Source organism: Spodoptera frugiperda, chromosome 23, assembly GCF_023101765.2.
Source record: "Spodoptera frugiperda isolate SF20-4 chromosome 23, AGI-APGP_CSIRO_Sfru_2.0, whole genome shotgun sequence".
NCBI classification, from domain to species: Eukaryota; Metazoa; Arthropoda; class Insecta; order Lepidoptera; family Noctuidae; genus Spodoptera; species Spodoptera frugiperda.
Genome location: NC_064234.1, coordinates 10389276 through 10450223, shown reverse-complemented (window position 1 = coordinate 10450223; position 60948 = coordinate 10389276). Strand labels below are relative to the sequence as shown.

Sequence of the window (60948 nt, the reverse complement as noted above, 5' to 3'; positions counted from 1 at the left end):
CCTCAGCAGTTCGCACAAATTCTGTTCCAACCTGAGTGAATATTGAAAGTATCAAAGACTTATTTTCTTTAGGTTTCTATTGTGTATTAATTTTGTAGTTTATAGTCTAACAACACTAACGATTTTAAAACGACATTTGAATGGCATTATTCATTAGATTGAACCTTTAGACCTGAAAATGTTATGAGAGGGTTTGTAGAAAATAAAAAACATAAATATTGTAATTAAATTTAGTTTATTATCCATACAGAAATGGACACAAATTGTGACACTTTACGAATGTCTCCATAGTCGAATCGATTTATAAAAACATTGGTAAAGTCGATTAAAATATCAAATAGAAAAAAAATATATAAGAGGATCCTAAGTGGACAATCAAGTAAATTATTATAAATCTTACATTAAACGATTACATTATTCTAAGATACATTGTTCTAACGGTTTAGTGCGTCTAGTTTCGTATATCATAGGGTGTGCAAATAGCCGATATGGTTGGTAAAAACATATTAAAACCGTACTTCATCTTAAGTACCACTCACAAAGTAAACGAAAATAATAAACACATGCATCCATACATTCGAAATATGTCCGCTATTAGTCCACGTGGATTGAATACATAAACTTGTTATGCTTTATCTCACTACTTAAACTACTTCAGAGAATATCACATTCTCGTCAACGTACTAAAACTTAGTCTATCATTAAAAAAACATCGTACATGGCTACCTTCGTTCTACAGTCCTAAATTTGGCCTTGTTTAGAAGGGCAGAGTAAAAAAATGGCAGTCAAACATTAAAATTAAAATTCAAATACATGACTCACTCGATCAAACAGTCTTATACATCATTTAAATAATGATTCATACAAAATTGTAACAAAATAATCAAATAAAAAAAAAGAATTAAAAACTCGATCATACTTAAATAAAATCCAATACTTTAAATGCGCATTACTAATTCAATTACAAGTACTAAGAAATACGATTTTTAAAGCCTATAAAAAATCTTAATCTTACTGTAATGTACCCTATTGTCCGACGCATTTTATACGTACACGTATAAAACGGCGATAAACCAATGCAGGGTCATTTATATTTTCGTAATAATTTCAAATAACACTGAAGTGCTTTCAAATATATAAAAAATTAAAATAAAACATTTTTCGCGAATAATTTTGAATACAACATTCAGTTGTTATTTAGCACCAATGAAATAAACTCGAGTTTCTGTTGTCAACGTCTGCTAGGTAACATAACATATTAAAAGCTTTGTAAATTGTAATGCACTTTCTAGATGCCATTCATCACAGATTTTAATAACTCTGTTGTTGCGTCAATCGATCAAATTTGAACATTATTACATGGGAATAAAGACGAATTAATGTCGTTTGCTGTCTCCAAACTAGACTAAAACTAGCTTAGTGCAACTTGGAAACTATACGACTTATAGACGGCTAAATTATACATAAGTATAATCCATGAACGCTTATTACATGAAGTTTGTTTACGTATATCAAATACATTATTAAAAAGTTGATACCTATTGTACTAATTTAATAATTATATCATAATTTCAGAGTAAGTAGCTTGAACTGACACAACACTAACAAAACACACTACGTACGTCTTAATCTTAAATTAAATTGAACTGAACTCTTTAATAGGGTGGATGTACTACATACAGGGGGTGTTGTAACCTAAAGGTCTGTGTCGTACCAGGCGGCGACATTGTTGTTGTCGTGCGGCGGCTCTGGGAACGCGAGATCAGCTGACGCGGCGCCCGCACCTTCGCTCTCACCTATATCCATGTCCATTCCGAATCCACTGCCGATTTCTAATCCCTGCATTGAGTCTATCGGTATTTGATCGTAGCCTGTGAAATGAGAACATGTTATAGTACTGTATTTTAGAGTATTATTTGCTAGCAAATAGGTTTTAAGTTCAGCATCGGGGACACACAGAATGGATGTTAATGTATGGAAGCATATTGTGTGTTTAGAATTAATGGGCTGCCATGAGACGTGCGGTTCGCATCGTGTCAGTTGTATTTAGTACTTGATAAGCGCCCAGCTGCTGAGTTTCGATGATTTGGTAACAATATTCTTTTGTTGTTGGGTTGTAAAAACAAAACTGACATAATGATTGAATAGGAATTACAATCTCTAAGCTAACACCGGAAAATACATAAGATGGAATGGATAGCTTTATCTCTCTTTAAGAATATGGAGTTCTTTTAAGGAATTCGATCACCAGAAGATTAATGAGCAGGCTGATAACAATATAATGAACTTTTATCTCAATCGGGGCTAACATAAGGGAAGCACAAACAAATTAACCATAATCACATTTCCAATCAAAATCTTACCTAAAAAAATGAATTAAAGAATATTAATTACATAATTAATAATGTTACATGCTGACAGCGATTATAGGAAACCACAAACCCTGTTACATCACAAAATATACGTAAATATATATTAAAACACGTAACACAATATAAATAATATTCCCATCACCTGTGTTTAGTGATAAATAGGTCCCGGGTTAAGCTGCATGTAAAAAGAAGAGAGAAAATCGTATTTATATAGACACCTTAAATAGTCTTATGATAGGAACATAACAGTGCTACAAAGTATACAACCGTGAAATGTTTGGGAAGTATTCTTGTATTATATTTATAAGAAAAATGTATAGCAAAAATACTTCTATAGATATTACATAACCTTACTAGTTATTAGATGTGATTTTTAGTTTAGGTTGCTACAATAGATCTGAAAAGGGCTCTAAATAGATGTTCCAGAAAGATTCAAGACTGGAATATAATGAAAATTTACATAATAGGATTTCAAGTTTTCTAAGCTGTTCCATATTTTATGGTATTGTTTTCAATAAATATTTACTTACATAGGCTTTTTGAGTCGCTATATTTACTCGCCATGAGAAGAAAGGACATATTAGGAACTAAAATTGTCTTGGGATCGATCTACACGAGACACAATATGTTTTCTATTGTGTCTCATATACAGATAGACAAGACATTAAAGGATTTCTAATGTGTAGATCCAATAACATAGGGGGTGCGCCCGAAATCCAAATATAAACATTTTGAAATACCATAATACCCGCAAGTGCAATATTAAGTGTACTAGCTACTAACAAAATACTAAGTGAGGTTTTGTAACATCTTTTCTACACATTACTAAAGGGTTAGTCGATCAAACTTCTACAAAATGGGATCCAGACTTACCTTGCTGGTGAAACGACGGTCGAGTGCCATACAGCCCCTCATAGCCTTGTTCTGGCCCAAGCATATCCTAGTAAAGGGATTACGAAATAAAATTAAATAAAGGAACAAAATTAAATGTAAAATAAAAAGGGGGTTTGAATTTAAAGCCACAATCACATGTACAGACAATTACAACATTGCCACACGTACTTTATACTGTTGAATTCTATAACTAATCCATCAATTAAAACCTCACAACACAATATTTTTCACGGCAATAGAAAATTATTTCTGAAATAATAAATACTTTTTTCACAACAAATATTACTGGCCAATCACAATTATGACGTCAAAGCACATTTTTACGACAGTTTTCGAATTTCGAATCACGAACTACACAGCTATTCTACCTCTTTGGTTGAAAAAAGGTTTTTACCTGGAGATCAGGCTGCATAGCCAGGTCGTTGGGCCACATCTGATGATCATCGCGGAACAAAGAGTTGGTCAGCTCCATCGAGAGTCTCTTTTTGTAGTCGTGAGGCTTATCTTCGGACATGCGGAATAATACCGCAGCTGCATAAGTAGCCACGCCTGGAAAAATGGAAAGTAACCAAGTCAAAATATATGCCAATTTTATTATTGAAGCGAAAATCTAACTAAATGCAAGAAGAAATAATATGCGTTTAAAACATAACAACTTAACAAGCAGTCATATTATGATTACAAGCTTCACTCCGGCTTGTACAAGACATATTCGTAAAAATGTAAAAGACTACTCCAAATTGCATGCTCCACAAATAACTATCTACATTGTCACTCAGCAAAACATGAATATAGAAGAAAATCAATCATAAAAGACAAGTAAAATTACTTAGAACTATAGTCGGAAACTGTTTTACTAACAGCAAGCACTTTTATGCGAGAATAAAATCATGCTAAAAGAAATTCAATGCCAGACAGAGACAAGAAACTATCAACTCTACTCAAACTGACACTCGAGTGGAGCTATAGACATTTTTATACATTGATCAGATTTGTATTACAACTCTAACAAGGCATTAAATGAATTATATCTTACGGCTTATTCAAGTAACTGTTTGATGAGGTAACTCAACCAATTTCAAGTTACAATAGGGAGTCATACACCCGAATACTGAAATGCCACTCAATATTAAGTTGTACTTAAATATTGTGTTGTCTCTGTCATTTTATAAAGAATTGATAGAGACAGAACTAGTTTAACTAGTATAGAGTAGCGTTTGAGTATTTGGACAATAATCATCCTTTGAAAAATCGAATGAGTAAACCGTAAAACATAATTAATTTGGTTCAAACCTAGATCAATATGTAAAGGGTTGCCTATCTCGCCCTAGGGAATGTAATTACTTGAGTAGCAACCTTCGTTCCGTGAGTGAAGTAGTTCAGTGAGCGGAGCCGTAGCCCCTTCAGCTTCTATCATTTCGGCTCCTTCCTTCTCGACGGCCAGTTCACAGAGCACTCCTGCTGCCACGCGCTGTAATCATTTAATGGATCTTTAGAATAGATGTTATAGGTAACTAGCATCAGTTTAATAAACTATCTATGTCACAAGAAGTACATTGACATATTTTGTACAGAGTTTACTTCAAAACTGTCACATTTCTAGTAGATAAATGTGTGTAGAATAGAGAAAGCTATGAATTTAATAATTAATCTATTTCTATCACACAAAATGTCAAAGGTTAACAGAAAGGTCATCCCTAGGATGGCCTACTATAATTTATAGAACGTAAATTCTCTACTAACATTGAACACCAGTGATCAAAGCAGTAGTTAACATGTTAAACAATTTCTTTAGCTCGCTGTCCCAATCATATCGTACAATCTTACCTGTATATTCTCGATCTCATTGAAGAGTAGCTGCACGAATATCGGGATAACATTCTGTTGGCGAATGAGTTGCCGGTTGACACTCTCCCGCGCCAGTATATGGAGTGCGCCGACGGCTCCCTCCACGATCTCCTCCATGCGCACTCCGTCCGCATATGCCCCGCCTGCAGCTCCGCCGCCAGAGGAACTGCGCTGCTGTAAATGGAGTAAGATATTGTTAGTATTGTTTTTCATGGTGAACATGGTTGAACAATGTAATATAAGTTTTTTTTTGAATAATGAGACAAACAAGCACTCTGGGTGTCTGATGGTAAGCGATAAGAGATAGATAATTTGTTTCAATTAATATAAAGAGTTAATGTATGACTATAGTAGTGTAGTAATGCTGTAAATACTTTAGGATGGTGCTCCATTAGAACAAGTGACTTTTGTTATTGGCTTTCTTCATAATAGACGATATCGGAGACATCATTTAGAAAAATAATAAATGAATGTACATTGTACAGCTGTTTAACCAGCCATATACTAGAATATAAAACAATAAGACCTATCTTAAAACCTAATTTGATAAAGTATAAGACTAAAATAAAACCTTACCCTCTGAGTATCATTGAAGGCGCGCATAAGCAGACGCACGAGGTGATGCACGGCGCCATGTTCCCGCAGCGGAGCGTAGTTAGCGGGGCACAGCGCCAAGTTACGCACGAGGCCTACCACGGCCTTCACCAGCGGCCAGCGGGAAGGAGGCTGGAGCAGCTTCACAATCACCTGTAAGGAGAAATAGTAATTAAATATCATAAGAATATGTATTTTTTCTTGTTTGCCTCATTCTGATAAGACAAACTTTTACAAAGTGGCCTCATATTAAAATTTTTACCAGTGTCGCAGGTGTCTCTAATAAGTATAGTATAAAGAATTAGTTCAAAACCTTAATAGTGTTATAAGTAAAAACTAGACTTCTTGGATCAATGAAACATTAGCAGAGCAATCAATCAACAATAGTCCATGACAATGCAGAAACAAAGTTTGTTTTGTAAACAATTTGTAATTACGTCACGAAAAAACTCCGCGAGTCAAGTTTATAAGTTACGACAGCATATAAAAAAAGAATAACAAACACCATTCACAAACATTGTAGTGTTTATGTTATTATCAAAATTACAGGCATTTGAACATTTGCTTTAGGACACGAAATTATTATAATTTACTAAAGGAGGTTTTTTTTTAAAGGGGGGGAAACCATCCAATGTCTTCTGGGTGAGATGAGAAAGTGTCACTCTTACTGACTAAAAACCACCCCATTTCTACTTTTGGCATTCGAGCCGGAGAACCAGTAACCCGGTAAAATTAGTAATACTTGGATTCTTTTTTGTGCAATATAATATCTCGCTATGACGTGAGATGAGTAGTAATAGTAGTAAATAAGATTATTACATAAGTTTAATCTACTGTAAGCAGATTTGCTTAGTGATTACTAATCAAAGGTCAAGAGCAAAACATCAGTTTATAAACATATTATAATATAAACTTACAGTCAGTTTCAGTAACCTATTTATCTGTAGATTTCATATTGACATAAAGCTACTAAAGATAGAAATCAATAACTGATCTCAACCCTTTGTGGATGAAGATTGATTTTTGACAATAGTTTCTGTCAAAAATCAAGAACAATTCCAGACATATTGGATTAAAGATTGATTATGAAATGTGGCTGCTAGTAATGACTTACTTTAAACCTAACATGACTAACTTATCCCTTCTGTGACTTTCATCATTAATAATGTAATAAATAGGTCTAAATCACTTACCGGCAAACCATAGTGCAAGCGCACAGCGTTCTGAGCCATCTCGCTCTCAACATGACGCGAAGTAAGATGGCGGAGCGCGCAGACAGCTGGCTCGGTGATCTCTTCACGGTCACCGGCCGACACGACGGTGCGGACCAGGGCATCCACGCCACCGGCTTGGCAGACAGTCACCTGTAGTAGGAAAAGGTTTGGTATCAGAACAAATAACATTTACTCGCTGTCCGTAAACAGATTGCTAATTAAAACAGATTACTGTTATCAGCTTACTCACGTAACTGTTTGACGATGAACCCGACTAGTTTCAAGCCAAGATTCCTAATAGGTACCTATTGGTTATGTTACTTGACACAGAATGAAATATCGTGATTTATTTATCTTTGTTCAGTACAATACATTTGTTGATGAATCAACTCTACTATATGAGTAACTTTATATTATCTAATAAACAATGTCCTTCAAGGTCGCATTGCAATCTTCATACACTTGTTCATTAGTTGATACTCAGTACCAATGCAAAACAAAGCAACTTTATCGAAGTATTTTTCGCGACCTGGAGTGACGAACTTTGATAAAAAGTGACCTTATTTATAAAGTGATAGGAATTAATTTCCCTTACCTTGTTACGTTGGTTGTTGCAAGTCAAGTTGGACAGGATACCGGCAGCGCAGGTGACGATGTTCACGTCGGTGGACGCGAGAACTTGCACCAGACTTTGCAGCAAGGCTTCCAGGCCCTCCACCTCATGAGAAATTAAAATAAAATCATTATAAAGTTCTCACAAGTACACTGTTTAATATGTGAAGCGTATTAATTAATATAATCATGAAAAATTATTAATTTTTAATTTGTGTGATACAAAATGTTATCTTGTAATACCTTAGTTGCTGCATCGGAGAGATTCCTCAAAGTCCAGAGACAGTTCTGCACCAGGCGACCACTAGGGTTGCCGAGATGCATAGCCAGGGCTTGCATGCCACCAGCCTCGACGATAGCAGGCTTGTTGCTAGAGCACACTGAGAGTACCTGGGAAATCAAGAATTTAACTTGTTATAATTATGTAAAAATCTTTGATTAAATGTACCTTGATCGAAAATACTAAAATAAAGATTGACAAGTAGTGTATAATAATAACTTACCTTCAGGACACGAGAGGTGGTCCACAACAACTTTTCGTAGTCGTACGAGCGCATGATACGGACCAATTCGATAGGTCCCTGAGAAGCGAGAATGATCAATTTCGACTCTTGGTTTCCATAAGCCAAGATTTGCAGACAATCAGTCACAATCGCCAAGAACTTCACATTGTTCCTCTGCAGGAGAGCAACCATTTTCTGGAGCCCTCCAGCTAGGCGGACAGCCATCTTGGAGCCATCCTGATGAAGGAGCAGGTTATGGAGGGTGGTGATGGCGTAGAAGAGCACAGACTCGACAGGTGAGCTTAGGAGCTTCACCAATGCGGGAATGCCACCGCTCTTGAAGATGGCAAGTAAACCTTGACGGTGGTGAGACAAGTTGTGCAGGGTTCCCACAGCTCCCTTGGTAGTCTCCAGGTCATTGCTGTTAGAAATGGCGCGCACTAAAGCGGCGACCATTTGTGGCGAGTTCATAATGGCATGGCGAGAAGCCTCCTTCTTGGAGAGCTGGTGCACCATCATGGCAGCTTGAGATACAACCACTTGATCCTCATCGTTGAGTAGCTTGATCAACTCTGGTATAGCCCTATAAACAAAATCATTAGCTAGTAAAGTAAACCAAAACAAAGTCAGTGATTTAAAATTAATGGGATTATTGTATTAATTTCATTTTGAACATCAGGGCCCACGACAGGAAATACTTTCACTGCATAATTTGTCTCTGAATAAAGTAATGGAATGTTTGATTGGAAAATGATTTCAAAGATTTATGTTACCTGGTGGCTAAGTCAGCATCATCTTGATAATTGATGAGGTTGACCACCGCATGCTTGAGCATCTGCGACGGCTCAGCAAGACGCTGCACCGCCGTTGGCTGGGCGGGGTCCAGCTGAGTAGAGGGGATCTCAATGCCCTCCTCCAGAGTCTCAGGGAACATGGCGGCCCGGACACGCTGGGAGCGCGTCTGAGACAGCTGCTGGTTCATGTCTGTACAAAAAATAAGTATTTTTACATACATATACATTATATGCCCAAGTTCTTCAGGGTAAGGTAATAATTAACCCCCTAGAATGATCTTCAAAGTCATTAAAGAAAAACAATAAAAGAATTACATAAATTATTCTGTCACAACTTACCATCAACCTGCTCTTGAGTGAACCCCTGAGCGAACCCCTGATCCAGGTCGAACATGAGCTGGTCTCCTTCCATCTCGTCATCTTCCTTGCCAGTGAGTGATGGGACCTGGAGAACAAAATATAACCAGTATTAGAAAATCTGTAAATATTTATGTGTAATGAAATAGTCAACTATCCGTAACTCATTAGTTGGACTGTGGGCCTCCTGTGCATAAGAGGCTATGCCATCTCTACACATTGGTGGGTAACAGATTCCAGTTTAACCCGTAGTATGGTGGAGTGCAGATCTATACGAGTCACAATGTGTTTTCTATTGTGTCTCATATACCCGCAAACCAGACGTTAAAAGGTTCTAGTTTATCAGACATCATTGCTGTCTCAATAAAATGTCTTGAATTTAGTTCTTACAACAACCGCCAGAAGAGTACTAGTGGTGGCAAATGAATCTTCTCAGGAATCTTTATGGTTTATGTATGAAATATGAAAACCATTACAAAAGTAAGCAACATTCTTAATGAAATAGGTCAGTGTATAGATGAGATTCTTGATTAATTAATCATTGGCAATTTAGTTAAAAGCATTATAATATCTGCAACTGTTATCTTGTGTAATCAGTTCACCTTGATATCCATTCACATTTCTAACAGGATACTAAACCACTTCTATTTTTAAGTCTGTCAAATCAAACTGATTTTATAACTTCATTATTTTGTAAAACACTGAAACTTCTTGCATTAACAATATTTTTATTTAAAAAAAAAAGAACCAGTTATTGCTAGATAATATTAAAATCTATACCCATTTTCAAATTTTTTGGTGAATCAAGCCTAACTACACGACTATTGTAAAGCAGCAGAATATGACAGAACCAGTACAACAAACATACATAACCTCACACCTGTTTTCCACAAGTGTAGGCAGACATTGGAACGGCAATTGCTATGAATCTGAGAACCAGGACTACTATGTTGTCTTTCTATTTATAGCAATGAGAAGCCTGAAACTGATAAACTAATGGTAACAACATAATTTCTTATATAATTTTAGTATTTGAACATTTTCATTCAACATCATTATCATATAAGCCAGAAAATGTCCACTACTAAACATAGGCCTTGCTCAATGATATCCAGACAGGATAGTCCGAAGCAACCTACATCCAGCCACTCCCTGTGACCTTAACTAGGTCAACCATCCACCTTGAGAATGGACATATTCAATCATTAAAATTAATCCAAACAGTATACAACTCACCTGAGTAGCAGCCCCTGAGTTGATACCAGAGTCAACCAGGTAGGAGTTCTGCTGCCACATGAGGGTCTGCTGCTCCTTGCTCGGAGCCATCGGCACGTCAGACCCTGCATAGTTGCTGTGAGACACTGGAAAGAGAACATTTTCTTTTATAACTTCAGAAGATATAAAGAAGGGTCTGTAAATATAGAAGGGTCCGTAATTGTGACTTACTATTTAATATTGTATTTCCACCACCTGTGTTCATTATGGATGCAATAAATACTTGATTAACTACTTAATATTGTTAGAGAATTTACAAATGGTACCAAGAAATTAATTTAACTATGGAGAAGTTGCAATAAAGATTTAGCATGTGAAAATAACATGAAAGTGTGTCAATAACTATACCAGACCATTAATATGGGATTTACTAGTATTTAAAGTATTTAGTAACCCATTTACTAATCATCAATTTAAGAATTAAGCCCTATTTAGTAATCTTAATAGGATGTATAGTTAATGCAATAATCAATTCAATGTAATCAATGTGTAATAGATTTCTACTTAATTATTTGTACACAAACCAGTGCCAATCCAATAACATGGATATTAAATCAAAATAATTCATATCACATGATTCATGACTAAAAACATAAGTAATAATCACAATTACACTTGAAGTAATATGGTATGTGAAAGGTACACCCAACCTAAGATAGGAACAATGGATTCCAACACAATAAACAAAAAAAATCTCAGGTAACCAACAGTATACAGGTACAATTTATCTGGACAGGTATGAATGAGATGTCTTTCACAGTATTGAACAAACTCTCCAGTCAATAATACTTATAAAATGAGTCACTACAGTCACAACGAGTTCTAAGTACGTACCTACCTAACTATAATCAGTATCTAGAACACAACCTGCTCTACTATCTACTGCACTTATCGATTGACAAAACACTACAAGTAAAACTATGTAATTCTACTTACTCGTGCGGCTCTGGGACGATGGTATCTGATAACTCATGGTTCAGCGGATGCAACAATGCACCCTGCGCCTGTAAAAAAAAACATCATGATTTTTACCGATCCACGAGCGGCCATAACTATCGATCGAAGGTTTTGAGTAAACAAATACATTTGGTACTTTTATTAACATAAACACTTCAATCTGCACCGCGTTTCATGCATGCAACGGCTCCAGGAAACGTATAAAACAAAACAAACAAGTACTCCATGGACTAAATACCAATACCACACCCGACCCCATAAAATGTTTGGTATTCAATTGAACGATTCACATAAGTTGTTTTCAGTTTTTCACTAGTAAAATTTACGTAATCAATACTTGCCTTGCCTGTCGTAAGCCGCAAGGATAGATATTACAGATTTATAACAATATTCAGATAAAATAACGCACAATGAACCCACCACCGTCACAAAATTGACATGACAATATGGCGACCATACAATCGTTAGTCTTCGTTCATTGGTCGGTTATTCTCGTAGCCATCGGTCGGCTATATTACTTTCTCGCTCTATCTTATGATGTTCACGTGGTATTTTTTCTCTCTTTCACAATGTACGGGTTACCAGAAAAAATAATTAGTGATACGTTTTGTTTTACGCAGCATTAGAAAGAATACTTTATGAAATCTGTTAAAATGTGAGTTTTGTTATTGTGTCAGAACGAATAAATTGTTTCTTTTAACTGTTAGAAAGTAATATTCTATGATAATGATGAGAGAATAAATGTATTTGTATTTTATTTTTATTTTTTTATTGTTAAATGGGCCGACGTTTGGCCGCTATAAGTGATGATGGGGCCTACGATGGAGCACGTCTGCCCATAAGCAATTTTAAGGGTTATGCCAAGGCTATGTAAACACAACTTATCAAATGAGCTTTCATTTAAGTTAAAGTCCAAAATATCTTGGACCTAATACATTTTTTTAAACAATTAATTATGATTAAAACTCGTTATTTTGATCACATATGAAAACAATTCCGCTGTCAGTACATAGAAAAAAATATTGACGCAATGTCAATTCAGAGTATTGTAATTTTCTGAAAGTTTTATTTACTTGCCTGGTAAAATAATTACTTTACTTTCAAACTATCTATAGTAGGTAACCGCTGTTATCCAGGGTACAATGTCGAAGTCACAAGATTATTCTAGCTACAAAGTAACAACTTACAGTCGTTACAATATTTCTGAGAGCACATCAGATATTCAGGTTTTTGTTAATGAGTTTAGAGAACGAATAGAAAACGACCTACGACGCAATGAAGATCATGCTAAAATACCTTTCTCTTCGTTTGCTCAAAAGAGGCTCAGTATATCCGATATAGCTTGGTTACAAGATAACACCGAAAGATTTTTTAAGGACACCGAAAACAAAACTCTAATCGAAGATCATTATTTGTCGGAATGTGGCTTTATTTGTAGTATGGTCTATGCGCCTGATGGAGAAACTATTATTGTGGGTCATTCGACTGGTATGGTCCAGGTACCTATCTACTTAACTATACACCTAAAAAAGGACAACCATTACCTATACCAATTATTTATATTAAGATAAATAAAATTTCGAAGTAGTTATATAGCTCAACATTGGAAATTTTAGATCAGGTCACCCCTTCTGCAAAGCCTAGGAAGCTGGTAGGTAAGGTACATAATAATTATATTATGGGTTGCCTACTGTGTACCTATTTAAAAAAAAAAAAGGTATTTATACTCCAGTAGGCCAAGAAAAAATGACAGGATTGGAATATAACAGTATTTTACAGGATTACGCAAAAACTCTAAAAAATTACTATCAGAATGAACGTAATCCGAATCTATGGTATCCTATGTTCTACGAAGGGAAACCTAAACAAAATCAGTTCAATTGGGTCAAAGAGAATCATGACACATTCTTGAGAGGCACTCCAAATAAGGTTTTGCAGAACAGATGGTATAACTCGGAAAAGGGTGCTGTAACTTCTATGCAATTTTCTCCAAACGGATATCACATTATCGTGGGGCATGCCTCAGGCGCGATAGAGGTGAGGTAATTGTTTTAGCTCTCCAAACACTAGAGAAGCTTCAAAGTTAATAGAATAAAGGAAAGTAAACGGACGATATTGCAACCTAACCTAAAATAACAGCTATAGGAACGCAATTTTACTCGCTATCCTTTTGATGTGCGGTAAACGAACTGTAGAAACGATCGTGACCATCAAAACTTTATACGTTTGTAATTACAGTAGCCCAATTTGATTCCCTTTGAATACAAACGAAGCACCCACGTTTCCGAATTAGGTGCCTACCTACATTATTCAAAGTACTTAGGTACTTAGCTAACCATTAACTATTTAGTGCCCAATTCTTGCTGCCTACTCAAGACCTTTTGGCTAAGTTGTACCTATTTTGAAATGAGAAATAGAGCAAAAATTGTAACAGTGGGTAGATTTAAATGTACGACAATGAGGTACCTTATTAAAACAGCTATCAACTAAATGCGTCACCTTTAGCAAGCCTTGAAATATTATTAGGCAATAAACAAACAAATATCAAGCCTAAACCTCTTTGGAAATTTTAGATGCGTCATGGCAGCACAGGTACAGTCCTTTGTACGCTGCGAAACATTCAGTTCCCGCCAAAGCCCGTGCATGCTTTGGAATACAGCCCTTTTGAACCAAATGTCTGCTATGCAGCCTGCATAGACGGAGCCGTATATCGGATCGAGATCCCTCAGGTATTTGTACTTTGAAATTTGAATCCTATTAACAAGGACAATGGGTATTGAATGGCTATTGTTGAAATTGTGGAAACCCTGTTTGAATTCTGCTTTTCAATTTGTAAGTATTGATTTTGCATTATCTGTTTGATTAAAGTTGATGAATGCGTGATGTTTGGCTTGAACTGCTTTTGACTGTACCTACGGTTGGCGGAGTGGTTGCCAGATAACTGGCTGCAAACCAGGTTTCATTTTCGCTTGGAACAATTGCTAGTACAATCCAAAATCAACAGCATTTTTCAAAAGAGTAGGTATCCTAGGTGTATCAAACATTGGCGTAGTCTATAAGATTTGACAATTCTAAAAACATAATTCAGGAATAACGTAGGTAAGGTACGGCAATTTATCATTCATTTCATTCACCTGTTCCTAACGAATTCTCGTATAACTCAAGACTGAGAACCATTCATCAAATACAATTTATTTATTTATTGGAATACAAAAGCCCCTGTATTCATTTCCGTTCGCGATGTAGCAAATAACAACTGGGAATAACGAAGATTAAAATGTTATCCTCGATTCCCATTGGTATTACCGGCCTAGCGGTTTGTGGATAGTCTTTGACCAGAAATTGTTCCAGTGAGGCTTTGAAACAAGCGATATATTGTAATCGATCACGATACGAGCATACGTGTGTTTTTACTTAAAGATAGTAATGTGTACTGACCACTGAGTACGGATTACATACATAACCTTAGGCGTATCTCCCATGAGGGTATGCAGAGCTATTGGAACGCCAATTGCTACGAATCTTACATACTTCTTTCGCTTCATCAAAAGTTATCAGTCTTTTCATGCCTGGTCTTTAATATGTTTGGCTATTTTTTAATATATCGCCAATATGGGCATATATGTCCGTTTAGGGCGCCCTCTATCGACCATTCCATTCATATCCGCTGGGATTACGAAATACGGATTGATGATTGAGAAATGAAAGAAAAGAAGAAGGAGAAGTCTACTCCGGTTCTCGAACGAATCCGAAGTTTCGTTAATTTTCGGCCGTAGGTTTTGTTGATTTACTAATAAAATTACTTAAAATAACATAATTTAATATTAAAAGTTATTTATTTATCTTCATTTCATTCGTTCATTTTTGTTCAAAAGTACGCAATCAGCGAAGTCGTCCGATACTTTGTTTTTCGTTGATTCGAGTAGGCCTGGTAATGATGTTAATACCTATTACCTGTATGTAGATACAATGAGCATGTTTTTCAATTTACGGGATTTTAAATTAATCCCGGGATCGGGGCTATCCCGGGATTAGACTTTGTGGTTTCTAATTGGGCTCATAAAACAGAACTTGAGTTATTTAAAAAAAATGATTTTAATATCGTTGCACAATATAAATCACATCACAACACAATACAGTACGAAACGAAAATTGACAAAACAATCAAAATACTTTTGCAAGAAATTTAAAAGACAACACAACAAAACTAATTAGAATTTCGAAAATACAATCGCAGGAATATCAAAGCATCCAACGTTTCACTTCCAAGCCTGCTTCGTAGTTTATTGCCAATATAAGCAGCAGCTGAAAACGCTCGCTCAGGTTCTACGCTGGTTGGAGGAATAGACATTAGATATTTATTTGCTATTTCTAAGTGATATCCACGAGTTCCTCCATTTTCGAACAGGCTCATTTCACGTCTAATACTATTTGCCAACCCTGATTCATGTATTTGTACTTTAGGATAATTCATACTCTATCAATAGCTATTTTCCTTTAATGTCAATCCTATCCCGAGATTAGCCAAGTACAGTCCCGGGATTTTCGGGACAAGAAAACGGCCGGGATCCCGGGATCCCGAGATTCGGGATCCCGGGATTGTATTCCCCTGTATGTAACTATTTCAATGTTACCGCTTATTTCAAAGCCCAATTCTAAGGGCACGCCGACATAAATCAAGTCCAATTGGTTGTCAGTGATATCGATTAACATTGTCCATTTATTTGTGAAGATAGACACGTCAATCGAGGATCCTCCCGGGTTCTGTATCAAAGCTGATCCGATGGTGGAGAGCCTCAACATGCAGTTCTATGGGAGTCCTGGAACATCGCTGTATGCTACGCCATTTGTTACACGTAAGTCAATATTTACCACGCTTGGATTTTCTCATATCACCACGCTAAATTTTAGCTAAATACGTGGTGATTTAATTTATCAGATGTCAAAGATAAAAGTTCATACAGCACTATTAGATTAGGTATTAGATTTTTTTATGGTATAAGCCGGTAAACGTGCAGACGTATCACCTGATGGTAAGCAATCGTCGCCGCCATGGATACCCGAAACACTAGAGGCGTTACAACGGAACGTACGTACTACTACTGAAAGATTTTCGAAAAACTGAAAATAACCCAGAAGTCTTCGCCCGACGACGGGAATCGAAACCTGAGACTCCTTGCCCGGCAGTCACACTTGCGACCACTCGGCAACGAGGCAGTCAATTTCTGTTATTTGTTGAAAGTTTGACTAAAATAAGTTCGTTTTCATGTACCATCATCACCAAAATACTTGTAAATTCTTTTTTTTTCAATAGAACGTTGCGCTGCTCTTTCCGTGGGTGTGCTGGCGGAGTGTCAGAAGATGGCAGTTGGTTATTCTGATACGTCGATCAAAATCTATAATATGGAAACACAAGAGGTGTGTATGTCTACATTACGAGTATACATATATCCTTACGACTGTAAATATATTAATTACTTGGGTGTAATACCCCGATCCGGAGCTGCGGACAACGTAACAGGGCTCCAGCTCAAAGCAGGAGGAGGAATGGGGTGGCTTTTAGTCAGTAAGAGTCTGACACCCCTCTCGCCTCATCCAAGGTGGGAGAAGTCATTGGATGATTTTTCCCCCCTCAAAAAAGGTGGGTGTAATATCTACATAGTTATTTAAACCTGGCGAGAGTCAACACTAACAACACATAAAACACACACACACACAAGTCTCGTGAAGTGATTGCAACATTTTCTTTTGTGTTTAGCTGTATTTATGTTCATTGGATATTTTATTACGTTTTGAGGCGTATATTTACTTTCTCGACAAAGAGAAAACGTTCTAAAAGCAAAAGGCGATCCGTTGGTATTTTTATTGTTATTTCGCTAAGGTAGAAAAGCTAAAAGAGTATCTACACCTATTTATTTTATTCTCTAGGTTATTCGGAGATACGTATTTGTTGTGTTTGTAAATTCTATATTACCTATAGAAATCGAGAAAACACGGAAAAAGGAACAACAACGAAAGATAACTTTCAATTATGTGCCTATGTAGCTTTAGCTTTGTATTAGAACTTTTTGGTCGTTAGTTTTTATAAATCTCAACTATTGAGTGATCGGTAGTGTATACTGTATAAAAACCTACCTGGACATGTTTTTCTTTTCTTTTTTTTCGACTTCTTCCGCCTTGGGCGAGATGAGAGGGCATGTCAGATTCTTACTCACTAAAAACCTACCCGTTCCTACTGTTTATATAATATTGCTAGTTTACTGGGCGCACCTGTGCACGGTAATTGGTTTCTTGTCCGATACTAGTACATGCCTATTTTAATTTCAGTACATGCCTTATTAGTAGAGACAATTGTAAAGGTAGCTCAATACCTATACCAAGGCTTACATTAGCCACTTCTTAGAAAAACGTTTATAGGTAGATGCGGTATCGGAATATTTTACTCGTACTTTCCTCGAAAATAAATTTTTAACACACCAACATGTACAAAAGCTAACAAACAAGAACAAAACCGACGCCATTTTTAACTCTAACCCTTTAGCCGAGAAACTTCGAGAACGTAGGCGCGGTACATAACCTAACTAACCCGAATATTAATTATTAGGGCAAATAAAGCAAAACAAGAATAACTTTGTGGATTAACAGTGAATTCAACAAATGAAACTTTATCCTTGAAACAATGGATGCCCTCTACAAGTCGAGTAACTAGACAAGATCTAGAGAGATAGATATAAGTACCTAGAATTACAATACACTCATAACAATAAAATCACAAAGCCAAGTACTAAGGTTTATCTTACAAATTGTTAGTTACACTGAGCTTATAATTAAAGGGATTTAATGTACACCGCCTAGATTAGAACATAAAATTTAATGAAGGCTGACAATGGGCAATTTGACGAGGTTAATTGTGAAAATATGGATGAGAGACGACATGTTTTAATAATTGTAGTGGATACTAGAAGACGGTTTCGTTGAGAAAACTTGCTAACTAATACTGGAACAAATGTTTTCTTTGATATCTGGGGCAAGCAATGTGTTATTGACGGGTCACGAGACACATTTTTGTTTTTTTTTGATGGTGGAAAATCATCCAATGACTTCTCCCGCCTTGGGCGAGGCGAGAGGGAGTGTCAGACTCTTACTGACTAAAAACCACCCCGTTACTACTCCTGCCCTTCGAGCCGGAGCCCCGGTAAACCCGCTAGGTAGTCCGCAGCTCCGGATTAGGCATCAGCCCTAATGGGCCCCATCTGTGGTGGTCTGATGGCTCATTGAGGCGCGTGCAGAAGGCGACGCGCCGCACGCACGGGTCTGGGTCACGAGACACGGGGGTGGGTTTTTGTCAGTAAGAGTCTGACTGTCCCTTTCATCCTTTGCAGGCGAGAAGACTCCTTGAGTGTCTCCTCTAGTGGTGTGTAACTGTGTTACATGACATGTTGAACTTGGTATAGATGTCTTGTAAACGACTTCTAAGTTTCACCTGAGGATCTAAATTAGGTTTTGGAATTGGTTTCAAAATCTTGTGTAGCTGAATAATTCTACTAAATAAAGATCTAACTAAGCAACTTCTGAATCATGTTTTTAAATGTATTTTAGCTGCCCTATCCAAGTTATATTCGGCAGGCAAACTTGCTTCAAGTTGTTTGACAATCAAGGATATAAAACGTAATTTTCCCGTAAGTCCTGTAACAACCACAGAAAATGACTGTGTTCTTTAACAGTGTGCATAAAATGTCACCAGTAAAACGTTGTAAAACGTTACGGCTTAATCTTGGTTGAGTGTGGTAATAAATGGGACATTCCTGCATTGGTTTTATTATAACTTTGATGGCCTTGACATTAAATTTTTGGGTCGGATATTTTAAATGTTATTGGAGAAACGAATCGTTAACTCTGGGCGTACTGAATAAAATATGTAATAAAAAACCTTTTTGTTTATTAATGTTTGACACACATGGTATTGGATCGAATGTATGGAGTGATTTTGTTTGTTTCATATCCAAGAGACGTCTAAAGGGAATATTGGAGCGTTATTTGGATTTATGTATCGGAAATTTTCAGTAATACTGTGTCAGTATTTATGTCCGATTGAGCAATTTGTTTAACTTTGGTTGGGTGTAAGCTGAGTAACTTTTGCAGTGTCCCATTGCACCAGGAACTGAGCTCGCTGATATTAGTGAGAATATCGAGTTTCAAAAATTTTTGTTAGTTTTTAGATTACTCCTGAGCAAGGGCTCTTAGTTTCGAATTTCAGAAACTAAGAGCCCTTGCTCAGGAATTATGTTTGCCTCGCCATTCAAAAAATAAGGCAGAATTTAAAAAAAAAAAAGTTTAAGGTTTTTATATATTTTTTTGTGTTAACAGGCGGACGCTACATACAAAGTGCACAAACTTCGACTGCAGTTCATCCCCAAGAAGCTGCAGAGAATGCATTATGGCCAGGTGGTCGCATTGAGGGCACATCCACATAAACCATTCCTGTTCGCGAGTGGAGCTTGGGATAAGACCCTTAGGGTAAGTAGATATTTCAAACTCTATTCATATTACAAACGTATCTAGTAAATTGTTTAGACTTGACGGACAATATACATTGGATATGCCTTTGGGAATTCAGATTTTAAGTTTTTGCAACAACAACGCGCGGCCCGTCGCGATCCGCGCGTGTCTCAAAGATCCTGACCACTATAGAAAGGGGCCCAGTAAGGCTGATGCCGAAGCGGCAGTCAGCCTAGCAGGTTACCGGGTCTTCGGCTCGAATAACAGGACTAGGAACAGGTGGTTTTAAGTCAGTTAGACAGACTGACAGTCACTGTCGCCTCGCCCAAGGTGGGAGAAGTCATTGGAAGATTTTCCCCCCTCAAAAAAAAAGAAATGCTTTTGCAACCACATTACCAGCAGTGCAGGCAAAACTTTTCTCAACTAAATATTTAATTAAAATGACTTCTAACAAACAAAAACGTAACCTTTTGATGTCCTCCAACACTAAACAGATTTATAAAACATTTTTAGCACGCAAACAGAATAGTTTCTAAAACAAGACTCGTTTGAAATTGAACTAACTTTGTTATGAGGTAGAAAAATAGCAATAACTACAAATGTAGCTATGTACCTAGGTATATAAAACTTTGAGAATGTGGGGTGCAGTTTGACCGCAGAACGTATAACGTTTAACCCTGACTCCCTTGGTGAAGGTGAAAAACTCCTGGACGTGAAAACATATTATAGTTGTCGTTGTTCGTCACGCCTATTAACTGCGAACAAAGTGTTGTCATGCTCCGTTTAAGCTCGACAAATTAGTTAGTATCTTTGTTTTCGTAACTAGGTATATATATTGACATATATGTATTTTGGCTTGTTCACATTGATCTTAATTTCAAAGTGTGGGAGAGCCTTTGGCACGAATGGGCCGGTGATTCCGCACGAGTGAAACCACGGCCTCACAGATAACCGACATGAAACAATAATTACCTACATTGTGTTTCGTTAGCTGGCAACGCAATGTTCTGGTGTTTCGGGTGTCTATGGGCGGCGGCGAATGTTTACCATCGGGTGATCCGTCTGCTTGTTTACTGGCTTATAATATTACAAAAGAAAATCTTGTGACCCTGGCCCTCATTTTCTAGTTTTCTTTATGAGGCAAAGTAATATAATTTGTAATAATATTTTGCCTAAAAATTAGCACTGCTTTGATACTTACCCCAACTAAACTACTACATATACCTACATACAACCATACACTGCTTAAACAACAAAACAATTACTTGAAATAAACGGTTCAGGTGATAGTTTTTTAATACCCCCACGCTGTCGTCGCCCTATAAATGTACGAATCTACTGTCGGCGAGTACGTGGGGCGAGTAACTTACTTGACGCTAGTAAACACGTCCTGAATTAAACATGGCGGACAACGACCGCCGACAGACTCAAAGCATAGAGAATACAGAGGTATTCTCTGTCGAGATTAAAATATTTCTCTCCGCGGTTAACTGCTCAAATTATTTATTAAGCGCTTTTAAACAGACGGCAGGAGTATTGTTCGCTTGTTATTCGTATTATGGAATATTCTATTCTTATTAGATGTGCATTTCTTTTCGTTTGTTGATTTTTAATCTAACTCGCGGTTGCTTGCAGAAACTTACCTAAGTACTTTAATTCTGGAGTGCAGTCATTTCATTTCATTTTTAATATGAGATTCAACGTAGACTATTGAAATTGTTAAGTAAAGTTTGTATGGCAAGGTTTAACTGAAAATATTCTGAGACATTTCGATTTTGCGTTTGTCAATACTGGTCAGTCAGTAAACTTAGTATGAGTTTTAAAGTAATCGCAACGAGATCGCGTTCGGCGCTCTGATTGGCCGGCTCGAATAAACCTACCAATCAGAGCACCAAACGCGTTCTAAGGGTACCTAATACTAAGGGTACTGATGTACCCAGGTACCTAGATAGTAATACTGGTGGAATTTGTGTTAGGCCTGATAGGTATCACTCCTTACTATGACCTTAATAACTTACTTAATAGCTACTGATCTAGATACGTCTACGTAATAAAATGTTTTTAACGTAACAAAAAACGATTTATTTATGTATGTGACGCTAAAGCAGGGTATTAATTTTAATGCGAAAGGGATTAAAATTACCTGTCTATTAGATAATGGAATTATTCATTGAACTGATACGACCTTATACGTAGTTATGTAATAAATTATTTTACATTGGATCGTATTAATAATCGTGGCTGTGTAAAAGCTTCAGCCACGTAGATAATGATTCCCTATACTTTGGTGGATTATGTAGATTATATCCCATCAAAAACATCCTGTAAAAAACCCAAGTCTCGCAGCTCAGTCTTTCTACCGTCAAAAGTTGTGAGATCCATGTAATACCAAGTCGGTTAATCTATTTAGTGTCTACTTGAAGGACCTTCTGTCTTAAGTTATTACATAAGTTATTATCATGCCAATATTAAAAATATTTAACTTTTAAACAAATAGATCGACTTGGACATCGCTTGATTTGATTATTAGTATGTATCACACTACACAGCACGACGGGCCAGCGACCAACAGGAACGAGAGTTTCAATCGCGTGAGGCGCGAGAGACTAAAGAATCTAATATAATATTGTAATATTCATTTTGTTTTCATGCGATGTCCAAGTCGATCTATTTGTTTAAACGTTAAATATTTTTAATATTGGCATGATAATAACTTATGTAATAACTTAAGACAGAAGGTCCTTCAAGTAGACACTAAATAGATTAACCGACTTGGTATTACATGGATCTCACAACTTTTGACGGTAGAAAGACTGAGCTGCGAGACTTGGGTTTTTTACAGGATGTTTTTGATGGGATCTCACTTCTTTTTGTAGAGCCTTTCTTTTTGATACCATCTACTTCTAACGAATTTTGTTAAAGGTCTTATGATATTTCAGTTTCATGGGCTAAACACACCCTTACCCACCCTATACCCCCTCCCTTGCCTCATATGGTAGGTACCTATCTACACCTATTAAATTTATAACCACCACCAACCACCAACTGCATAAATAACTTTGTAATCCCATATATTTATATGGGATTACAAAGTTATTGATGCAGTTGGTGTATTTGGAAAACTGGACCGAAATTACAAAATATTTAAGTTTTCCCATGATTAAGACACTAAACTCTATATGTATTCCAAATATGAAGCTTCTAAGTCTGCTAGAAGTGCCTTGGACTTTTGATGATCGGTGAGTCAGTGAGTGACAAAATTTAGAAACTTTAACAAGTTGTCATTCTTAAACTACTGGTTCAAATTGACTGAAATTTTAAATATTCCGTGTTTATACAATGCCGGATTAGTTACTGAAGATTCAGGTTTCTTGCTTTATCCACAACCGAATTATAGGGGGTCGAAAAAGGCCCGAATTGCTTCGAGAAAAGGATGGTACGGCCGTGCCGCTTTTTTTTTGCTCGACTTGGCGGGGGCACTGCCGTGCCCCAGATTTTATTAAGGCATGGTTTACATTTACGAGTTATTAATCGGATATAAGAGACGAGACTATTTGTCCTAAAATCCATGCAGATTTATTTTGATGATAATATTCCGTAGAATCGAATAGGTGGGTATTTTGTGTTTCAGTACTTGTAGAATGCAACTTTTTGTGTGATCCACCAATTGTTGTTCCGGGTCTAGATGTCATGTGTATGTGAACTTGTATGTTTGTAAACGCACCCACGACACACCAAAAAATCCAAGTGTTTTAAAAAAAATCTCTGGTTTTCGTAGTCATCACCACCAATCAATGATCAGAATACTATTGGATCAAGGCTACAGTTACATTAGGAATGTTTATTTCTGATACAATTCATGGACTTTTTAGAGCGATTTAAGATAAATAGGTAGTATAGCTTCATGAAAGAATTTATGTAGTGGGTATATCTAAGTGCTAGTACGTGCTGGAAAACTAAAAGTTAAGTGTAAGTAATTTATGAAACTTCCTGAAAGTAAGTTTACTTGAAAGAAAATATGCGAGTGTAAGTTCTGGCGTTAGTTTCCAACTTTAATGCATAAGAGTCAATTTTGAAAATGCTAATGAGAAAACCGCGAGATCTTTTCTTTCGTTTGCGGTAGTTAAAATGGACTATCTATCTTCAGATAATGTGCTTTAAAGTTTACTATACCTAATGCGCTCTAACAAGGTGCGGCTGACAGATTCAGTAACGTTTCGTATCACTCTTGAAAGTTGCTGCGATTTAAAAATTATGCCTTAATATTTTAGCTGTATCACATTCGTATTATGTTAAATCATTCGGATGCGTAGTTAATTAAATTAAAACCAACCGGAATGTTCTAGTATTCAATTAAAATCTAATGAAATGAAAAATAAAGTAAAGTGTTATGCGTATAACGTAAAGCCATAGTCGTGTTTAGTGATGGGATGTACGGCTACGATGGATAGGTAGTCGATGTTTTTTTAGAATAAAAAACGAAAATCGTGCCTTGTTCAATTATCATTCTTAAAAAACCTTTAATTATGTGGGTAAATCCACTGTAGACGCGGCTCTCTCTGCCCAAACCACAGTGACATTATCTGAGCAGAAATATGTAATAGGCATTTTTCTAGACATTTCCGGCGCCATTGATAATGCGTGGTGGTACTTAATCTAACATATACAAACTAATATATCCTTGTTTTCTTCACGGTTCTGTAAAACTGTAACTCTGAAACACCTCAGGGCTCGGTCATAAAATATTTATTTTGACAAGTATATACACGTAGTTAGACTGCACAACTAAATAACACACACATTTAATAAAAAAATTCAAGAGAATTAAATGCATGCTGCGAGTATCGATAGCGATAAAAAAAGATTTTTCTAATGTCCATCCCTAAAGAGAGACGTCAACGTCATACTGGCATCTGTCAGCCGCACCTTGTTATAGCACACAGGGTATAACATACCGTGAAAACGGCACTACTAAGTTATGTTTTTCTTTCTTAAACTATTGTGCCTTGGTTGCGTAGTGGTACGACTTATCTACGAACAAATATTATTGACTTTGATTCCTAGGTCAAACAAAGTGTGATTGGATGATTTCGGATAAAGTGTACCGGTTTCTGAAAATTCTTGTTTTTAGGCTTTTTTTTCATAGGAGGGAAAATCATCCAATCACTTGGGTGAGGCGAGAGAGAGTGTCAAACTCTGACTGAATAAAAACTACCCCGTTCCTACGCCTGCTTTTCGAGCCAGAGCCCCGGTAACCCGTTAGGTAGTCCGCAGCTCCGGGTCGGCATCAGCCCTACTAGGCCCCATCTGTGGAGGTCTGGTGGCTTTATGAGGAGCGTGTTGCATTTAGGTAGGAAAATACATATGTATAAATGTGTGTTAAGTCATGACTTATAGGTCTTTTTTTACTTACAGATCTGGGACATAAGATGTCAAGTCGGATGCGTAATGACCTTCGAAGGAGTTGACATTTGCAGCGATGCCATTGATTTAAACGTAAGTATAACATTACGGGGTTTGTCTCCCAATATAGGCATGTGTTTGTGTTAGCTATATCCATCGTTTCTTTTTTCTCGCCTTTTAAGCTTTCCCTAAACTTCAAGATCAAAATAAGCCACATTGGTTCAGCCGTTTTCGAGTTAACAATCAACGTTTGTTTTTTATATAATTATACAGGGTGTAAGCGGAACGCTCCCGAAAAACGCCACAAATTGTTTATGTTTTTATAATTTTAATCGTTTTTGTGTTTGTATTATTCATGCTATATTAAAATTCAGCATTAGATTACAACTATTATTACTTAAAATAAACATTGAATTCTTTATTTTTTTTAAATAATACACGTTTTTTACCATCACCTGTTTGCGACGTTTGGGAGCGTTCCGCTTACACCCTGTATGTATAAGAGAAGAGGTGGCTGGTAGTGGTTGGATGCGTAGAGCTGAAGATCGAGCTCAGTGGCGTGCCATTGGAGAGGCCTATGTTTAGCAGTGGACGAGAACAAGCTGATGATGATGATGATGATAAAAGAATAAGATTAAAACCAGGCACCTACTTAATACCGGTTATCTGAGTAACACTATATGTGTGCAAGTAAATGTAACGAAACATTGTTTTTAATTCACATTACTGGAAAACTTTCCTTTATACGACAAAGAATATCGCCCCAGATTTACGTCCATGCGGGTCCGCTATCTTCGCTGAAGTTTTAAACTTACATATTCTTACGTAAAGCGTAGCCATCTTTTGAAATTATCTACATAAAAATAACATAGTAAACTATAGCTTAACATAACATAATGTCACGCTATTCAAACTAGCTTGTGACAGGTATATCGCAATAGACTAGACCCCCTTTTACTAGGGACTCATTTATGGCTGAAGAAAAATAGGTGTTTCAGTGTAAATTCACTAAAAATCACGGTTTACTCACATACATCAATAGACAAAAGCTCTACTAGTTTCGAGTCATATGGCGACTCTTCATCATGAGCAGCGTGCTGCGCAGACGCAGCGCGTGATTTTTAATTCAATTTAGTATGTCTCACGATAGTGCATTTACCAACCATCTCAGGGATTAATAGGTGCTACCTATGTAGTATTTCGTAATTAATATAGATGTTTTATACCTGAGATTTAATTTTGAAAATAATAACTTCTTAATATTTTGATGTAGGTAATCTGTAAAAACTTTCTAAAATGTATAATTATATTATAAAATTCATTACAAATGCACTTAGCCAAAATAATATTATGCAAATCACGATTCTCTATAAAAACCAACGCACTTATCTAATCTGTGAGCTAAGTGCTGTATTTAATAAAGAAACGTTGTTCAACGTCTTTCAATGTCAGCCATATTTAAATATAATTTAGCTCTCAAAACATTCTAATTTTCATTTTAAAATACCTAAGTGTGGACATCATAATTTGATTAGCATCGCTAAAGACCGCACAAGTCACTCTAAATAAGTAATGTGATACGCATACATTAAAGTCTAAATACTGTTTTCATTACCAAGTAATACCACGTGTATTAAATATTAATAAGAAATGTGCTTAATATAATATGTATGTATGCCTTTGCGTGGGTGATATTGTAATTTGTAAGTAAACCGTAACAGATCGTACTGTCTTGTAGTAAGAATTTGATTTATTTCTAAGAATGAGTTTCGGTTCATCAATTTTGTTTTATGTTATAAGCCGGTAAACTAGCAGACGGATGATGGTAAGCAATCACCGCCGCCCATGGACATCCGAAACACCAGAGGCGTTACAAGTGCGTTGCTGGACTTTTAGGGGTTAGGAATTTAAGGGTTATTGGGGAATTAGGGATTGGGAAAATTGGAAAGGGGGAATTATGCATCAGGTAACCTCATTCACACAAGGCAAGCGTTGTTTCAGGTCGGTTTTCTGTGAAGCCGATCATCACTCTGGTCGAGCCGGCCCATTCGTGCCGAAGCATAGTACTCCCACACTTAAATCTTTCTTTACCTTTGAAGAATATTAGATACTTATGTATTTATAAACATCGTGGTTAATTTGAACAGTTTCTTTTAAAGCATCCATAAGGTACTGAATGAATGATTATTTTTAACAAATACATATTTGAAAATCTTTAGAAACGGAGAAGTAGAGGTCACGTGGTCGTTCTCAAAAAATGCGGTTTTTTATAGAACTCACAAAATAACATGGTCCTAAATAATTCCGTGCAGAGGTACAGGTCTTAGGCAGCGATACAAGTCACTTTTTAATTAAAAACTCTCGCTTTGTCGTAGTGGAAGTTCGTGGTGTTTCATCTACAGCTAAGCCGTTGCTGTACAATCGTCGACATAAATACATTACATACTATTTGTAGTAAAAAAAAGAAATTATTTTAATGCCACTTTGTAGTTATTGTTATTAGTATAAATAAGAACAAATGCGATGCGCAAGGTTTAATATTCAGATCGAGAATATTTAAGGAAAATTTTCAATATCCGCATTTCTATGAGACCCGGTGTAACTTCAAACTAGTAGAGATTCTCTCGAACAGTTTACACGTAAACACCGTTTAGTTGATTTGTAATTGGTTTGGACAACCAAAAATGAGTGCAGGCAACCCTTTCGACATGGGCATGTTGCCACCTTGGCTTTGCTATTTTTTTATTATATTGCATTTCATATGTTGTATAACTTTAACTCTAACAATTAAGTATAGCTTTTCTTTGTGTTGTATTTTCGGTGCATCGTGCCCGGTGCTGAATAAATTACTTTTCTATCTTCTTTTTTATTGTATTTCTTTCTTATTATATTATTATTCTTGCTTTTGTCTAAATCATCAGGCGTGACAAAAATTGCATTACATTTGGCATTTAAATGTATACTCATTTTGAAACGAAATATGTAACATGACATAACATTTGTGCACACGACTGTACCTCGTTATGAAGTTTGATGCTCCTGTATAGTTGTTCTTTGCCTTTGAAGAATATTATTATTGCTGAGGCTGCCGATATTTTTAGTTTGTAAAGCCCTAGTACGAGGTATAACTTTGTGAACATTGTACGTACTAATACTGCTTTGTAGTTGAAATATGCTGCTGCATACTTTTAATTATAACTTTTTGTGGTTTTGTGGACGTTTCAATGTTATGTATTCATATAGATATTTATTTATTTAGTAGAAACATCCAGCATAATTTTACAGCTTAAGCCAATTTATTATGCAGTTAAAGTGATATAAAATACTTAACATTATGTATATCAAAAACATTATGTGTATCAAAATCCGTTCAGTAGTTTGAACGTGATATTTTCATTTTTCATCAGATAAGTAAATCACCCATATAGACTATTGCAATATCAGGACAAGAGGAATATTAGAAAAGCCGAAAAAACCTCAATAATGTTTTACCCTGCTCAAAAATCGAACCCGAAACGCCTAGTAGGCGCACTTGCGACCACTTGACCAACGATGCGGACAAGAAATAAAATAATTAATCTAATTACTAACTTAGTTCAAAAGAAATTGTTTTGTTTATTTTTAACTTTACCAAAGTAAATATTCTTTCGTTTTACTTTAGATAATAGAATTAATAATTTTACTAGGTAATTTATCAATGTCAAGCGTATTGAAGGATACGACTGTGACCTTGGAAGTTTTTTTTAGATTTTTAGGAAAACAAATAGTTTTATGAAAATATTACATATTTTGTTCAATAGAAGCTTCATTATTATCTAGGCATTATGAAATCCTTTCTTATTATAAAATATACGTATTTTTATAGTATCAATGTGTAGGTAGGTAAGTCAATATAAATGTTATTTGGAAAGATACGTCGTATTTTACAACCCTCTTTTAGGCTATAGTTTATAGTTCTCTTCATTGCTAATAGATGGCGTTGCTCTCCCTTTTCATGAAAGCGAACCAGTAAATATCAACTAGAATCAGGTAATCTTTACATATTTCTTATTGGAGAAAAAATAAAGTCTTCCAATGTCGGATCTACTCCTTTTTAAAAGGCCTGCAACGCACCTGTGGTTCCTTTCGTGTTGCGGGTGTCCATGGGCGGCGTTGATCGCTTACCATCAGATGGCTTGTCTGTTCGTTTGTTACCTATTCCATAAAAAAGAAATAGGTGAAACTGTTTCAATCCATTTAAAGTTCTGTTCTAACTGAACGGACCGTCCGTGTTTTGACATTTGACAGGCAGGGTAGCGTCACGGTTCAGCGTTTACATTGTTACTATTTTGGAACTTTCTGGAACTCTCGGCTTTCTAGAACATTGTGTAACCGTATCGGTACTTTCGAAGTTTTTTATTAACATGTACCTAAAGGTAACATGAATTCTCATTGTTTAGGTTTATTTTGCGTGGGTAAACAATGTTTTAATAGACTTTAGTCGTTTCTTTGCAGGGTTGTTTTTATCTTTTGAATTTTTTGAGGGGCTCTTTTAAAGTTTTTATTTGATTTTGGGCTTGTAAATTTTTTTTTGACACTTAGCAAGTATGAATGCTTGTTGATCAGAAACAAACATCCAGCTTTCCTGGTGTTGATAATGTTCATGGGCGGCGCTGATCGCTTTATCATTGACTTACCATCATTATTGGTCTAGTTCGTTCTCTATCATATAAAAAAGAGACTAAGGGCCTGTTTCATAATTTCTGGTTAGCCGCTATGTATCAGATAACTTTGAATTAAGAACGTAATTTGTATACACTATCTGTCATATAAGTTTATCAGGTACTTATATGAAGGTGTTGAAACAGGCGCTAACAATCACAACTCTTTCAACTAACAAAAATAGGGCAGTAAACTGTCTCAACGTTCAAAGAAAAACAAACACAGTACAATGTTACAAAACTTAACCCAGAGAGAATATTGTTATCATACTGTCACTGCCGCCATTTTTCCGCTGCTATCATTATGTAACTTATGTTTTCCACTCACGTCCAGAGCCGTATTATCTAAGTATCTTTATTATGGCATATGTAAGTTTGATCTTGGTAATATATTCAATAATAATCAATATTGTTGTTATAGGGTTAGGAAATCACTTTATATTATGTAAAATACTTATATAAATACTTTAATGTGACTTTTAAAAAACAACTGAACTAGAAAACGATGACCACAGAGTATATATCATAGACAAAAATATTTCTTTTTATAAAGATGACCATAGATCTGATAATACTATAGAGTATTATTATAGAAGGCATAGAATTATTCCAATAAATATGACCTGTCTAATAAACATACAATAATTACATAGGTTGGTATTGGTATTAGAATTTGGAATTATTATAGATGGTCAATTTAGTTATTATTAATGTAAATACAGTGAAACTCATGGTCAATCCTAAGCATTTCAAATACAGTGGTGAAACTCATACATGGTCAATACTAATACAGTTCAAAATACAGTGGAATTATTATTTGGTCAACAATTAAGGAAATCTTGGATCGTATAGTATGTTTTATCAATATCTCTAAGGAAAACTAGGCAAGTGTCTAGGGCGCCAAGTTACAAGAAGGGCGCACAGGATTATCTTTATTTCTCTCTATTTGACTGCACAGTTCGCGCGGTGGCTAGGCAACTGGCTGCCGTGCAACGTGTCGTGGGTTCGATTCCCGCACGGAACAACTCTTTGTGTGATCCACAGATTGTTGTTCTGGGTCTGGGTGTCATGTGTATGTGAACTTGTATGTATGTAAACGCACCCACGACACAGGAAAAAAGCCTGATGCATTAAAAAAAAATGCACGGGCGTGCCAAAAAAAAAACAGGGGTGCTTGCCTATGGCGCCTTCTCAGTTTAATCCGCTTCTGCACACATCCCTCACTCTCTGTTTAGGGTAAAACGTACTATACAAAAGTAATATGCCACATTTTTATCGTAACCCCTAAGGGGAAAGATTTACACGCGTTTTGGGTTTACGTTTTGGGTTACGTTAGTGTTGTTGGCGTACACGTGTTTCTACTATATTCAAGGTCACGGTAAAGGTTGCGTTAGTAATAAAAAGATAAAGAATTCCATTTGGAAATAGACTGACATTCAATTTCAATTGAGAATAAAACGAATTTTCCAATAGATTCTTTGTAAACACGTGTGGGTGACTAAATTATCGTGTTCATTGTTTGGTTATTATTAGGTTTGAGTGACAAATATAATGTAATGTTTTGAATATGGCTTGAAATAGATCTATAAATATGTTTTAAAAATTGACTTTAGAAGTACATGTATAATGTAATAGGCTGTTTATTTTTTTCTTATTAGTAAAACTTAAGAAGCCCTTAATTTTCACATTATTAATCTATGGCGCTTGTTGGCTAACCAACAAAATACAAACTAATTTAAGTGTAAGAGAGCCATGCTTCGGCACGAATGGGCTGACTCGACCGGAGTGATTTGATACCATGTGAAACATAGGCCTCACAGAAAACCGACGTGAAACAACGCTTGCTTTGTGTTTCATTGTGTAAGTGAAGATACCGGAGGCCCAATTACTCCCTTCCCAATCTTACTAATCCCCGATTTCCCCAGCAACCCTTAAATTCCTAACCCCCAAAATGCTGGCAACGCACTAGTAACGCCTCAGGTGTTTTAGGTGTCGATGGGCGGCATCTTATACCATAACAAAAGTTAAATAATATAATCAGTTTATTTCTTTGTTTACAGAGAGAACACCTTATAGCTGGCAGTTGGATGCCCACTGATGGTGTCAGTGTATGGGACCTAGCAGCTAGAAAGCTAATAAGCTTTGTCAAGGTCCAGAATCGAAGACCAGACGTAGACGGCGAGTATGTCTACGCATGTCGATATTGGCGTTCCTATGATGTACGTATCTTCAAAATTTTAGAGGAAAATGATTCTTGTCCTCGTGTTAATACCATTCTTTTTAGAGTAACTTATTTAACGTTGATTGGAAAATGTTGGTTTAGGGAATTACGATCACAATGTAAATAGATTCTAGAATAGATCTTACTCGTGCGTGTGCCATTTATAGCTTTATCTCGTGAAATAGAGATTGTTAAATTCAGGCGTAGATTAGATGATGTAGAAGTATTTATGTAGATCCTCATAATATGTATCTTTCGAGTTTATAAGTTTTTGTGACCTGTTGTAACTCACTTAACGTGTCTTATTTAACATCAACAGCCTATAAGTGGCCACTGCTGACCAAAAGCCTCTTCTTGCATAGGGAAGGTTTAAGCATTAATCTTAATGCGGGTTGGCGATTTCAAACTTATAATTAGAAATTATAAGCTCAGGTTTCATCACGATGTTTTCTTTCATTGTTAATCAGTGGTATCAAAATAATCTTAGAAAGTACATATAACTTGGAAAAAGATACATTGGCACTTGCCGTTGGTGGGTTTCGAACCCACATTCTCACATATGTCTTAAACCTCCGAGCCACCACGACCTCAGTAACATACTAAATGTGTCTTATTTAATATTAATTTCCAATATCAGAGCTTGATTTTTATTCGTTTCATTTGAATCTTTAATAGGGAGCCAGAATACAATTTAAGCTTGGATCTCATATATTTTATTTGGAACGAACAAAAAGTTTATAGCCGATACAAATAAAAGCTAGAAAAGATATAAGCTTCCATCGGTATGCCGGTGAAAATGTTGTCAAAATCGATTCAGTGCACAGCGCATATTCGGATACACAGAATTCCTTTTACACTGTACATATTCGTTTATTCGACAAATATCTGGATAGAGCTATGTGAACGAATGTGCGCAGAGATTATGAATAAAAATGTTAGGAAATGAATTGCTCTGTAGTTGTGTTGTCTGTTTGAAGTAACGTAAATAAAAATGATGAGTTTTAATGAGAAAGTAGAAAAGACAAGGATGCTCTAAGATAAATTGAGTAATATGAAAAGAAAGGAAAAATAAAGGTCCACACTTCAAGTGATTTAAGACGAGGAAATGGAGGTATGAAGATAGATATAGCTGCATCCGTATAATATGCAAATATGATGTCAAATATGCACATACCAAATGAATTGTATGAGAAGGAATATCAAGGAAAAGGGAGTGATGAAATGACGTTGATTAATGATGATGACGAAAATGATAATGTTTGCGTTGCGTCGATCCTTTACCTTGATTTAAGAATAGAACCGAATATGGGACAAAATAGAGAACGGTTTTTCAATATAAATTTAGTGTTAAACACACAAATGTTACTGCATACACAACATGTCGAAAACACGTCAACCGAAAGAACGGAATGGGCAAATATTTTGAGCAAATATAACGTTTCTATCCGGTTTAGCGATTATGATCCAGTGTGTTCGTTCGTGTCCCATATTCTTTTTTCTCTCGAATTATCCGCACGACTTCTCTCGTGAAATTTTCCTTCAGTTATCAACTACTTGCGCGAACCTAGTTTAACTTTCACTGAGATAACCTCAACGTCACGATGTTGGCTTTGTCGTTTTAGTTTGCTATCGTTTTAGATTCAAGCTAAACTTCCAACATGGTAGCTGGTAATTTGTACTAAAATGATACCGACATTTTATCGTAAATAGAAAAGTTATTTCGGTGTTCGACTTTGTTAGGAAAATATTTAATTGTTCAAACAAAAAGCTGATGAATAAGTTGATATTTTGATTGGTTAAAAATAAACGTTTCGAAGGCAATTTTCCTAAAAGATAAAGTTTTATGTTTAAAATCATATCGGTTATAATTGAACATAAGGTAAACGCAGCTATTAACGACCCATCGAAAATCTGCAGTTATTACCGACCTATAAAAGTAATTCGAAATCTTTACGTTTCCAGAACTATTCTAACTATAGGTAGGCAAAGTTACAGACGCGTTTATTCCTTGAGCATCGTATACTTTTACGTTACTGTGAGTAGCTGTGCAGAAAATAGATAAAATACGTCATTTACTACGGGGCAGCGTGGACGCAGGACATGGCGTACTGTTCCCTTGTTCCTTCAAGTAAGTACGTGACTTTTCTATTTAAGACATTTATACAAACAAATGACGTCTATACTTTATCTTATGTTACTAAATGTATTCATTTAAGTATCAACTTTTGATTTCTTACGACATTTTATTAATAAAAAGTAATTTGAAACGATAAAATTTTAAATTAAAACGGGACGGTGTTAGCTTCATCAGTTTTAGTCGTGGCAGCTATCACCGACCCATAAGTCGGCAATGGCAGCAACGTAACTTTTCGTTTTATTTTTCTTTTATATTATTATATCACACAAACACAAGTATTTTTAAGAACCAGTTTAAATCTAAGCTATCAGTCTTTATAAAAATCTATTAGCGACTAAACTTTTTTATCTAGTTTTTACCTTTTAGCGTTGTCAATTTAACCAAAGTTATGATATTTTTCGAGGATTGATATTGAATAGTTACAGTACAAAATTATTGTTTTTGTGTTTAAAACAGTGTGCATTTGTTCATATTTTTTGTGACATTAATCAACTATAATCTAGTTTTTACTCCGAAGATCAATTGAATTTAAATAACCATTTTTTTATGAGTCGGTAATACAATTTATGTTTATACATACATACTTTATTACCGATCCATAAGGGTCGGCAATACCAACTATAAGAAGCTATTACCGATCATATATAGATTAATTAATTTCTCACCTAATTTTATAACATAATAGGTACCTATGATTTTATTGTAACTTTCGTGAGACATACTAAATTAATTATTATGTTATCGGCTTACTCACATAGTAGCAGTGCGACAATCGCCGCGTCGTGTGTCGCGTAATGCTGCTCATGAATATGAGCCTCTAGCATGGCTTGAAACTAGTCGAGTTCCTCGTCAAAACATTACGTGAGTAAGCCGATAACATAATAATTAATAATAGGTACCTATTAATCAATGCTACTTCTAGACTAAAGCAACATAAAATATACAATTTTTTTTTTCCAGAAGTATGGAGCCACAAAAGCGGCGAAAAGTTACAGTAAAACACAACTCGCCGAAGCAATCAAAGCAGTTAATGAGGGTACCAGTGTATATGAGGCATCAAAAAGGGTTAATATTCCCAAAACTACATTACGAGACAAACGGGACGCTAAGTATAAGAATGAAATTTGCGGAGTTCAGCCGGTTTTTAATTTAAGTGAAAAAATGAAGTACCAATTTGTTTTATTAAAAAGAACGACAATAAAAAAATACGAATAAGTATTTGCATTTTTATTTTGTTGTATTTTATTAAGATCGCTGATCACCATCACTAGCTTATAAACATGCCATTACTGGAAAAAGGCCTCCTATTATACACGATCGGGAATAGCTGCATAAAAATCGTTAATAGCTTCACAGCCGTTTTTTATGGGTCGGTAATTGCAACAATCGACTAAGTCACATTAAAAATTATTTTTTACAAGATAATCCTCTATTTTAATCTATTTGATTCAGTAAATACATATTTTATACATAACACTAGCATATAAAATGAAACTATTAATCTTTAGAGGAACTTGTGTACTAAAAAAATATGGTTCATTTTAAAATTGCCTTAATACCTGCGTTTACCTTAGTAAAAATTTAGTACCGTTGTTGAAATCCAAATAATTTTACATAGTTTTTAAGGTACTAAAAGTACAATATAGATATAGTTATTGGAATATAGGTACTTAAAACTCTTGCGTTACTCGTGGATTATTGCAAACAATTAAAAGAAACGAAGCGTTACATGGTAATGTTTTATTTAATTTATAGAATCTCCGTCTTAATATCACATCAGTGAACAAATTCATCCAATTTCATCTTCACAGGTAAACCTTACAGAATTCTTGTTTGATACAGAGATACAATTACGTGAGTTATGCTCCCGGGGTTGCCAGCCTGTCAGATACACTTGTCAGTCCGCGTATGTTCGTTGTTAATTCAATTTTCAAATGCTTCACCGGTATTCGTTGAAAAATTGGCAATATTTTCCGGTTTTTGCTTTGCTAAACTTCTTTTGTTTCATTTTTGTATCGAGTTGCGAGTATCCTCGTGCATATTTTTGCTGATCCTGGTATTCGGGATCAATAAAGCTTAGTTTGTTCATCTGACATTTTTTCGATGCTTAAAAAATGTAAAATATAGTTATAATATGACTGCACAGTTGGTGCGGTGGCTGGGCGACCGGCTGCTGCGCAACGTGTAGCGGATTCGAATCCCGCATGGAGCACCTCTATGTGTGATCCACAAATTGTTGTTTCGGGGTCTGCGTGTCATGTGTATGTAAACTTGTATGTTTGTAAATACACCCACGACATAGGAGAAAATCCGAGGGTGGGGCAACGTATTTTAAGAAAAAAAATATATATACCTAGACAATATTCAATACTCAGTTTATTCCTTTAGCCAGCTATTAGTTTCCATCTAACTCTCAGCATCAGAATAACCGCAGTTTTTGACCAGATATCCCAAATCTTCTAAAGACCTGTCAGGTTCTCTCAGTAATTCTTTATTACTCTATTTAATCCTTCATTTAATTCATTTATCCAATAATATTTCACTACACATCTGTGGTCACGTTCATCTGAACGTAAATAGTATTTTTCTTTAGGTCGGTTTATGATCCCTTCGTCTCTCTGATAGCGCCGAATCATGTAGTGGGACTTCATAATGTAATTTGTTGCTATACATATTTAACAGGTGTAATGAACTGTATTCCAATAGGAACAATACTCAAAAATAACTCTTACAATTTCGATAAGGTTTCTTTTTTTTTGATAAGGTATTTTCTATAAGGTACCTTTCTATAAGGTATTTTCCATGTGATTAGGACAAGATATGGGCTCAGATGTTATTATGATGGGGTGTATTTTGAGATAAGTTTAAGTTATGAAGTAACACACCAACTCTTAGATGGTCTTAATTATTTTTTAAGTTTGTTGTTGGTAAGTTATTAGCATAGTTTTATTATAATAGGTTAGATGACTAATTTTTATTTTATTTTCGTCTTGTGGATTAAAACGTTAGACACGTATTTTTGTTTTCTATGGGAAACAAATACTTTCGAAGATATACTGATTTGTAATATCGTGTGACATCACGTCTAGGTACGTTTTATATGTAGAAATGACGTATTTGTATTCGTATAATTCCTAATTTTTGATTCGTTTTATCTAAGTTTTGTTATCTTATAGAACAAAATAAAAAAAAAATTGTCTCCAATACTTTTTATTACCTAACTGACGGACTTTTAATTTTCATACCCCGTCATCATCCCTATTTTGTTTATAAGTCAAATTAAAATCAATTTTATAATTCATTTGACCTACAAAATAAAAAGTCGGAGTAAATATTTTATCAAGGCATAACTTTAATTCTAAATTCTTTCTGGATCGTTTGAACTGATTTGTTGAAAATCAAATAAGTTTACTGAACACCTGCGAGTTACAGATTAGATTGGGGAATTTCTTTCACTAATCAAATTATATGGCTGCGTCTCCAAATTGACTGATTTTCAACTAGCCCAATTTACTCATCAACTTTCGTTGATAGTCTAAAGTAATTTCTATGTACTTGAAAATAAAGGTGAAAGTTATTTGCATTACCTAATAAAAGGTAGAATTTAGCGATATTTGTTAAAGAAAAAAAAGTGTTTTGTTGAATTTTTATCAGCTTTTACACGTGAATCCACATGGCTGATAGCTTGGCAACAGTTGATTAAAGTCTTATATTTTACTTAGATACAAAGTATTCTATATTCTAGGTAATAGGTTATTCTAGAAAATACCTAGGTATTGATGAAAGCACTTAATATACATTATCTTGTATATTCAGGTCGCCATTATCCGGCCTGTAAACCTACCTACTAGAAGTAATTAACTCTAACTAGAATACGTATAATTGAGTAATTTACATCTAATATTCCACTATCAAAACGCTCCATCAAAGCTCATAAATGTACCTTAATTATGAACATATTATTGTATCCATTATAAACTACATTTGGTGCTTACACAAATAAATCCATTCTCCGACTAATAGTCTCATTGTACGTACATGTTATTGACCAAATTATATCATTATTCCAGTACAATCGCAAAGGTAAGTATGCTCTTGTTGGTGGAAGTGGAACCAATAGCCTGGAAGTCATCAACCTCCATAACAGATACATCACATGTTCCTACCCCTGCCAGGGAACTATACTCGCTGTCAGCAGCTACCAAGAACGCATAGCATTCGCAGGCACCTCCAGTGCCTTCACGATCGTCTCCTTCTATGATCCTAAACTACAAAATGAGAAGTATGAAGCCGCTGTTGAACCTGAATACGACTACACCAAGCCAACTGCCGGCGCGATCACCCTCTATCGTGACGATGAGAGCATGCACTCCTCCACCGATCAGACTCCAGATACAGACATGCCTGAAAGCCCAAGTTCAACTGAAACCGATACCCCAAAGACCTCATAGAAAACCTTGACTTTTATGTTAGCGTATAGTTTTTAAATGTATTTTTAATTTCTATTTAATAATAGCTTTCATTCACATATCCAAAACCTTTTGTTTTATTAATGAAACAACCTCAATTTAATGAACTATCCACCCAAAAGCTTTCAGCCTAGCATATGTACAGTAAGTATGACAGATGTAAATGATGATGATGGGCTCAAATTACAGTGGCACGCGAACGGGCCATCACCCAAACAGTAATCCGTTTCAATTTTGTTAAAGAGATACTCGTGTTCATTTCACTTCGCAGTCGTTGCCAGTTCAACGTATCGTCGTCATTGCAATGATAATTTGCAAAGCTTGTTTCAAGCGAATTGGACCGCAACTGCAATAACCATAAAACCCATCCAAATACGTGTCGAAATTCAACGGCGCCAAATTGAAATCCTGGAAACAATTGCACAAGTTTCCACAACAGAAAAACGGGGCTCGGCCAACATTGAAAAATTAGAGTCGGCATTGCGAATTCAGCCGAGACTACAATGGCGAACAAGTTGCAATAGAATTTAAATAAAGAAGCGTTCCCTAACAGCGCGAACTCGTGTGCGGGGCGTTGGTGAACTTTCAACTTTTACCCGCTTATGTAGCAGGAGCGTACCTACGTCTCCCCGCCCCACCCGCGGCCGGGGTGGCGGGAGCCTTTCCGTACTTGGACCGAATATTTACAGCGCAACCTAAATATAGCGTGCCGCTGCTCAGCTGGCACGGGTGGGGGCGAGTGGGAGGGTAAACATTCCCCCTTCACCCTTCGGTAGCTCAACGATGTAGAAGGCCATTCGAGCGCCGGCTCCGGAGGTGAGCGGACATCTCCTGTATAATGCAGAGGTCGCACGGCGACCATGACCGTAGCCAGGAGAGGTTGTCGCTCGCTATGGCGATAAAGTCACCCTCAAGGCCATGGTGTACGAATTGGCGTGACAGGGTTGTATGAACGGATGCATTTGTAGTCAACAGCTGATACGAATTATAAATGATCCTTCAGCACGCGTGCCTAATAAACTATATTTAGATGACGTATATTTGGAACATTCTGGCACAATGAGAGCTTGTACCTATTTAGGATAGTAACAGTTTTCAGATAACAATTGAATGGGTCTCGGCTCCTGATTTCAATGGATTACGAAAATAGCTCAGTAACTTTGTATAGGGAACTGATAGTATCTAGAAACGAGATAAATTGTACCTTTTAATTACGAGGATACAGCGTTTATTGTCACAGCGTTGTATTTGGGTTCATTGTTAATATTAATTTGCAATTTTACCGGGAACGAATGGTAATAAAATATTCATTCTACTATCAAAGCTTCCTTAGGGATTCAACAAACATTTTTAGTCTTAAAAATCCACTTCAATTAATCAAATAAATGTTAAACAACTTGGATAAGAACTCTGAAGAGACGTAAAGCCTTCCTTAAAACTAATTAGCTCCAAGAGATTTAGAAATCAGCTTGCAATTTTCTGTTTAGTCAGGTAAGCAGTTGTTTTGGAGATAATTTTGCACCCGTTCTTTTTACATGGGCTAAGCAGAAAGGCTTATATTTTAGAGAGTGAAATAATCAAACTTTTTATTATAAACTTACTACAACACTAAGCTAACTTTACGTTTATCTATTAATTTGATCTGATTGGTTACCTATTTTATTTAGACGTTTTTTTTTTTCAATATTTATAAAAATATTGATATTTTAGTTTATATGCATCGTCACGCCTTTTATCCTCGAAGGGGTAGGCAGAGGTGTACATTACGGCATGTAATGTTACTGCACAATATACACCCACTTTTCACCATTTATGCTATAAGTCCCATGTAATAGGGTCTATTTATGTATATTTTACTTTCTTATTGTCTTAATATTTTTTTCTTTATTTATTACTTTATACTTTAACACATATACATATTTATATATCTTTGTTTCTATAATTTATGTTCCTATTGCATTTGCGATCTAAATAGCTTGTTTATATAAAATTTGTATTTGAAAACGTAAGTTTAGCCTAATAACTTTTCTATTGTGCATGCTGTGTTAGCCTTTAACTGATTGTTACACTGGCTGAATTGTATTGTTGACCGATTTGCAAAATGTAAAGTGTAAACACTCGTTGGTTGACCTAAAATAAATTAACAAATCAACGTAAGTATTTCCACTTATGTTCGAATTCAACAATATTTTGATCTTTCTATAGTATCCAGCTTCTTATCCTGAAGTAGCACCTGCTACTTCAGGAAAATCAAATGTTTTATTCAATGTAGTCTCCGATCGATAGGAGATTATAGACTGACAAAATATCTGACAGCTCCATGTAAACAGGGACCATTCATTTATTATTTAACTAGATTTATTTTTAATTCGCGAAGCTTATAAAGTTGTTTTGCTAATGTAACGAGGGTCGTTTGGACCGCGCCGGGCGTTCTATATATCATTTTTGTAGCGTTTTTTGTTTTTGTGAGTTTGGAACAACGCCATTAGTTATCTCTCGCTCGTGGCGCTTTTTTAAAGGCCTTCGATATTCTAATAGCTACCTACACACGTTATATTAAGGTCATAGTTAATTTGTAACGCGAAAATCTACAAATTGTTCGATGTTTTAAAAGTTTTACGTGGGAGTAGATATGAAATAAATTGCTGTTGTTAAAGTGTCGTGTTAATTAATTTTACTCAATTTCCTTTTTTATTCTTTGTGTCTTCAAAAGTTTTACCGAAAGCAAACGGTGGACAAAAGGAGATAGCTGTGAGGCACGGCGCGAGGAACAATAGGCTTCGTGAATAAAAGAGCTACGGGATGAAATTAAAATATTATAAAGGTTATGTTGGTATGTACTTTTTGTCGCAAACTGCTGTACACAAACGGGATGTTTATAAATTATACAACCAGACAGACAAAGCCTTACAAATCAGCCTTAGACTATGACGTACGACGATCTTTGTCAGCGCAATAAAAAAAGATTCATTACATTACAAATACTTGGCCGAGGACATTTAACCACATCGACGCTACTACAATACAATTTGGGTTTCTAATTTCATTAAAGAGAATAAAATAATAGCAAACATGCGACTGTAAGTTAACATGCAATGACGTCAATAACAGCAAACAAATTCAGGTTTGCAGAATTAAAAAGCGCTGAGAACGCAAACTTGGCGGATTTAGAGATTCGGGCGTAGTGGCGTAGCGGCGTAGCGGGGGCGAGGGCGGCGTAGCGGGACGTAGCACGGGCGTCGTAGCTGCATCGATCCGCGGGCCGTGACCTTGACCCGACCGCGTTCCCGGATGTACCAGCACTCGCCTAGTTGCGCCATTGTCGCTTTATTCAGCTCCTACTGGCTTTTATTAGCTCCACTTTTATTTCCCTTACCTCATATTAGTTTCGAGAAAATGTAGGTGCGTCTAGACAAGTTTGTTTTTCTTGTAAACATAATGGATTACAATTCAGTCTCAAGGTTTTACTTTTTTTTCTTACACTCTGCTTATGTTTGATTCACGGTGTGAATATTTGATATTTGGCTGTACTTAAATCTTTCCCCACTTTTTATAACACTTCCCATTTTTTCTTTTCATATTGTTTCGCTTTTGTTTATGCTTCATGAATATCATATTTTGTACCGATGTAGAATATTTTTTTGAGTTGCGCTTACCCTGGTTTCTGACGTACTATTGAAGGTAGAAAATACCTGTTTATTCAGAAAAACGATCTATCTGTTGAATTATTTATTTGCCGAATGTAAATTTTAGATTATGAATGAGTACTTACTTAAGTAATTCTTTGGAAGTCTTCATTTTTTCTTATAAAACTTCTTACGAAGATTGTTCTTCAATAAGTTTAGATAACGAAAAAAAAAACATTTTGTCTGCCAGCATTCCTTTTTATTAAAATTATAATAGATGACGTCACAACTTACCTAATAGTCTCACAAAAAGACGTCACAGAAAGTACATAGAACAAAAGCTAACAGCAATTACAAGCCGCACGGCCCAGTGGGCGTTTCCACAATGTGTTCTAAACAAAATTATGCAGATGCATGCAATCTGGTCGCCAGGACGGTGGCCGGTGCATAACAATGTATGCTAATCAAAAGATAGCGCGCATGATTTAAGTGCACAACTGTGTTTTCGCTTTACTCGAGGCCTTGAATTTTGGCTGAGTATTTTTGGCGAGTTGGCTGAGTTTTGGTGCAGTGTGCCATTGGGTTTTATGTGCCAATCGGTTGCATAATGTTTAATCTTATGGATATTTTAATCATTTATCGATTAATTATTATGTTATCGGCTTACTCACGTATTGTTTTGACGAGGAACTCGACTAGTTTCAAGCCATGCTAGAGGCTCATATACATGAGCAGCATTCCGCGACATTGTCGCGCTGCTACAATCGCCGCGTCGTAATTTAGTATGTCTCACGAAAGTTACAATAAAATAATTTATCGATTGTTTTACGGTTTAAGTTGGGTTTATAGCTCCAATGAAACATAATAGTTATCTGGATTTATTTTTTGTAAAAACTGTTTTATTTGGTATATATTTTTAAAGGCTAAGTATCATGTACCTTGGGTGCATGTAGTTTCCAACCGCCTATCTGAAAATGATTGGGGTAGGTTTACGTTCAGCAATGGACATCCTGTGACTGATATAATGATGATGATGATGACGAATATAATTTATTTGATAGTATGGGTTTACTGTTATTATGAAGGCACTAATAACATTATTCTCTTTGTAAAATCTGTGTTTACCGTCTTCTATTAATATTTTAAGCAATATCAAATCTGAAGCTACCTGAACAAATCCTGACAAAATCATATTTAAATACAAATATTCAAATATTTGAACCTAAATTGAGAGTATTGGAGGGAATAAATTTGAATTTATTGATAGAGACAGGGGTAAATTAATTCGTCAAAATAATGAACGATTATTTCAACTCTTCTATTCTATTTGTACGTTTCGTTTGTGAAGCTCACTTTAAATACCTTCTCTTTGTAAAATACGAAGTAAATTGTGCGAACAAATCCTTGATTAAAAGGTATTATGTTTAATTGCAGTCGACAGGGAACTGGAGCTTTGTAGTTTAATAAAATATATTGTATATTTATGTTAAATGTGTTCTTAATGGTATGTACGAGTATTGTATCACTTGAATAGAGTCGGTTAAATTGTACGGACGGGTTAACAATGTGAATAGAAGCTGAATATGTCATTATTTTCTATTAGATGTACACGTGTACATGATACGCGTACAGTCTCTTCCCTGAGAAATGGTACGGAGTCAGAATTTGTACCTTATAATAGTAACTTAACGTTCAATCTCACCCATGGTGATTAGTTTTTCATTGTAGGTACCCATAAGGATACAATCAATTTTGCCTACTCCTTCGAGGTTAAAAAGGTGTAAAGTTGTACTATATTATGAAGATGTTTCTTAAATGATTTCATGCCATAACTATGCTGACTTTTAAAACCCTATGTATACCTAAGTTGAATCCGGAAGGTCTTCTTTAGTAGTCTCTTCTAGCCACACAACCATAGTAAAATCAAGTTACACAATATCATTACCTGCCCCAGAATTTAATCTCAGACCCAAAACACCGAATATTCCACCTGACTCCCTCTAAAAATATCGAAAGAAGTCGGTGGCCTAAAAACTGTGCGTAATTTTATTATCATCAAAATACCATCGCCTATCTGGGACGGTCTCGGGGGTTGCTATACATAAATAAACGACATTTTGCCCCTAAATTGCCTCCATAAATAATGTTAGATCGTAGTTACAGAAATTACGCTCTGAATTTTAATGTCAGGATTATAGTTTCGTGTGTAATGTTTTGTTGTCTGCCGACTTCTTACGGCTGGGGTCAATTGTGGCTTTGTGAAGGTCGGAACAGGGTTTTGTTGTGTATTCCTTTTTGGTATTATTAATGGGCGAGGTTGTACGGTTACGGTTGTACGCGTTGTTTTGAGCGTACTAATAATGTCGTAGTACCTATGATTGTGTAAATAAATCGTTCGTTTGTATAATCTAAGTAATATATTATTATAAATGAATGTGAAAGTTTATGAGTTTGTGAGTATATTTGTTATTCAATAACGTCAAAATGGCTTAAGGGATTGTAATATATTTGGGACAGGGTAGATTACGTGAATAAACCGTAATTTTTGGTTAATTTAGTTAATATTATATATAAGATTATGGTCTGAAATAACTCATAGGCTATTTTCTATCCAATAATAATGCGCAGCCGTAGATAGACTCTAGCTATAAATAAATTCTTTAATGATAAATGATAAATGATAAATGATATTTATTTTGCAAATAGGTTATAAAATAACACTTTTACACGTCAATCTCTTAAATAACTAGATGAGGCCGGCATTTCCTATCCGACTACTCTGAGAAGAAATGCCGAAACAAACTCAGAGGTCATAGTCTCTTTTAAAGTCCAGACAAAATCAATTAAAGATGTCGGAGAACCGTGCAAGTTGGTTGCAAAGAACCACAACAGTTTGAGCGGACCTGTTCAGATGGCAGCACGCATGTGTCAGTTTACAATCAGCTCAGCTGACGGCTGTTGCTGAATGATCCGACGAACAACACCAACCAAAAGAACATTTGGGTAGGCCACACAAATGCTCAAACTGTCAGAATATAATTTACTAAAAATAAAATGACTAGCAAAAGTCTCACACGGTCCTCAAACTAACAATTTTAAAAGGAAATATAAAAATATAAAAGGAAAAAAATATAAAACAATGTCAAATTAAGTTTATGTCAAATTGTATAAAAAATGTAACTATATGTTACAAACATGTCAGCAAGACCTGTGTGGACATTATAGCAGTTCATTCCCAAGCCTGACTATCCTCCAAGTAGTCTTTTATTTTATAAAAAGCTTTACTACAAAGTTTTTCTTTAATAACATTTTTAAATTTACCTAGGTTTAAACTTTGAATATGGCTGGGAACTTTATTGTAAAAGCGAATACATTGACATCTAAACGAACCGCTTATTTTCTTAAGTCTAGTAGTAGGAACAACATATTTATTTTTATTTCTAGTGTTGATATTGTGTATATCACTGTACTTTTTAAATAACTTTATGTTTTTATGAGCATACACTATATTTTCATAGATATATTGAGAGGCAACAGTCATTATATTAATTTCTTTAAATAGTTCCCTGAGAGAATGCCTCGGACTAAGATTATAAATTGATCGAATGGCTCGCTTCTGCAGCACAAAGACAGACTGAATGTCAGCAGCATTCCCCCACAGGAGAATACCATATGACATGATACTATGGAAATAACTAAAGTATACTAGACGCGCTGTATTTACATCAGTTAAATTTCTAATTTTTTAACGGCATATGCTGCTGAGCTGAGCCTTTTCGACAACTTATCTATATGTGGGGCCCACTGTAGCTTAGCGTCTAGGGTTATACCTAAAAAGATAGCTTTCTTCTGTCTGCCATCTTCCTCCAATGACTTCATGGATTGTTGACTTACCTATATGGCTGTGTGCCACAATAGCTACTAACCTTTATCATGTCGTCTAGTTTTTCCACCTTCTGAGTGGCCGTCTTTTATATGTAAACAATAGCTACATAGAATGTAATGCCGCAAACAATAATACCATTTAACAATTTAATAAAACTTTAAATACAAACATAAATCGCAAAAAATACTTCAAATGCACTACAACGTACATTTGCTTTGTTATTTCACTTATTATCTTAATGTGACTGTGGAATACGGTTTTATTAGCTCCTGAATGTTCGTGGCAGTGTAATAAACGGTTTGTGCTCAAAATGGCGATGTTTTTACAGTTTGTTTTTGCTTTTCGTTGATGTCATGTTGTTTTTTGTAGAGATACGAGCCAGGTGCTTTTGTAATGCGATTGTTTTGGTTTTGGCGTGGAAATAATTTCAGAGGTAATTTTAGAGGTAAGTTTAGCCGTGGTCGCGTCGCCGGCATCCGTTGATGCATCGACGGCCACCGTCAACATTTCAACTGCAACGATGCTGCAGCTGCAAGCTGTTGATAATCAATTTCATAACTTAACTATTAAAGAGTCAGTATACTTACAGCTAAATAAGTACAAAAAAACAGTACCAAGTGTATGTATCCGGAGTTGCGGACTACCTAGCGGGTTCACCGGGGCTCCGGCTCGAAAAGCAAGAGAAGGAACGGGGTGATTTTTAGTCAGTAAGAGTCTGACACTCCCTCTCGCCTCACCTAAGGCGAGAGAAGTCATTGGATGATTTTCCCCCTAAAAAAAGTGGTGCACGTGGTGCTATATTGGAAAAATCTGTGTTCAACAATAGACGCAAATCGGTAATGATAATGGCAATAATCATAATATTATTATTACTTCTAATATGTTATCCAATCTCTGAATTCTATTTGAAAGCAATAAGCGCTGCTTTGCCAAGACGAACTAAAAAACAACATTTCAATTTCGTTATTTGCTTACCTCTTCGATAGGTACCAGGGCGGTATCGGAAATAAAAACACGATTTGCATGTATTAGATTGAAACGGGTGCACTGTAATAACGCAGAGGTGTTTTTCATTATTAGAATTGTGATATGTGTATGGTTTTAGAGTAGCATATTATTAGTGTAGGTTTTTAAAGTTATAGCCAAGGATCGCAGAGTTCGTGGAGCTGCGGAATGTCTAGCGGGTTACCGGGGCTTTAACTCGAAATGCAGAAGTAGAAACGGGGTGTTTTTTAGTCAGTAAGAGCCTGACTCCCTCTCGCGTCACCTAACGTGGGAAAAGTCGCTGGATGTTGTTCCGCTCTCAACAAAAGGAGATCGCAGAGTAGACTACCGTTCCTGAACACTGACGAACAATGACGGGTGGTGACTTACGTTGGTGTCACATACATAATTATATGAGTAGATTGAGAGATCACAGATTTAGCAATGATCGAGCAACACTGCTCTCTGATCTGCCTGTAAAGTATGCAAGCCTAGTTACTTCCAACATAAAATTTTTGTTCGATCTTTATTTTCAAGTCAATTAACAAAACACCTATATCAAATTCCTCTTGAAATTTAAGAAATAACACACAATCATTCCAACCTTCAACCACAGATATTAATACCTTCATTACTGTCAATGGGGGCCTTTCCAAGCTTCGTTTAAATATAAAACACGGGGTATACAAGTTCGGGAATCGACGGTTGAACTTGAACTATAAATTTGGAGGCCAAATTATTCAAGGCGATACGTTTCAAGGTGATAATTTAACCTCGATTTTACATGGCCTTCATATTTTGTTACTAAGCCTTGATAAGTAAATAATGGTATGTTGATTTTAATTGTGTTTACTTATTACTTATTTGGTTAAAGTTTGCAATCGTGATTAAATTGTGAATTCTTTTTCGGCTCGTCATGCGTTCATCAATTCTTCATGTAGAAAAATTTTGATTAATATCGTGCTTGCTTCTTCAATTATTTTTTGGGGTGTAATATTACAGCGGTATTAATTAAACTTTTTAGTGGGCCAAGCCCGCCACAACCTTCCAAAACCGCTGCAACTCCTGTAAGCCAGGACTTACAGTAGATGCAACCATGAACATGCATTCTAGGGACATTAATGAAGTATAGATACTAAGGATACTAGGGATCCAAGATCGTAATCGTGCTATGGTAGACACGATTTAGCACTGACTCTAATATAGTAACAGTTAAAAATTAAGTAATAATAATAATTTTAACATTCTACCCTGCATCCTCCTCATTATTTCCACAAATTAATTAAAAATAGACTTACTACCTACGCACATTTCCGCTAACAACACACCCGCTATTTTACCCCATAATTAAAGACACATACGGAACAAAGTCCCGTGATTAAACATGGACAGAGACAGCATATTTGTAAAATTAATTATGGCTTGTCCCTATCATTACCCCGACGGTACATGGAACCGCAGAGCCACATTTTCAGTGTACGGTTAGCCGGATAGCCACGGAAATTAACTTCGAACCCAGTACTGATCGTGCTCAGCTTAATGTATTTTAAATGAACGAATCAATTATGAATGTACGGGAAACCGTGCCATATGAAAATGAAAGGGTAAGAGTCAATGAAAATTTTATGACGCAATGAATTCATGTGACGTTGTGTGTGAGTGTGTGGCTGTTTATGGAACGTTTGTGACGTGTTGTGTTTGTTTGTTGAAGGGATTTATGTTTATTGTGTCGCCTACAACCACTGGTGAAAAGTACCTATCTTTATATATATAATTCTTCTGTAAGTGTGTATGTCACTGAACTTCTCTTAAACGACTGGACCGATTTTGATGAAATTTTTTATGTGTGTTCAAGGGCATCTGAGAATGGTTTAGATTCACAATTTGGTCCGCTGGACAATGTTTTTTTAATAATATTTTAATTTATTAGTAGTTGTTGATTATGGAATGTTTTACATTGGATCCAACAAATTTTCAAATTAAAGACGTGTAGACAGGACAACGTCTGTCGGGTCCGCTAGTTGAATATAAAAGCGTAGTGTATGGCCCCCTCTAGCTAGGTGGAGTCACGATATCCGCAAGGTGGCTGGTAGTGGTTGGATGCGTAGAGCTAAAGACAGAAGATCGTGCTCAGTGGCGTGCCATTGGGGAGGCCTATGTCCAGTAGTGGACGAAAACAGGCTGGTGATGATGATGATGTATATAAAAGCGGGACTTTTTTGTTATATTGATTAAATTAATGGGTGTAGTTTTAATTGCAAATTGCAATGATGTAATGATGATAATGGTAATAAGATTTTATTTAATCCTAGCTAACATCGGGAGTCCTGCGACCTTCCGACCAATAAGACAGTCCCTTATCATACGTCTATAATGTAAAATGTACATGCGAAAAACCTCGTAAACGACGACACGAGCAAAATGCTAGATAAAACAAAAAAAAAAAATACAAAGTCAAGGTAAAAGTTTGACGTTTATCCTTTTGTTTTGTTGAGGCTCCAATTTATTTTGTGATGTTAAGCCCTCGTTTCAGATCAGACGTCGATTCAGGTAGTGAGCAACCCTTTTTTCCAATTTACAAATAACAAGTAACATTTGCGAAGCTATCTCTGCACCTACATATATTCGTTCGGATTCGACGCACGCACGAGTAACGCAGATCCATCTTTTCGACGTACGTAAGCCAATTCTACTTTTAACATATCGATAGGAGAAAACGAGACAGTTTTATGAATGGATTTTTGTACGATTATTGTATTTTTCTGGTGGTTAGATTGTAGTTAATATGACGTTACGATATATTCAGTGTTTCATTATTCACAAGCGTTATTTTATCTGAACTTTTGAAACTTCTTCCTAGCTTTGTATCTCTTACTGGAAACAACACTGCTCAGATTCAAATGTTTTTCATCAACATTAGACGCCATTACGGTGCTTTTCCACCAGAGATGTGCTATGCTACGTTGCTATGGATCCGTTTGGTGGACACCAATCATATTCATTGGCAGACATAGTTTAGCACTGGTGGAAACGAAATCAGCTAAGCCATGTTTTTATATACAAATGCATGCTATGGACAGCTTCCCTACTATCGATTCATTGAGTATAGGATACTCGCGCTACGCTCATTTCTCGCGCAGCTATATAGCTTAATATCAGTGGAAACGGTCACATAGTTTTAGCTATCGTATAGCACATCTTTGGTGAAAAAAACACCCTTACTTTATTTACCTTCTAAGAAACAACATGAATGACGTACAAAGTTGGCGTGTCCTACCCCCATCTTCAAACTTTACAGGTGTGATGTTATGTACTAAAACCGGTGATTTAAATGTACTTTTGTACGCTGCACATACTGAGGGGTTTCCACACGAAATGTAATGTAAGCAATGTAGGAAGTATGTGGGCCACACGTGTTCGGAAACCAGATAGGAAGCACCCTAAACGGATTAAATTGAAATATACTGACTAACCCTTTTGTAGGCAGTAACGGATACAGGAACCTAAAGGTAGGCGCCACTCCAAATTCCTGCATATTTTATGATCTAAGTTTGTTATATGGGGAGATAAGTTTACGTTTTTTATACAGAGTGGGGTGAGTGAAGGTAAAATAACAAGAGTTTGTAGAAGAAAAGTGTAGACAGAATAGTACTAAGTGGTGACCACGAGCCATAGTGTGACCTCCCTTTGTGGACCGATGACCGACAACATCATCAAAATCACGGTGGTGCTTTTTTTGAGGATGAAAATCATCCAATGACACTCTCGCCTTGGGCGAAGCAAGATGAAGTGTCTGACGAAGACCTGACGGAGTAGGAACGAGGTGTTTTTTAACCTTGTTCCTACTCCTGCTTTTCGAGCCGAAGCCCCAGTAACCAGTGCTTAATTAATAATAATACGTACAGGGAATCGTACTCCAGCAATTGTATTTTGTATTTATTAGTTAGTTATGTAGATAGAATATGGTTAAGCTAGCATACTTCTAGCTAAATTCTAACTCCATACGTATTGGGAAATTAGTAGAAAAAAGGAAAGTCCAATAAAACTTTTTCTCACTCGGGAAATCGAAGCGTCGTCCGAGAGACAGATTCTTAGAACAAGGCAATCTTCTATGGTTGACCGGGAAATACTTTCTAATTAATTAGAAAGTATAAGGTTATTAGTATGGTCACGTTATTGGGTTTTTTTTGGTACGAAGTCAAACTTCAAAATTGCCATTTAGTGCAATTTATAATGATTCAGATGACCCTAAAATCGGTTTGCGTAGTTGTAACTGTAACAACTCAAAATCAGATTTAAAACCAAAAATACTGGCCATTTATATAACTGTCCCCTAACTCGGAACAGCGTAAATGTTACTTGTTTATATAATTCAAAAAATGTGTCGCCCCAAACGAGTTGGGCTACAAAGTTTCGCTTCAAAAGTCGACATGTTGACAAATTTAGTGTGGGAACAACACTCGCGCTGCTGTCCATGTACATTTGGGAATGAGCCAACTGTGTTTATTCTGTTGAACAGTTCGTGCGTATAATAAACATTGCCTGGGATGTATTTACATGATAATTTACTCAATTCCGACCTAAATAGGAAGACAAACATGACTAACCTTATTTCAGTTTAAGGAAATTGGGTAAACAGGCTTCCGTCCCATCTCATCCGAATGATAGCAAGTTGGGTCGTTCGTTTCTATTTATTTTGTTGCGTTCTATCTATACGCGTGTTGTTCTGTTGTGGAAAAATCTAGAGAAATAATAAAGCTTATACAAATATGGCGATATTTTTATATGGAGAGGTTTTATTACTCGATGTTTGGCTAGGTTTGTTTTGGTAAATAGTCGTGTTTTTCTTGGGTTCAAGATTATGCATGGTATTTGACGTAAGTATGTAAGATTCGTAGCAATTGGCGTTTCATTGTCTCTGCCTAACCCCATGGGAGACAGGCGTGAGGTTATGTATGTATGTTAAAACCAATAAAGTTATAATACACACTTTGTAAATAGACATATTATGATAGAATCTTAATTGTATAAATGTTTTATATACTAAACAAGCTAGTTATATGTGTATAACTATTACTAGGCTATTATCAACAAAGCGAATGTCATCATTGACTAAGATTTATATTTTTTATCTTCAAAAACAAACTTTAATCGTTCTATCAAAAATCTATTATTTTATCTAAGTAGACATAACATCTTAAACGTCTATTTATCTAAAGTTTTTACGCAACGAATGTAACTATAAGTCAATCGATTTTGTACCCTCTGGGATTCGAATTTTATCTCGCGTTAGGGTAATAAATGAATGATTCCAATAGGGTCTTTTATTTCTTTTCGCGTTCAGCCTTGCCTTTTGTAAATCAAATTGGAACAGCGTATTCTTTTAAAATCTTTTTTTTTTATTTCATTATAATAGTATTGTAGGTAGAGACTGTTCTTAGTTTAAAGTGTGTTCAAACGAATGTTATAAATGGTAATCGATTCAAAATATTAAACATTATAGTTCCATTGCTGTTATTTTTTATCATTTAAAATTTCTGAGCGTAAATGTTTGTAATTTTAAACGAAGCCAAACTTAAGTCTAATAATTTTATTGTGGTGCATAGAATATATCTCTATACCTTTTCAAAGACGAAGATTTATATTATAATGCTGCCTTCATAGACAACTACATAGGTTAACATTTTATTTTAGTTGCTATATGTTCCTATACAAAAGCCTACTCATTAAATTACAGAGGCCAAACTGATCAATTCAGGTACAAAATTGCTACCACAACCAGACATATTTGTTCAATATTTCAACTGTAGGAAGTTACCGCCTTCACAATTATATTTTGTTCGAGAACTTCCAATCGATTTGCCTACACGGATACATTTGGAATATTGCCAAGTGTTATTGCATCGAATTCGGGTTGAAATCGCGCGCCGCGTTATGAAACTGTAGAAGAACCTACGTGTTTTACGGTTCTGGTCTAATTTGTAACTGTGTTAGGACTGAGAATTCTCTCTAGTGAACGTCTGCTTTAAGGTACTAGATAAAAATATCGGTTATCACTTAATATCTAGGTACTTTCTCAACGAAGGGGAGAAACCTTGAAAAGGCGCCTTGATTTTTGGGGATAAAAGACTAGGGAGTGTGGGACTTTTTAAAGTGACTTATTGAAAAGATTTAGTACACTTATGACCATTATTATAATTAATCATTTTAATAATAACTCTGTAATACATTGAAATCGTACTAAATAATAATAATTTTCCCTCTAGTAATAATATTATAGTAGCATAATAGTGTAATATTTATTATACTATGTATATTATGTCTGACGTAGGTATGTTCCAAATTCCCCTAAGGACTGAGTTGGAATAGCAACTCAAAACAACCCTATTTTATTTGTTATTCACTAACCAGACCTTTTATTACTAGGTTAGGGTCAGTGTTAAGTCTTAACCAGATTTGTTTAAAGTATTACGTAGAACAACTGTTTGATTATATACATTGTTACAGTTTGTAACTGTCTAAATGAATTATATTTTGGGGTAACTTTTGCACGCGATTGCGCCTTTGTAGCTTATGTCCTTCATATACTTGTGGATCATGTGTAAAGAGGTAACAAACAAACAAACTTAATTTCGCATTTTAATATTAGTAGTAAGAAAATTTGACTGCCTTGTTGGTCGACTTTAGCAAGTGCGACTGTCGGGCAAGGATCAGGTGTCTCGGGCTTAATTCCCGACCTTTAAGATTTTTGCAAAAAATCGTAATAAACCTAGGGTATCTCGAAAAAAATCCAATGTGGATGGAGTCTGGAATTCATGGAATCTGGAATTGTATCCAATATATAGCAATAGACTTACTCTTTATCACACGGGACGTATAATAGTAATGGACAAAGGTGGGTGTATATGTACAGTGGCATTACGTGTTCTAATGTGCACCTCGGCTTACTCGTACCTCTTTGGGGACAAAAAGGCGTGACGATACGATAGTAACAAAAACATATATCTTTGTTAAACATCATAGATCACGCAAAGTTAGATTACCTAACTCCTAAGATACCGGCAACAAGACAAGGTATGTACGTTCCAGTACCTAATTTAGTCCAAATGGTAGAAACAACAATTTTATAAATAACGACAATCTAATTATTTCCAAGCCTCCGAATTTAATTACGAACATAGGAAATTAATCAGCACCTACTTCGTGTTCTAATTATGCCAAGCAATAATTTATTTTTGGTAAGGGAAATTAAAGTAATAAAAGCTTCTGAAATAAGTTTTACCAAAATAATTGTTAACCTTAAATTGGTCCTTTGGTTCCAAGGTCAAATATGAACCAAGGAGCTTCTGGTGAAAAGTGGGAGTTTTTTTGGGAGGGAGAAACCATCGAATGACTTCTCTCGTCTTGGGCGAGGCGAGAGGGAGTGTCAGACTCTTACTAACTAAAAACACCCCATTCCTACTCCTGCTTTTCGAGCCGGAGCTCGAGTAACCCGTTAGGCCGTCCGCAGCACCTAATCAGAAAAGTGGGAGTTACATTGTAAACATGGACCTCTGCATACCCATTTACAGTTTAAACAGCATGACGTTATGTTAATTATTATGATAATTAGTATTTAGTACAATCTTTTAAAAAATCTATCTATTGGAGTTGCAGAGTTAGCCTTGTTTACTTTCCAAAAAATTCAGACTGTTTGCTTTTAAGCTATTAGTCTGAGTCTAGACTTAATACTAAAACTAGGACTAAAATCTGGCCTTTACGACACTTAGCTAAACACACAATAAGATTAATGGTTCCCCCTACTTACAAGTTATTTTATTGTCGTCTAAACAATGTAGAACAAAGAAATGTAATTCGGGGTTGAATAAGAAATATTATGTGTATAACTCTTCCTTTTGACTCAAAAGATGGTAAGTTATGATTAGACCATCCATAATTATTGTACATATTAAGTAAATTATTACGGATGAAGTAAGAAACAAGGAGAGAACAACTGATATCGTTGAGTTCAGTGAAATTATGTATGATGCCACAAATCTAAATGATCGGTTTTTCGATAATTTCTCAGTAATAGCATGGAGTCTGGAATTATGGCAATAGGCTCACCCCCTATTACACGGGACTTATAAGACAAATGGTGAAAAGTGGGTTTCGTTGTAAGGTGCACCCTTCGAGGATAAAAAGCGTGACGTTGATATTGCTTACCAAACGATATCTTGAAAACACACTAAAACTCCACAGGAAAATAAATCAACCTCCACCCTCAGTATAAGCGTTACCTAACGATCAATAGATTAACAAAAATACAGATTAATTTAGTGCCCCATTTTATATTTTATCTTTATAAAAGAACAAAGAAAACTAATCTGTGAAGTAATATTTTGCATGAATAACTTTGATAGGAAAAAGGTCGTGAAAACAAAATTGCCCTATTGAATTCCGTTAGAGATTCTCCAATCGTATTTACATTGGTAACGACTGGATTATTATTTTGTAGATAGCTCTGCCTCGTTGCCTTAAAGGTTAGGTAAATGATTATATAAGTTTTTTTTTTATTTCTGTTCCATGAGTAGATTGAATTGATATATCTTTAGAACTTAAAATGGGATATTTACCATGTTTATTAGTTTTTGTGAGTTTCCGATATTTCTGCACTGTTGCAAGCGCCATGGTAAACATTCCGTTTCAAGTTCTATCGATGTTACTTGTGCCCATGTCTGTTTAAAAACTCATTCAAAATTATCCAACAGAGTGCAACTGTTATCCAACTAATATTACAAAAGCAAAAGTTTCTTTGTTTCAATCTTCTTGACATTTGGTGAATGACATAGGCTATTTTCCATGGGAAATTCATGCAAACAAAACCTCCTTTATCCATTTCCGACCACCGCAGCAAATTAGTGCTCGACATTACATAATAATTACAACTTTATCAATTTGTAATAAGGTGTTCTTCAACTCTTTCACGGTCACATTAATTTTTAGCTACATTTATGAATATTCCAAGACATACTTAAGTCTTATGGCATATTAAGATTTAATGGTGAATGAAACTATTCACAAAAGTATTCAATAAAATTTTTGGTCCTTTACCCCGCACCCATTACGTCGGATCAAAGGACCAACATTATATCCAGACGTTAATCCTGGTCTTTCTTACATAGAAAATATTAAACTAAGCCTATTTGACGAGGTCTTATTTCTGAATTAAACTTGAAGTACAAATTTTCTTCGTGAACACTTAGAAATGCTTTGAAAGCATAAGGGTGCTCGTATCTAAGCAGAATTCATGAGAGCACTTATATTTTAAGCACCTCCCTGCATTGGCATTAAGTGAATATTGGTGAACACGATACTTTTGTCTCAACTAGCTTCATATACCGCTTCGTTGGCAAGTTTTCAATATCTTTTGTGTTTATTTAGACTATTAGTTACTCTACGCTAAAGTTATGGATGAAGTTGGCCTTTACATATTAATTTTTTTTACATATGGAAGATTATATTTAGTATCATGATTTTCTGAAAAGACCAGTCCCGAAACTATTTCTGCGTAACACCTGTTACGATATATTCTTACTGCCGCACTCAGATACATTTAATGATTACTTAAACTATTCCTAATTAACGATTTTGTATCGAAAACAATAGCTAAGGACTAGGTTAAGTAACCATTAAATGATTCTGAGTATGGCGATTAGGGACATTTCCAAACTCTAAAAATGAATTATTAATCGATTATAATCTCCAATCTTCTAAGAAACACAGAGTAAACCCAGAAACTAGGTCACAGAGCCTAGTTAAGTTTAGTTTCGAATTACGTTCGTTAGCTTGGTTGACATTAATAAATTAATCTATAGTAATTGACTGGCTCGTTGGTCTAATGGCGCTAACTGCGATTAATGAGTACGAGCTCCTTCGAGAATAAAATCCCCTAGATTGATTTAATGTAATTGAGTTTTTTGATTTCGATTAACGACTATAGACTCGTTTGCTTCTTTTGGTCATTTGGATTAGACTAATTAGTTATAGAAAGAGGATTACTGATATATATTTCATTTGTAGGTCAGATACCTAAGATTAAAGAAGTATTTGATTCAGGTTTTGAAATGTTCAGTTATGTGGTTGTTACTCAATCACGTCAAAACGACTGAAGAAATCGAGATGAAATTTGGAACAGGGGTAGAGGGTTTGGAATACTTACCACATAGATTTTTATCCCACGGGAATGCGAGTGAAGCCACTGGCAGAAGTTAGTGTATTTCTCCTCAGTGAGAAAACTAAAGATGAGATGTTGTGTAGCTTAATATGGAATTCTGTTATCTTTGTTTGAAAACATGTGAAGCAAATCTACGTTCAATATTTATTACTGTTATGGCTATGGCTAGCCTTTATGATACTCAGTCCCTTTGGCAATTGATTATGGAAGTAAATACCTGTGTAACATCTTGTATCTACAAGGTACATTATACTTCGCTTCGTCTATGTATTTTGCGAATTTACTTTCAATATTATTCGTACATTAAACATAACACTACATTATGTAGGTACTTTATAAAGGTATAAATCAACTTTTATAGGCTCTTTATCATGAAAAAGGAGCTCTTTTTCTGTTGAAATAAGTATCTATTTTAGGCGTTCACAGTTGAATTTATATTCATTCACTATTAAAATGTAAAAGATATGTATTAAGACCTTTTGTAGGATATTACGAGATGATCTTAGAAGAGGATATTGAAAGGATGTTTGTTACAGCCGTAAAATATCTCTTTTTATCCCTTAGTAGGTCCCAGATAGATTGATGTCGGGATTGAAATGTACAATTTCTTTTGAATTTTATTTATCTACCATTTTAGTCTCTAATGCCGACTAATTTTACTTACGTTTTATCTATTTGCTATGTGTTAACCTACATAGGTACTTTGTATAAGATTTTAGTGTGGAAATTTTCATTTGCTTTGCGCTACGATCAAGAAAACTGGTTAGATGTGTTCAAATAAGCGCACAGACGACTTTAATAAAAAAACTACACACATAAGTTAGTTGGAAATTGCTAACATTTTTTAAACCTCCTTCAATAATTTACCCTTTTCTCAATACTAAATCACTGGCACAAAAGTCCAATAACTACCAATCAGCCTTGCAGGAAGAAAGTCACGAATGTAGTGTGAACAACGATTAATGCAGGGGGCGCCACAGTCGCAATCAGGGCACTACTTGGCGAGATGCCAGCGACTGACAACTCTAGATGGAGTTGTGATACTGTAAGAGAAATAACTTAGGACGTGAGGTCGCGAACGGTTGCCTGGTTCGAAGTACAAATGTCTTGAGACACGTAATGTTTTGATTTGCGAATTTGGCTAGTTTTTTTTTATTGAACATAATATTTCAACACATATCGGACAACGCTGACCGATGATAGTGGAGGAATAAGCCTTTAACAGTTTTTGTTGGCTAAGACAATACATGTGAGGAAACATTTTGAAATGATTTTAATATGTGGTATAAGTAAATGTGCTTGGCGATTTGTGGATCAAGCGTCAAACAGTTATATTGAGGAATTTAAATAACAAAGACATATATCTACCTTTCGGATCCTAGATTTACGTACAGGGTGTAAATGGAGCGTTCCCAAACGCCGCAAACAGGTGACGGTAACAAAGTACAAGTTACATTTAAAAAAAAAGGAATTAAATTAATGTTTATTGTATGTAATAATAGTTGTAATCAATTGCTTAAGGCTGATGTTGCATGAATAACACAAGAAATAAAACGATTAAACATAAAAACAATAAGGAATTGTAGTGTTTTTCAGAAGTGTTCCGTTTACATTTTGTATATATTATAGATCAGTGAGAAAAACATTCAATAACTGTTAGTTTATTTTAACACATTAGATAATGTCAAAAAGGTGTGCTATTATTTATTTTCTATATTTTATACTAGAAGGGTCATATTAAACGGATCTGGATGAGACGGTGCCGACCTCAACCTACTTGGAGAAAGGCCAGGGAAAAGGAAAATCATATTTCAGTTAGTTTATAGCATAGGTGAAGTTTAATGTCTGACTTATTTACTTGACTGACCGCTTTTTTGGCTTAGCTGCTAGGAAAAATACGTCTGCATATATCCCTCTTGGTATATGACGTCAAAATATTTTTGTTATGGTATAAGTCGGTAAACCAGCAGACGTGACCTGATGTTTAGCAATCGCCGCCGCCCAAAACACCAGAGGCGTTACAAGTTCGTTGCCGGTCTTTTGGGGGTTAGTAATTTAAGAGTTGTTGGGAAATCAGGGATTGGGAAGGGGGTAATTGGGCCTCCGGTAACCTCACTCGCACAACGAGACACAACGCAAGCGTTGTTTCACATCGGTTTTCTATGAGGCCGTGGTATCACTTTGGTTGAGCCGGTCCATTCGTGTCGCAGCATAGCTCTCCCACACTTTACAATAGTATGACTGAGCAAAAATGTGAATAGAATGTGCTTGACATAGATTTTTACAGATTCTCCAACAGTAATATGTGACATGTGTTTGAAAATTCATTACTAGGAACAAAATTAAACTGTGAACTTAATATAGAAGATTATCGACATTATTATCGATATCGATTGGGACACACACATAAAAAATACAAAACATATCTCACGGTAAGAAAATTCTACTGTCGATTTTATACCGCAGTAAATAAAGATCAAATTTTATTGCACCACCGCTCATTAAGAGCTGTTAGCAAAAACACTTAAATATAGGTACATACACCTCTATAGATTTCCGTCCATCGAATGAAATAGGAACCATAAAAACGGTATTTAAAAAGAGGTTGTTTACCAGTGAAGTAGTATTTACTCTCTAATATTTACTCTTCCCAGGGTGGTATTGCCGCATTTCAACCTACTCCTTTCTGACAAATTCCGTTATTCGATTTTCAACTCTATAAACCAACGGGTAAAGTCGAAAATCCAATGACAAAATTGTCAGAATAGTGTAGGTTAACCTGCTGTGTACCTGTGCTGAGTATACAAAAAGGAATACCTTTAAATATATACAGGGGGAGTACAAAGTATTACTAAGGGTGTATTTACCACGAGATAGTCACAACTGTCGTCCCTTTCTTTGTAAAAATACTATAATTTTACAAACCTTTTACCATAAACGTGGTCCCATTGGTCCATTCATGTTTGGAACTTTACTCTACTCTTTTGTTAGACTGGTGTGTGTAGAAGGAAAGTTATTTATACATTTGTAATATCACAAAAAATATAGCACTGATGTGATATCTATAAGTAATAACAATATTATATGGCAGATACACATCACTTCTCACCGGCCCATGTGGAAGTCATCCTTTTTGCTGATAGGACTTTGTTGTTTAGCGACCTTATATGGTATGTATGGTCTCATGGAAATCATCAAACCAGGTGAAAAGTGAGAGATATATTAGCCAATATTTTTAAGAGCGGGAGAACCATGCTTCGTCACTTCTGGGCCGGCTCTACTGGAGTGTTACCACGGCCTCACTGAAAACCAATGTTGTTGGAGGCTCAATTACCGCCATCCTCAATCTCCCCAAATCCCCCAAATTCCTAACAACGTCTAACCCCC

General features: G+C 35.7%; 2 protein-coding genes across 4 annotated transcripts; one reads left to right on the top strand and one right to left on the bottom strand.

The window, feature by feature from the left end:
* Nucleotides 1-216: 216 nt before the first annotated feature.
* LOC118266874 (armadillo segment polarity protein) lies at nucleotides 217-11927 on the bottom strand. 3 transcript variants are annotated; one of them, XM_050703027.1, is made up of 16 exons: nucleotides 11762-11927; nucleotides 11400-11467; nucleotides 10425-10549; nucleotides 9171-9276; nucleotides 8811-9021; nucleotides 8038-8620; nucleotides 7778-7924; nucleotides 7518-7640; nucleotides 6902-7072; nucleotides 5691-5861; nucleotides 5094-5288; nucleotides 4623-4737; nucleotides 3661-3815; nucleotides 3246-3312; nucleotides 2515-2547; nucleotides 1819-1871 (listed from the first exon to the last, which is right to left on the bottom strand). In XM_050703027.1, the coding sequence occupies exons 2-15, from the start codon at nucleotides 11434-11436 to the stop codon at nucleotides 2543-2545; spliced, it is 2211 nt and encodes a 736-aa protein (XP_050558984.1). In that variant the 5' UTR covers nucleotides 11437-11467; nucleotides 11762-11927; the 3' UTR covers nucleotides 1819-1871; nucleotides 2515-2542. The 3 variants fall into 3 exon arrangements, with proteins under 3 accessions (XP_035436370.1, XP_050558984.1, XP_050558985.1); XM_035580477.2 differs by lacking the exon at nucleotides 2515-2547 and having other exon boundaries at nucleotides 217-1871; XM_050703028.1 differs by lacking the exon at nucleotides 3246-3312.
* Nucleotides 11928-12448: 521 nt separating this feature from the next.
* LOC118267315 (uncharacterized) lies at nucleotides 12449-38917 on the top strand. The gene is made up of 8 exons (XM_035581240.2): nucleotides 12449-12919; nucleotides 13994-14149; nucleotides 16153-16276; nucleotides 16735-16838; nucleotides 19788-19937; nucleotides 25335-25415; nucleotides 32083-32241; nucleotides 38451-38917. Exons 1-8 carry the CDS (start codon nucleotides 12563-12565, stop codon nucleotides 38829-38831), a joined length of 1512 nt encoding a protein of 503 aa, XP_035437133.2. The 5' UTR covers nucleotides 12449-12562; the 3' UTR covers nucleotides 38832-38917.
* The last annotated feature ends 22031 nt before the right edge of the window (nucleotides 38918-60948 follow it).

What these genes read in the sequence shown, in the direction of transcription:
- LOC118267315 (XM_035581240.2), top strand. Translation starts at nt 12,563, where the DNA reads ATGTCGAAGTCACAAGATTATTCTAGCTACAAAGTAACAACTTACAGT. An exon ending in ATCGGATCGAGATCCCTCAG is followed by an intron (nt 14,150 to 16,152) that starts GTATTTGTACTT and finishes TTATTTGTGAAG; the next exon opens with ATAGACACGTCAATCGAGGA. An exon ending in GCGATGCCATTGATTTAAAC is followed by an intron (nt 25,416 to 32,082) that starts GTAAGTATAACA and finishes CTTTGTTTACAG; the next exon opens with AGAGAACACCTTATAGCTGG.
- LOC118266874 (XM_035580477.2), bottom strand. Translation starts at nt 11,436, where the DNA reads ATGAGTTATCAGATACCATCGTCCCAGAGCCGCACGA. An exon ending in ACTTCACTCACGGAACGAAG is followed by an intron (nt 3,816 to 4,622) that starts GTTGCTACTCAA and finishes CCATTTTTCCAG; the next exon opens with GCGTGGCTACTTATGCAGCT. An exon ending in CTATGCAGCCTGATCTCCAG is followed by an intron (nt 3,313 to 3,660) that starts GTAAAAACCTTT and finishes TCCCTTTACTAG; the next exon opens with GATATGCTTGGGCCAGAACA.